The sequence below is a fragment of the Carlito syrichta genome, unplaced genomic scaffold, assembly GCF_000164805.1.
Source record: "Carlito syrichta isolate Samal-C Ts95f unplaced genomic scaffold, Tarsius_syrichta-2.0.1 Scaffold307873, whole genome shotgun sequence".
NCBI classification, from domain to species: domain Eukaryota; kingdom Metazoa; phylum Chordata; class Mammalia; order Primates; family Tarsiidae; genus Carlito; species Carlito syrichta.
The window spans coordinates 2,376-74,464 of NW_007251969.1; the positions used below are offsets into that span (position 1 = coordinate 2,376).

The following is a 72,089-nucleotide window of genomic DNA, read 5'->3' on the forward strand; positions in this document are numbered from 1 at the left end:
TAAAGCGGTGCCAGAGCTTGAGGGGATTGGCTCCAGTTTTGAATGAAGTTCTGCTGTGGGTAAAACACTATCAAGCAGTATTGCATGCTACAGAGAAATCTTTCATGAAAGGAAAAGTCAATCAAAGTGGCAAATTTTATTGCTGTCTTATTTTAAGAAATTGTCCCAACCCCCCAACCCTTCCCCCAGTCTTCAACAATCACCACTCTGATCAGTCAGTAGCCATCAACATCAAGGCAAGACTCTTCACCAGCAAAAGATTACAACTTGCTGAAGGCTCAGATGGTCATTAGCAATTTTTAGCAATTAAATATTTTAAACTAAAGTATATGCATTTTTTAGACATAATACTATTGTACACTTAATAGTCAACAACATAGTATAAGCATAACTTTTATATGTACTGGGAAAACAAAGTATTTGTGTGGCTTGCCTTATTACAATATTTGCTGTATTGTGGTGGTCTGGAACTGATCTTGCAGTATCTCCAAGGTATGCCTGTGCCGTCCAGGTGGTGAAGCGTGATGGAATCAAGATCTTAAATGCCAGGAATTCCATGGCAACCTGGCAGAACCTGGAAGTTTATCGCCTCTAGCTGTAGTGTCAGATTGTGGTAAGGATTTCCTGGTCCCCTGATCTATGTCTGAAAAGACACTAAAAATAACAGAAACAGGGCAGGAAGTGGCTATGATAGCAAAGCTGGGTTAGGTACTTTCTCTGGCTTTTGTAGCCAATATAAACGGACTCCTGTGGTATCAAGCTTTATAAAATAAATTCCTACAAAGCAGAGCTATTTTAATTATTTTCAGACTGACTTTTCAAAAAGTGTTGAGGCTACCTGTTCTCCGTTCAGATGTTTCCTGAATGCATCTGTGATTTCATTTTTTTAATAATCAGAGTTTTCACTTATTAATTAATATAAAAATAAGAAAAAGAGACATAAATGCCTATTTTATAACATTTTGTATACCAAATAATGTCCTTTATAAAAGAAAAATAATATCCATTTTCAGTACCATTTAACACTAGATCTCTTCTGGTTAGAGAAACAAGCTATTACTTTAAATGTCTTTATAATTAAAGTTTTCAATAACAATTCATGAATAGGTGAAAGTCTGCTATTTATTTAATCTTAGAAGAACACAAAGAAAAAGGCAAGGAATGTAGGCAGTGTGGAAGAACGGAGCTGGCCACATGTGGTTTTAGCAGCTGCAGGGGAAACTGGCTGAGGATAAGGTTACATATTTCTGTTCAGTAAGGGTATCCATGGTGATAACTCTCATGATGACGGTAATCATCCTGGTAGCCATCCTGGTATCCTTGGTGGTAACCATGGTAACCGTAGCCTGCATACTCATCTTCTGGGCAGCGCATCCCCAATGACTGCTGAATGGCCATTTCCTGTCTCCGAAGTTGCATCGAATCAATTAAGTCATACACGATCACCATGGACCACATTGGGGAAGGATACCAGGATTTGACATTTCCGTCTTTTCCAACTAGAAGCATGGAGAAGTACTCTGGGCTCACTTGAAAATAGTTACGTATGTCTTTCACCAGGTGGGCTGGTACATCTTCTCGCTCAACAACAGAGCTCCCTAGAATAATATTGAAATAAGTGTTAGTGGATTGAAGAGTCAGAGCTCATGAAAACATCAGAGTGAGAGGAAATCACTGTAAGAACAGAGGGGATAAGTTTGCTCTTCTTAGCTCAAAATCCAGTTAAAGAGGTTTGCTGGTGTTTTTGTTTGTTTGTTTTTCTGCTAGAAATTGAATGTCCCTTCTATTCTGCAACATGATTAGTATCAGACTTTGGAGCACATGATGTGTCTTTTATAGGAATGGTACAAAATATAAAACCAGTTCCTTAATTTAAAGACCAACTCCTTTATAATTTGAAACTAACAAAGATTATATTATTTATATTTCTGAGTTTATTTCCAATAAGCTTAGTTACTTTGTAATTACAGCTTTCCTTTTGACACTTGTCTTTATAACAAAAAGCTTGTTTCATTGCTAAAAGTGAAAAAAAACTCATTATGTTAAGATCTGGATGAATGTATGTAAACTGTTGTGATTTGTGAAATGAAGAAAAGGGAAGGAGAGAAGGAGATGATACCTTCTGGAGAGCTACTCTATCTAGCACTTGGCTGATAATTTATACATATTATCTCATTTAAAGACCTCAGTCTTGGAAGAAGGCCTGGATTTGCTTTCTGAAGCCTTCCGTCAATGATATTTCTTTCAGCTTCTCTGAGCCTTTTAGTATATGTCCTTATCTGTTGAAAGGGAAGCAGTGAGATATAACCTATGTGCCTCAAAAAACTATTGTGAGAATTAGATGAGATAACATAGAAGAAAATGCTTTGCAAACCATAAAGCCCTGGACAGACAAAAAAGCATTACTTTAGTTAAGAAACTGGACATTTTTTCTTTTACTTTAAATTCTTTTATATTAAAAATCATTTGTCCTTGCACTCCATCGTCCTTCCCCTACACAAAACCTGTGCGTGTGACACACACACACACACACACACACACACACACACACACACACACACGAGATGAAAGGAGGATTCAATAAACTGTGTTCACCTTAGAGATAGCATCCACTGCTTGCATATAGCTTTTTGTAATTTAACTGAACTTAACACTAGTTGATACTGTTTTAAGATAACAACACATTACCATTAATCGGGAACAGTTCTAACACTCCCCCGACGTCGTCTCCAACGCCTAAAAGCTTCAGAATGGTTATGTGGCGCAGACCTGACAGAAAGAAGAAAAACATGGAATTAGAGGAAATGATTCTAGTCATTTTATTTCAAAGTTCTGATAGCTAACAATTTTTTTTAAATCTCTTAAATTTAAAAAGAATGTAGAACATAACCTGAGGAAATAAATTTTTTAATTTTTCCATAATCAAGAAAATCGTTTTAAAGCTTTGAAAAAGATCAACTGTAGGCTGACACAGTGGTATATGCCTCTAACCCTATTACTTTGGGAGGCTGAGGTTGGAGGATCTCGAGGCCAGGAGTTTGAGGCCAGCCTGGGCAACATAGTGAGACCCCCATCTCTACAAAAAAATTTAAAAAATTAGCTGGGTATGGTGGTGTGCAACTGTAGTCCCAGCTACTCAGGAGGCTGAGGCAAGAGGATTGCTTGAGCCCAGGAGTTTGAGGCAACAGTGAGCTATGATCATGCCACTGCACTCCAGTTGGGCAACATAGCAAGACCCTGTCTAAGAGGAGGAGGAGGAGGAGGAGGAAGAGGAGGAGAAGGAGACGGTGACTACTTGTGACTCTTACCCTACTAAATGACAAAAAAAAAAGAAAGAAAAAAGCAGCAGCAGCAGCAGTTGCCACCATTGGAACTTTAAAATATCTGAACTGATCTAAGTTGATTAGTGTTCTGAAAACAGTCAAGCTTGAATTTATAACAGCTTTTATGGATAACTTAACTTTCCATCAGAGAAAAGACTGCAGACCCCATCCATTGTGACAGTTGAAGAAAGAGTTCTGCTTCCTCACACAAAAGTTTGTTGGTTTAAAGAGCATGTTCTTATCATTTATTTAGAGGATTCAAAGAGGAAACACTTAGGCAAGAACAGCTTGCCTTCATATCCTCAGCTAAAGTTTCAGGGCAGGAGGGAAGGTCATGCCTTTGTAGCTTGTTGGAATTTTTTTGAAGATGAAGCACACACGAAGGGATTCAGGAGAAAGAAAATAGGAAGACAATGGGGCTGTCCAGGCATCAATATCAAAATTTCATGATTTTAGATAAAATTCCAGCCTAGTCAGGGTAATAACTTGGAACTAATAATAACATTATTAATGCTGCTTATTGTCCAAGAGAGAAAACTGGATGCTGCCATGAGAGGGCTCTTTTAAGCAGAAGCTAAAATCGAGGCAAAATGCTATTCCAAAAGTTTTTTTCACCTTTACTCTTTTCCCAGACAAGTGAAGCATTCTGTTCCATATATTGGTAAGTCATGTTTTCAGAAGGAAAGATCATGAATTTAATTATTCCTGGAAAATATGGTTTGTTCACATTTCCTCCATATTACGAAAAGGTTTGCTTTCACTGAGGTGACACAGACTCTTATGTGCAGAGATTAAAACTAAAGTATTACCTAATAGCTCCTGCAAAGGCATCTTTAGAAAATTGACAAACTATGATTTTTATTCATATTTTTATTGTGAAAGGTACTTAACTGCTCTAAGAAATTCTGTCTTAATTAGCACCATTGGTGGCTGTAAATAATTTAAAATATGCTTAAGTATGCTGGCACAATCAAATCTTCTATTTAAATTATTAACCTTGATAATAGGAGTATAAATAAGAATTTCTAAATATTTTATTGTTCTTACCAATGTGAGCTTGTTCTTTTGTCTTCTTTTGGATTATTTCATATCTTAAAATTAAAAGGTACTTATAATTTATATACTGGGTTATAACGTGGACCCAAGCGCTGTTAGTGCTTTACAAAAGTTACACCCCTCCTTTTACCAAGCACAGTTTAATAACTGATTGTTCTTCCTGCTAGAAGTATCCAAATAAGGCAGATTCATCTATGTTCTAATTATGAATTTTTAAATTTGTAGCAGTTAGCCCTTTGTCCTATCCTAACCTAGTAGTGAATTTCTCAAATTCTTCCTCTACTGAGGCATATCTCATATAAGATTTTAGTTGTAACCTCCACTTTTTAAATTGTCATCGCCTTGATTACTATTAAACTTAAGTTCTGTGTGCTGTTCATTTTTGTCTGTATATCCATGTGCAAAATGATACTAGCTCTTTCACGCCACTAGAATAATAATAATTGGTAAATCAAGGATATGTTAGTTTTCAAAACACTGAGCAATTCATTAAAAAATACAGCACACTATGTTTCTCTTTGACGTGCTTATCTTAAAAATAAGGCTTTCTTTAACAGATTTTTCTATCTTCTTAGTGTTCAGTTATAGATTAAAATCCTTTTTAGGAGAAGGGTGATATCGTATAGTCTCCTTCAATTATTAATTCACAAAGCCATTTCTATTTTACAAAAGATATTTAATCTATGGAGAAGTACCATATGATGGTAGCTAAGTAGATACACAAGTATTATCTAAGTGAATGCTGTTATGCTTTTGAGATAAATTAGAAAAAAACAACAGAAGACAAATAATAAAGATCATTAAAAATAGACAATTGCTTTACTAAACTCTGGTGTGGCTATATGCTCTTTGTGCTATGGCCGCCATGATGTTTTCTAAGCCTCTCCTACCTTGGAGAGGTGAATCTCCTCTCTTTCTCTTTCTAATTTACTTTCTAAATAAACTATATTTTCTTTTTTTTTTTCTTTCTTTTTTTTTTTTTTTTGAGTTGGAGTCTCACTCAGTCGCCCAGACTGGAATGCAGCGGCCACTTCCAGCCACCACAGCCTCAACCTGCTGGGCTCCGGCGATCCTTCCGCCTCAGCCTTCCAATAGGTGGAACTACAGGCGCGCGCTACCATGCCCGGCTGATTTTTTGATTTATTGTAAAGATGAGGTCTCGCCTGTCCAGGCGGGTCTCGAACCCGCGGGCTAAGGCAATCCACTCACCTCAGCCTCCCAAAGGCGCAGGATTACAGGCTGAGCCACCGAGCCCAGCTCTAAACTATATTTTCTAATCTAAAATAAATAAATAAATAAATAAATAAACAAGGCAGCAGGTATTTTCAAACACTTGAATGAAGAACTGGAGAGGAGAGAATATTGGGTGTGTGTGGAAATAGCCACAGTTGACTAAAGCTCCAGTCTGAAAGCAACTTTATAGTCAGTATAATGGTATATGTGTCTGGGAACCTGCAGTCTGAACTGGGAAGTATTTGGATGATCTAAGCTTCTATGTTTCATTTTAGAATTGACCAGGAGGAGAGTGGTATGGGAAAGCAGTAATGAGATGGCTTCCCACTCACCAAAATTGCATGCCTGACCACTGAGGGCAGAGAGCTGCTGTGAATAGGCCCAGTCTTCATCATTAGGAGCAGAGATCACCAGCAACCGCCTCCTCCACCGGAACCTGGGAGAGAAGCAGAAGGCCACCATTACTGCTGCAAACAACAGAGGCCATTGTAAGAGAGCAGAGAAACTTGTGCTGTCAGTTATTTTTTCTGTACCCAGAATAAAAAACACTGACCCTCAGAACTGTCCCATAGCTCCTCAAAGCCATTAAACTGCACTACCACACTCTCATACTTCTTCTGTTGTAACTACAGAGTCTTTCCACTTTGGTATTTGTATGATGTGTCAGACATGAGTCTGTGGTCACCATGCCTGATGAGGCCACTTGGGGAGAGACAAAGTTCTCAGATGCAGTGAAGACTAGCCAAAATTGCCCATTAAACTGTACCAACAGAAATAAATTCTTGGAGGAGAACTGAAAAGAACTGGTTCTAACAGTTTCCTTTAAAGTTTGGAGGGGGTTTAGAAATGAATATATAGACAGGAAATACAGTATAAAAAAAAGAACTGAATTTTAAGTAGAAGACAGTGACAGTAAGAAGGAAAATGAAAGAATGGCTCAAAGGGTCAAGGAGGGTTTCTAGAAAAACAAAACCCTCAGTAACCAGAGGTAAATGCAAGTTCTAAAATTTACCATATTATCATTAATAAAAGCCAATACTTACAAAGTACTCTCATAAAGTAGAATGTAATTAAACCTAGAGGTATAGGATTTTAGAATACACAGTAAACTTGGTTTCTGCTCTTACAGTTACAATGCAGTAAGGTAGTAGTAAAAACTTTTGTCTTGTAGCTGGGAAACTTGAACTCACTGCTACATTTTGGGTATCCTTGAGCATGTCATTCAATTCACCAAACTCTTGGTGAATGTACTTATTTTCAGAATAAATAAATAACAGTATCTGCTTCAAAGGGGTGTTACAAGAATTAAACTCTAAAACCTATTAATGTGAGTTATCCGTGTGATGCCATTAATATGGAAGATCATGTTTTAATCTGCAGGCTTCTAGATGTAGAACTTTGTTCATGAACAGATTTTGACATTATCCATCACAATGCCATCTGATACCACTCTACCTTAAGTGTGTGTATCATTTTATAACTCACTTTCACCTATGCAATACTTTTCCTCATTAGAGCTCGGTGAGAGCACAGTTTATTTTCCGCATTTCACAGAAAACAAAATGAGGTGTAGGGAAGTAAATAAACTTGCCCAACTAGGACATCTAAGCGGTGATACCAAAATACAGACTTCTCTGACTCCTGCTCTGTGGTTACTCTAGACTATCATCTTCAGAGATACTGATACTTGGTTGGTCTTGTCAGGGTCCCAAGAAGGTATGAAGGAGAAAGCGTATGTATTCAAGGGGCAACAATCTGGAGTTATCTCAAATTCCATCTTCACCGGAGTTTTGTTTTCTGCCTTTGGTGCTGCATATACTCATGGAGCTGGCAGCCAATTGATTTTACTCATGGCTTCTCTTCCTGTGCCCCTTCTAGCCTCAAGAGTGAACATGAGAGTTTTCATGAAGAAAATGGCCTCTTGGAATAGTGATTTGAATGAATAAGAGAAAATGATAGTCTGATGAAATGCAACCTCTGAATGGATGCCTGTCGCAAGGCTCGCCAAGAACTGCTTGCTGTGACATTACATTTGCTTCCTCTGCTTGTTTTTCTTTAAAGGGAAAGAAAAACTAAAATCTCCACTGAGGATAGGGAGATGAATGTGTTTGGCACAGAGGAAGAGAAAGGAGCATCTGAGACTGTCCCAGGCTTCTTGGGAAAGAGAACAGTGACTGCTGTCGGATCACAAACATGGTCTCCTGCACTTCCCCCTGCTTCCTTAGGCGGCATGCCAGACCAGCACTGGCCCCTCAGCCAGAATCCAAACCAGGCTAGCCTTCCTGGCCTCACTCGGAGGGTGTCCTGAAAGGAGCTATTTTGGGTGAGGTCTATTTTGGCTTGTTTACCTGTATGTACCACTGAATGCAGTCCTGATTGGAGAGGGATGGGCCTGAGACTCCCTGTCACAGACACAACTGAGAGAAGGTCATTTCCCCTGAGGAATGATTCATCTTCCCACAGACCTTCATATTAAGATACAAGGCTCCAGCTCACGAAATAACTTCCAAGGAATGTAATGAGTTGTGAACTTGACCCAGATCCTTATTTTGGACAAATTGTTTTTCTGTCAATTTAGCTTCTCAGTAAATAAAAACTTTACAAGCTATGCATATGTTTGCTTCTCTTAACTGGCGTTCCCAAATTAGTATGCATTTGCCCACTCTTTGGGGCTTCGGTCTCAGGGAAAGGTAATTATACCCTGAACCAAATGAGCACCACTGAAGACTAAACTGGCTTCAGGATCTGGTCAGCTGAAACCAGGCTGTACAGACCCACCAACAACTCAGCAAACTTGAAGGAAAATTCCCATTTGGATACTGATTTAAACATAGAACTGTTACTTTATTTTATTTTTTATTTTTTTCATTTCTCTTTGCCTTTCTCTTACCTCTCCCTTGATGACCTGAATAAGTAATAGGACCTGAATAACTCACCCTAATACTCCTAATAGCTAGCATTTATTGATTACTTATTTTATATTATGTCCTGGGTCATGATTACTTTTAGTATTGAATTTACCCTTCACAATAGTCTTAAACATAAATACACTTTGCAAATGAGAAAACTGAAACCACCAAAGTGGTTTAGTAATTATTCCAGAGACACACAGTTAATAAGTGGAAAAACCTGCAATCAAGGTTGTCTTGCCCATGTCTTTAAGTAATATCCTATTCCACTTTAATTCTTAAAATACGTTATAATTATCAGCAGAATGATTTCATGAGTTGTGACCCTAAATCAGACAGCCCTGGGGCATCCAAGTTGTAATCATATACCACTCTGAGTATCTAAAGAGATGTATTTTCCTGAAATAGTAATGAACATAAGAGCCATAAAACTCTTACATTAAATGTATATTTAATGTCTCAGGACCCTATTAGTTCCAAAGACTTCAGATGCATACTATTTGTACATTTCTTAAGAATCAAATGAAAGCCAGACAAAGAATCATCTGCCCAGTGAAGTTCAGAGCCCTGTCTCGTAGAGGATGGTCTGAAGACTGAGATGAGTTTTTAAGTCCTTACGAAGGTGTACACCTTCCATTTCCATTTCCATTTCAGGCACTTGTACTGCATTGAGAATTTGGATGAAGAAAGATCCTCAGGTTCCCGTCAGCTCTGAAATCCTATGATTCTAGGACTACCTCTTGGCCCACAACTAAAAATAATTCGCATTGTATTTTCAAAAGGAGCATAAGATAAGAAGGTAAATTTGGGGAGTCGAATTGTCCTGGGTCCATTAACTCCTAGTGATGAAAGAAGGTTACTTAATTTCTATTTGTCTCAGTTGTCTCTCCTGTACCATATCAATGGTCACAGTATTTAGATCATGGGATTGTTATAATGGTTAAACTAGGGAATGAAGGTGAAGGGCTTGGCTCAGAGATAAGCACAAAAAAGTGAACATAGCAACTCTAGGATGGTGGTAGGGTTACTTACAATCATTATTTTTGTTTTATGGGTAAGAGGTTTCTGAGGCAATTAATTGAGACATATAGGGTCAATATAACTAGTAAGTTGCAGACCCAAAACTTGGATGAAAGATCAGTCCTATTCTGTGTGTGTGTGTGTGTGTGTGTGTGTGTGTGTGTGTGTGTGTGTGTGTGTGTTATGTTCTAAAGGACCCAAGTCTCTTGAATCTGTAGAAATTCAGATTATCCACTGAATTGCATTGTTCTTGAAGTTCTGACTCACATATGGAGAATGTGCTTTTATAGACATGAATGAAGATTCTGTAGAAATGGCACAAATTTAATGCTGGGCCGCCAAGCAAATGCTTGTTTCGTTTCTGAAGCCCCTCAGCACATAATACATTTGCGGTGGTGTTTATACCGAGGCCTCTGTGAGTTTGTTGTGTGAAGATTTCCACAACTTTGCACCTCTTAGAGTCCCAAAGTCCCTGTAGAATTTTCATCCAACATCAGGGGCAGAATGGAAAAGGGAGGAAAATGGATTGATTTTTTTTTTTTTAATACTGTGGGTGTGTTCCTCCCCCGACTGACACTGAGGTTGCTGTAAGATGGCTTTCAATAAACAACACTCCCCAGAGAATCAGGAAGTTGGGTCAAGAGGATTTCTCCTTTTGAGGTCTTACTGGAGCTTTTGTTGTTTTCTACAGAGTTGGATAGAAGCGGAAAATCAAGCATGGTGTGCCAAATCCTGTTTGAAACTAGAAGGGGCCTAATAAATAAACACATAAAATAAAAATGCTATGGACAGAGCTCTTCAAATTCACTGGCTGAATAAATTAACCCTCTTGGAAGGTCAGAATTCTATTTTCTGATCAAAAAAGGAGCAGAAAAGAGAAAAGAGACCCATCCAAAGGCACCAAATCAATATTCACAGAGTCACTTCAGCAGGACAAGACTGAGCCCCGTGGTGAGGTTGCTGTGAGAGGATAGACGCCTCTCCAGAGAGGGTCATTCTTTGTAAACATATGCACAGCTCTGTGTTTCTTTGGTGTTTTCATTAGCTCACTCAAAACAAATCTGTGCCTGACTCTTTAGGGACCGCAAAGGTGATAGTACCTGGATAGGAAGTTCTCCAGGGACTGCTTCTTGTCCTCCTTGCAAACAATGCCCTCCTTCTTCTGCTTCTCCATGTCTTTGATTCGGGACTGGAAGGTATCGATCAGATCGAACACAGACTTCATAGCTATTGGCACCTCATAGTATTGCTGTGTAAGAAAGCACATATGCATATAATGTGTAAGTGCATTTCTTTCCTCTGTTCAGAGGATAGAGATCCTGGGAGGATTCTGGGGAGCTCTGGCAAATCTTTGAAAGCAGAGCCTGGAGGGCTCATTGATTTGTAAGAGCTGTCTTGTAGTGGTACCCTCTGCTGATGATCAGAATCTGTGAAACAGCTGCCACTCTTATGAGGAATCTTTCCTAACTGCATTAGGGTCTGTGCTGTATTCACCCTACAAGTTCTAGGTTAACTTCCCTATCTTTATGACTAAGCTATTTCCTGTTCACTACATAACTGGAGAAATGAGAAACACAGTACTTAACACAGGAAGCCACATGGAATGACATGTTCAGGCATGTGAGCTGAGCAATAAGGGTAGTTTTCCATAAAGGCCTGTTCTGTTGTCCCAGGGATTATTTTATTGAGTGAGCATCCATTAAAATTAAGTCATGTTTACTTACATATTCTCAGGAATCAGTTGGGATCCAAGTTAAAGACAATGAAATTCAGTTTCCTGAATCATAGCTGTCTGGACTTCCAAAAAGCAACCTAAGATGGATTTTGGAGCTGGCTGAATATTTTGGCATAAACTGGAGAGCTGCCTGGACATGACCTGGAGCTGTGCCCCCAGTGAGAATCCAGTAAATCAAACAATGTGAAAGCTGGCAGGGACCTTAGAGATCATCTAGTCCAACCTCTCTCATTAGAGATGGGGCAACATGTGCAGAATAAATTAACGAAGCAATCTCTTTCCAGATTCAGAAAAATACTGCAAGTTGAGTCTGCTATTCTGACAGCCCAGACAACCTTCTTTTCCCCCTTTAGATTCTCATGTAAGCATGATACACTGTCAGTATACTAGACAGTGGGCTCTGGAACCAGCCTGTGTGGGAATGAAGTTCAACACTAACTGGGTGAACTTGGGCTAGTTACTCAACCATTCTAGGCCTCTATTTTTCCCTCTGGGGGGGAAAAAAACTAATTTATCTTAGAAGTATGAGATAAGGATTGCAAATGATTGAGGAGAGTATCTGGCATAAAGAAAACTCTCAGTAAGGTAACTATTTTTGTTATTACTGTTATTATTATGACTACATGGCAAAGTTTTTCATGGTTCAGAACTTTTGTCCTTAAGCATAGGAAAAAAGTAGGCATAAAACCGTACAGTCTGTCCATGTTGAATCAGAAGGTAAACTTCCAGATCCTTCCAAAATAAGCCCGTGTTAAATATGGGTTTCTTGAAGGTAGAGACCACGCTTCATCTTTTATCCCCCAAATCTGGCACAACCTAGCTATTTAACTAGTGTCTTATGAATGCATGGCATTGATGTGAGAGAAGAATTTAGGCTGAGTCAAGTAGTGGGGCATGGGAGTTCACTGCAACTCATTGTTTTCCAGAGACTAGATTTCTGGATGTAAATTCATAGAATAACATGGAATATTTGGACCTTTTCAAAACCTTCCCATTTATGAAATAATTTGTGCTTACTCATATGTCTAATGAACTCATTTAAAACAAAATCAGATAACCTAAAGAGTAGCACCACATTATCCAAAACAGAACCTGTACCTTGACTCTCAGATCCACATCTGTCAGCACCATGAAGAAGTCATTGTAGGTCATACCATACTCTTTCCTCAGCTCACTGATGAGATGCTGGTCTACCAAGTCTTCATCATCCACCACTCGCATGGGCTTCTCATTATCTTAAAACAAATAAAATGTGAATAAGTGTGGGTGTGGCAAGACAGAAATCATTGGGAAGTGAATGGGTGGAGGCTCTGGGCCTCCATTCTGATCTAATCACGCCAGGCTTCATTTGTTTCAACTCATACTGTATTTGAACCAAAGTTCCCAGAGTAAATTAATAAATATAGAAACAAATACATGAATAAATGAATTTTGAAAGCCTTTTTTCTTTTTTTTTCTTTTTTGAAAGCAGGATTTATTGAGAAGACAGAAAAGCTCCCACAGTGGGAGGGGACCCAAGGGGTTCGCCCAAAAGCTACTTTTCTAAAGGCCCCATCTCTGTCCACCCTATTCAAAGTGAATCAGAAGGAGCCAAGTGAGAGTGGAGGCTATGAGTCACTTCTGGGAGAAGACTTCCAACTCACCCAGGAGTGAGTCTTCACCCTAACTCACCAGAGAACTAAACCCAGATACTTTTGTTAAGTTTTATCTCCATAAAACATAATTCTGAGTCTGAAATGTGTGTCTGCTCCTCCTTTTTGATATAGAATTAATTAAGCATGGCATATCTATAAAGAAAAATAGAAAGTCTGTTCAAACCTAGTTGCAGGTTCATTCTGGCTCCAAAAGAAATCAAGCTATTCATAATACAAATTGTGTAAGTGAATACAATTCTAAGTATGACAATTTATGGAAGTTTTTAATCATGGCGCATATTTTTCTGTCATCAACCCCCCGAAATAAATTCTTATAATTCAGAATGGTTTCTGAAGATGTCACTGGACTAAAGGGAAGCATGAAAATCAAGATAACTAGAGCTTTACATGGCAACTTGTAAAACAAGTCTGGAAAATATTTTAACATTTCCAAGGACAGAACAGCTTTCTTTATTTCTTCCCTCCCTAACAGGTCACAGTATTTCTCTCAACACTACCTAAAATTTGTACCTGCAAAATAATTCCCCATATTAAAAGCAAATGTAAAAAAACAAAGTTAGCAAATACGAATATTGCTAATATGAATATTAGCAAAGAGTCTATCAGTTATTACCAACATCACTACTCATTGAGTAGTACTGTACTTCGTTACTATACTACTGTTGAAACAACCACAGTTTTGCAGATAAGAGGTATAATTTAAGTACCTTAGACCATTACTCTTATGATAAAAAGGGGACAATTACAATTTAATTATTACTTTGGTTTATTTGATTAGAATTGTTGCAAGTATATAAGCAAGAAGCTTGATTTCTCCAAAGCAAATCAAATGAGAGAGGGAAGAATCAGTTTTCCTTCCCAAAGTCTTAACACTGCTTCATAGAGGTGGTCCAAAGGCCTAGAGGCTAGAAGCCTAGATGAGGTCCAGACACTGTCCACAAAGTAAAAATAACAGACCTTGGATATACTATTAAATGTAGATTTTTGTTGTCATTAACAAAATATAAATTAATTTTAAAAGAATTGTTAGCTGCCTTTCCCCAATTACATTTGTATGGGGGACAGCTCACATTCAATGGTTGATGCATTGGGGGAAGGGAGATTTTTTTTTTTTTTTTTTTAGTTGGAGTCTCACTCTGTGTCCCAGACTGGAGTGCAGTGGCATGCTCACGGCCTCCACAGCCTCTACCTGTTGGGCTCCGGCAATCCTTCCACCTCAGCCTTCCAAGTAGCTGGAACTACAGATGCGCCTGGCTAACTTTTGATTTACTGTAGAGATGAGGTCTCACCAAGTTGCCTGGGTGGGTCTTGAACCCTCAGGCTCAGGCAATCTACTCGTCTCGGCCTCCCAAAGTGCTGGGATTACAGGCTGAGCCACCGAGCTAAGCCAAGAAGGGAGATTATTAAAAGCTATCCCCTTTGTCTTCAAGCAGACAACCCTGAAGGGCCAACTGCATTGCAGCACAAATTCTCTCTGTGTTCATTCTTGTATCCTTCACCTCTTGTAAGTATTGCTTCTGAGAATATATCACATTAACCTCCTGCATGCAGAACGCATAGAGTCTCAGGGTCTGTTTCTCAAAGAACCCAATCTGTCACAGACCCTGAGAAGAGTGACTTACTTAAGTTCACATTGCGAGTTAATGGGTGTTAGAACTCAAGTAACATGACCTCACACCCATTCAGTACTTTCCCTGCTATACCACGGTGCTGCACACTCAAGGGTATAGAGAACCCAGGACCAAACAAGATTTAAGGGAAATTTGATTCTGCTAGTATATGGCAAGAAACCACTTTGACAGCCTGGCTTCTCCTTTCAACCAAAATGTTTTCTGAAATATTTCAACCAAACATTAGAAATCAAACATTCTGCATTCCCAGACTACAGAAGTATGTACATGTTTGTGCTGAGTAGGAAAATCTGCCAAAGAAAAACAATGAAAGCCCTGATTGACACTGGATCTGACTTGGATGGAGCCAACTCTACCACTGGACAGAATCCACTCCAGGACAAATTCTAGGAAGGTATGTGTGAGTCCAGCTCTTGTCTCCAGTTCCTGCTCCTGGCATAGGTCTCTGTTGAGCTCTGCATTCTGTCTAAATCAGGGCTGGGTAAAAAGAGGTTCTCTTCTGTTTGGAAAACCGACATAGAACTGACAGCTTCGTGTTAAGTTTATCCAAATTCAGGCTAAACTTTCTAGTCCTTGTCAAGGGTTGAGGGCTTAGAAGCAAAATCTCTGTAGGAAACATTCTCTACATGTCTATATGCTCAAATACAGTGAAAATGCGTCACAGATCCAAGCCCATTTGGTGGGATTTGGACCTAAGATTATTGAGAGGGATGACCAGGGAGGGTGAACTCTGTTTCGTGCTGGTACAGACAAGCCCTAGAAGTGGGACATTTGCCTAGGTTCTCATCCTTTAAAAACCCCAACCCCAAACAAACATCAGTGATCAAATTCAGGTGGTAGTAAATTTTTTCATATATTTATCTTTCCATGGTTAACTAGAGATAGCAATGACACTGCAGAAAATTCAGCTTCAATAATAACGTATTACATCAACTGTGTGCCTGGCATTCTGTTTAAAGCTTCCATCTGTAAATGCACCTTCTCTGTAACATCATGGTTTCTCCTCCTCCAAACCTCTCTTCCCTACGTTCAGACCATTTTACCCATGTCTGGACCACTTCAGTCTCTCCCATTGTTTCAGACATTTCCAATCTCCTCCAGCAGTTTTTCACCTTCATCACAATTACCTGGATCATTTGTTAAAATTAAATGTTTTGAATCCAGACCAACTGAATCAGAATCACTGGAGGTGAGGCCCACAAATCTGTGTTTTAACAAATTTTCTGGGTGATTGTCTAAAGACGAGAGCTACTGCGACACAGGATAAAATCCAAATTCTTGTCATAGTATACAAGGCCATTCATGTCATGGACTCAGCTTATCTTAACTCGCTTATCTATTAATGCTTCCTCCATATATGATCCTCCAGTCCTCTGTTTTCAGTTTCTAGAAACATGCCCCCTCTTCTTGGAATGCTATCCAGATCCATACCCACATGAGTCCTCCTAGTTTACCTGTGTAATTCATCTTTATCTCACTTGTGTACTCATAGCATTTTGGCCTTCTGTAATGATACTTTCATCTTGTGTTGCAACCAATTGTTTACATGTTTATCTTTCTCTTAGAGATGAACAACTCAGTAGGGACTGAGTCTTTGTCATCTTTTATATCTTTTCAGCCTGGAGCACAAGAGGTACTCAGTGAAGACTTAGTAATCATTAAAAATCGCCTCTAAGAAGGATATCATATTAAAAAAGAGGCTAGTGAGGGAGAGAGTGAAGAAGGTGAGTGATTCTAGTACTGTGTAGAACACCCACCATCAAACATACACACTTTCCTTTGGTTTTGTGAGCCTGTGACACAGTCTAATATGATTTGAGAAAACACATGCATATAGATTTATTTTCAAAGTTAAGGCTTGCATGTATTATTTTAAATAAAATATATTTGTATGGCATTTAAAATATAATTATTCTTCTTAGGAAGTCAGTACAGACCAAAAATGTCTTGATTGTACTTTAGGTAAGTCTGGAGGCAGACACCAACAGAAGCTGAACTGCTTTTATCTCCAGACTATTCCCAGTACTGCTGAGCAGTCTTAGGAGATTATCTCAGGATAACCTTGGCCTCCAGCTTGGGACTTACTTCCTTTTGATTGGAAATAGATAAATTTAAATGACTTTTCAATTGATCTGCTCACTCCTCTTTTATTCTATGAGTGGCTTTTTTCCCTCCTATCATCCCATTGTGGGATGAGTGACTGGGTTGAATTAATAAGTGGGACTAACCTGGCCATTTCTGATGGGTCACAAAGCTGCTACTCTTACATGTTCTTTAAAAAGAGCAACTTGTCCTATCAATGAAGAATGTGTCCTACCCAGGTGATTTTTTTGTCTTACAAACTGACTTCACCAAACCTTAAAAGTTACTTAAAATTTATATTGGAAATATTTAGTAACTTCACATGGCTTACCAAGTAAAGTGTGAATTCTTTGTCCTGGTATTTGAAATCTTCTAAAATCAGGTGTCAGATTCCATTCCCGGCTCTTTTTTCCCACCAGTCCCACACCCAACCTTCTGTGGTAGAGCAAATCTGACTGCAAATCAGAATCACCTGTGCAACATTCTTAAGCTATAGATTCCTGGACCTGATTCCTAAATGAATGAGTCATTATCTTGAAGTAGAACGGGAGTCTGAATTTTTGTTCTAATGTACATATAATGCATATGCTTCGAGATGAAAAAGACTGACCAAATAGAAAAATGGGCAAAGAATACTAAAATGCTTCTTAAATATGAAAAGATGTTCAATGATACTCGAAAAAGGAAATACAAACCAACACTACCCTACACTGGTACCACTTTTCATATGTCACATTGGTTTAAAAAAATATCTCAAAGTTTGATCACATACTCTAATTGGAGAGGTTTGTGGAAATAGCCTTGAAAATTGCTAGTGAGGTTGTAAAGCGATCCAACATGTATAGGAGAGAAATCTGGCCATACCCACCAAAATTAGGTACATCTTCTGCTTGGTTCAACAATTCTTTTTCTTTGACTCTATTGTAAAGATGAACTCACAATTTCACAATTAATAACCTTGTACATATATCACTCTCTGTATGTGTGATATGTGTGTAATAACAAAATACTGAAAACAATCCAAGTGCCCATTGACAAAATGGTTAAATCAACATGGTAGAATTTTACAATTGCTTAATAAAAAATGGGAAAGATGTCTACATACTGATAAAGTTCGGTAGAAAATACTTTAAGTGAAAAGAGCAAGATGAAAAGCAGTATATATAATATTCTATATTTTTTATAAACAAGAGAATATAGGTGTTTATATTTATTTGTATTTGTATTAAGAAGCACTATGTGAATAAGTAAGGAATTATAAAAATGATTACCTATGGGGGCAGGGAGTAGCAGATTAAAGGGGCCAGAAGTGAGTATAAGACTTGTCTGGGTATGCCTTTTTTACATAGTCTTTTGAAAAATTAAATAAACAAAAAAACCTTAATAGAGTCATCACCTATCAAAAAAAACTACTCATTTTTCAAGGCCCCTCCATTAAATCAACCCACTTTTCAAAATTCTCTGATATTTACAATACCTTCTCTAATGACTGCAGTTGAAAGAGCTAATCCCTCCACTAAAGTCTTCAAACACTTGTTTTGTACATTTGACTTATAACTTTTCACCCGTGGATTGTCAGGGATAGATCTTGACACTTACACTTGATGTTGGAGGTAGCAAGGGCAGTGGACTAGGATGACTAAGCAAGGTAAGTAAAGACTGAATAAGCAGAGGGGTCACTCAACCAGTGTATGGAAGTCTGAGCACACCTTCAGCCTCTCCTCCCAGCTCAGGGCTACAGTGTCTAGAAGAGAAAGTTGGCAGGCATTGTCATGAATGCTGAAAAGAGGAGTTGGAGACAAAGGATCAGTTTTTCTGTAATGCCTCAGAGGGAAAGCTGCATTTTGATTTGTTATGGATTCTAATAGTGAGGCTTCTCCATAAAGAACAATTCTCTTCAACAGGATCAAAGGCAGAAGTACATAGCATTTTAGGCTGATAAGTACTCTATTATTCTCACATATAAAAGTTATTTTTTGAATAAATATGACGTTCTTACTCAGATAGGAAGGAATCAACACTTTCTCTTTGTTGCCATATTCTACCTCCATCAGCTTCTCCAATTCTCTTTTAATTGATTACCCTCAAATCACCTTCCTTCAAAAGAAACTATCAAAGAAATTCCTCTGCCCCATTAAATGTCCTGTATGTTTTAGCCCTTAAAAATCTGGTGATCAAATACCAGCGTCAAAATATCTTTCATGTCTATATTCTGCTTAAAAAAAAAAAAGACATGTGCTTGCTGTGGGTTTTCCCACTTTTCATGCTGCAATAAAATTCCTTTAACCAGAAACGTCTCCCTAACTGACCAGCTTTGTCTATAATCCATCCACTTAAAATACACACCCAATATTAGTATCCTAGATTGACATTTTAAATACCACTAGCAGGATAGAATGCCCTTATACATTAGGGCATTTAAAACCTCATGTATAATATACTCTGCTAGCAAAGCCAGATGGGCATTGGAATTTGCTCAAACATCAATAACTTTCTTTTAGACTAAAAGCTGAAATATTAAGGTAAGTTTCCTGGTGTTTGTAGGTTCATTGTTGATGTCAAAATACATTGAGCAAGATGGACCAGCTGGTGAGTACAGCCCACACTGTAGTTGGATATGGGCCTCTACTTTCAAGGCCCAATAAATGTCTGGAATAGTAGGGCGTACTTGATTTATTTTTTAAGAAAAGTAAGGCCATCTGATAGATTTCCAGTTGAAAATCAGTCAAGGCTGAGGTTTGGTTCATGGAAACCATGGCTCATGCCAATTCTTATTTTCCCATGGCTGACTCCCAGTCTTGGCTGAAAGTGCTACAGCCTTTCCCATAAGGGTAACCTGGGGCATGACACACAGAAAGAAAGGCCCTCCAGAAATTACATGAGAATCAAAAGATCCCCACTCCCCCAAATCAGGTCCAGACTGCCATTCAGTGAGGAAAGTACCCAAATCATAATACCTAATTTCCAGTAAGGCCAAAAAGAAAAACCTCAGCCTCTCTACAGTTCATATTCAACCCAGATGTCTAGAAAACAGCAGGATTATTCTAAAAATTTGCCAAAGTAGCACCAGATGCTTATAATAGGACCACATTATGGTTGAGGTGGAAGATATAATGATTTTTCCAAACTTCTCTAAAATAAGGAATGAGAATACTTTGTGGAAGAGTTGGTGGGTAACACATGTGACACCAAGAACACCTGGTCGAGGAGGGCTTTCATCACCAGCCAGTGCCAGTCTCTGTGCTGGACTGAATACCTACTTCCTTTCTGGACATCTGGAGTAAAATTAAGCTCACTGGCCTCATGCTGTTACTTGAAAATCCAGGAAACAAATGGTTGGATTCCAGTTAACCAATAAATATGTGACTTTATTGTATTAGTCTCTCGGGTTTCAGTTTTATCACCAGGAGTATTAATGCATTCTGACCCGGAAGAACTGTTTCGAGGGTTCATGTGTCAACATTCTACAATTAGCAGAAGGCAGTGACAAGTATTTTGCAATTCTAGGTACTCTAGTAACAACTATGACAGTTCATTGATCTCCAGATGACAGTTCATTACCACCGGATCAAATGGTGGTAATGACAGTGATCGCATAGTAGTGCCTATTACCTACAGGTCTTTCTTTCTTTCTTTCTCTCTCTCTCTCTCTCTCTCTCTCTCTCTCTCTCTCTCTCTCTCTCTCTCTTTCTTTCTTTCTTTCTTTCCTTCTTTTTAAGCTGGAGTCTCACTCTGTCACCCAGACCAGAGTGCAGTGGCATGCTCACGGCCACCCCAGCGTCGACCTGCTGGGCTCTGGCAATCCTTCCGCCTTAGCCTTCCAAGTAGCCAGAACTACAGGCACGCGCTACTACCCTGGCTAATTTTTTGATTTATTGTAGAGACGAAGTCTCTCTATGTTGCCCAAGCTGGTCTCAAACCCACAGGCTCAGGCAATCCTCTTGCCTCACCTTCCAAAGTGCTGGGATTACAGGCTTGAGCCACCGCACCCAGCCATCTACAGGTATTTCTATACATTATCTTATTTCTATACATTATCTTACTATAGCTTGTGAAACAGATACAATTATCTTCAAAGACAAGACTTAAGGGGTAGCTTATCCGAGGTCATACAACAAATAAATTGTGACCCTGGGTTTAAATCTATCTGCTTCCAGAATTTCTTTTGTGTCTTTTGTTTGTACGATTATTAATGTTGCTGTTTTGGTTAAGAAAATTCTTTTTTTGTTGTTCTTCCCCGAATATATACACAGCACAGGATAAATGTCCACAAATCAGTCATTGATCTGCAATGATGTATGATGGAACACTGGAAAGGATGCTATTTATTTTTCCTTTGTAGTCATTTCAGGGGAAGGCAAGCTAAGTAAGGAAGAGAATGTATAACTGAAACTTTACCCCTGAATAAGTTCTAAAGATCTGCTGTACAACATTATGTCTATAGTTAACAATACAGTATTGTGCACTTAAAACTGTATTCAGAGGAAAGATTTCATGTGTACTTTCCACAATTTAAAAAAGGTGATTTAAAGCTAGACCATATTAAAATCAAATTGACATTATCATGATAGAATTATGACTGATATGTATGCAATCACACCAAGATCATATGCCAGAAAAATCTGTGAGATAATGTACGATATACATTGAAGTTAAATGTTAACTAATGGGGAAATACGTTTCATATTCTTGCAGATACTTTCAGATGAAATGTATTATATGGAAACTATGCAGAATATGCAAATAATGGAATATGAAGAATTACTCTAAAGTATTTAATTTTTAAAAATGTTTTTGTAGAGGCTGGGTCTCACCAGGCTGATCTGGAACTTCTGGTTCCAAGTGATCCTCCCACCTAGGTCTCGAAGCACTGGGATTATAGATGTGAACCACCATAACTGACCCAGTATTTTCACCACAGTTAAAACGAAAATAACAACAGCAAGACAGTAGAAAATGCACATAAGAAAAAGGTTGTTGGTTTTTAAAAAATTAAAGTCCTAGAGATGCAATAACTATAAAAGAAAACTGGGTGGGTCAGATTTGGGGCTTCTGATTATGAGGTTTAACTAATCACAATAAGCCTTGCAATGTTCCCATGAGAACTGCAATGAGTTAGATCTCAGCTGCCCAGCACTGAGCTGTGCACCTCATGAGTCTCCCCATGCTTCGTTAATATGTAAAATTGTGAACGCTCTCAACTCAGTCAAATTTTTCTACTCTCCAAAAAGACTTGGGTGCAGTTCAACCCATATTTTCAATGACTTTCATTTAGCCTAACAGCTTCTCCCAGGTCTGGTTAATTCCCTCCTCCGGCTCACCAGAGTCAAATACTTCAAAGAGTCTGGCAAATCCCCAACCATGATGAGTCACCTGCAGCATAAGGTCTACAGGAAGATGCGATGGTGTTGCTCACAGGAGAGATGACTCAGGATCCAGAAGAAAGTGTCTGCATGCCTCTCTCATTTTCCCCCACACTGTATTACTTTTCCCATTTTCCTCCAGCTTACTGACTTTCAGATAATCAAGTGCTTGCATATTTTTCATTTTAAAATGCTGAAAACTGAAACCAGAACTATCCTGGAATGACTATGTCAATAACACAGGCACGCTGACCTATGTTACACTACCAGAGAGCCCTCTGGACATCTGCATTTTCATTTTGATCCCCCATTTATTTCTCCCATAAAGTGAGTCCCACCTTAGATAGAAGAAAAACAATAATATAATCAACATGCTTAAGAGAACCTAGCTGAAAGTGGTCGATTTTCATGGTGCTGTTGTTGACAGGGCCAAAGATCGTGATCACAGAGATTTTCCTGGTAGCCATCTTGCAGAAACTCTCCAGATACTCATCACGTTGTTGAACATACATATTGTTCTCAGCCTTGGGAGCGGTGATCAGCTAGAAGTGGGTGATGACAAACATATTAATTTACAGCAATAGTTTTATATTGAGGCAAAACCCAAAGAGATGATTTGGAATAGAGGGCTGGTGGTAACTAACTGACACCTATACTACAGTTATTTTGTTAACAGCATAATTAGTATCAGAAAAAGGCCCTAATTTGGAAAGGCCTCTTTTCTTCTAATAGCTCCAGATAATTTAGAGTTTTCTGTTCACTTCCATTATTTACCTTCATTACTATTCTCTGTGTGTCCCAGTTTTCTCATTTATAAACTCTGCACAGGAAATCCTTATTTTGCAAGGATGTTGTGAACAACACATGAATACTTCACATGCAGTAATTGTTCAGTAAATATTATCTTTCTTCCCTCATTTTGATCTTCATTGTCCTCATTGGCTGATCAGACATTGGCTAATTCAGTGGCTATTACTATTATTTACATTCCGTAGGGTTTAGAGAGTTTCACAGCCAGGCGTTGGACACTAGGAAACATTCTGTGATTTCGAATTTTTATTAGGCAGTCTTGCAGAGTTTGTAGGCTTTCTGACATACATTTTGTGACACAGAAAATATTCATTGTCACATTGAGCCTGTGCTGAGCTCATAGTGGATGTCTTTTGATATTGTAATTCTCCAACAGGAAGGTTTTCACTTTCAGTTTAGCCTTCTCTCCAATTCAGACCTGTATTTTTCAACTAATGCCCTGTCTTTCATTCTAATTTTGTGACTCCTAACTTCTGGGGAAAAAAAAGAAAGACACAGCAATTAAAAGAAATACTTTAGTCACAAGTCATTTGAGAAAGCACATTTAATTATTTTGGATAAAATGAGGATACTCCTATTTTTTGGAGGTATCCTTGAACCTTCTCTCTAAGAATGTCTCATATTGATATCTAACATAATATAAAAACTTCTCCATTCCGTGATTATTTTAGTTGTCCCTTTCTGAGCCTTCTTTAATTTCATCAGATTTTTCAGAGCTGAAACCAGAACTGTGAACCACACTCCATGAATGGGTGGGCCTAGTGCTGCTCACCCTGGTGGTAGGAGGGTGTGAAATTTTATTCTAATGATGACCAGATCTTTGTTGAGATATTTTATCCCAAATCGCCCACCAGGCTGACATCTGCAATGAACAGTGTTTGTTCGCCCTTTGTTGACTCATCATCAAGCTCATAGGCAAGCCAGTATAAATTATTTTCCATAAACAATTTCTTATACTTGACCACATTCAAATTTATCAGCTACTTTTCTTTGTATTCACCAAAACTTATAAACTATTTCTGAAGTTTGTGGTTTTTTGTTTGGCATTTTTCAGAGGAGAAGTCACCATGTTGTTGACCTCTTCCAAATATTTTGTCAAAATAGCTAACAAATCTGGTCTCAGCTTATCTTGCTGTTTAATTTTTTTCTATCAGAGATGTGTTTATTGCTACTTACAGACGTTCCCTTCTAAGAATTTGCTGTACATGACAAAATACTCTTTCTCAAGGAAATGGTGTTCAATAGTCTTTGAGTGGAAGATTAACAAAGGTTTTCTGGAATAAAGTTTTTGTTTTTCTTTTTCAGATCATTATTAATTTTAAATAGACATGCTCTACTTTATTTTATATTTTGTGTTTAAATGCCTGTTCAGATGGACATGGTGGATTAGGAAATGTACATTTTAGAAATATAATTTCCCAGGGAGAAAAATAATAAAATTTCCCCAAATTTATTCATTGATTCACAATTAGCCTTTAAAAAAGATTGAAGGTGGCTATAAAAAGATACAGTGGTGGTACTTCGGGTCAGTATGCCTGTTTTTAATTAGCTTTACGGCATCTGTACAAATATTTCTTCAGGTTTTGATGGTAGCCCAAATCTTGGAGTTTTAAGTTGATATGTTTGAAGTATTTCTTTCTGACTGTGCTTTGCTCATAAATACACTATTTTTAAATAAATGAATGAATGTTTAAGTGAAAACACAGAACAGTAAAAAGCAAAGGTGAGAGAAAGAGATTTACTGTTAATGACTTTGGACTCCCTATTCTAAATTAAGGATAAGCTCATATCTAGAATATATTTAGAGGAGTTTCTACAGCACAGCTACCCAGATGTTAGATGACTGATAATTATCAGCTCCTGTAACTTCAAATCTGCACATGGACTCCATTTCATTCATCTCATTCTTTGCCATGGACCTTTATAATCGATAGACGGACCCCAATATGACAGTCCTCAAAGTCCTCTAGTCTTCTCCCCCTTGCGTACCATTAAGACTTCCAGACAATATGTAATCACACAGAGCTTCATCCTCCCCTGTGTGGTAGGATCTCCCACAGAACTCTGCACATAGTAGCATTAGACCACAGATACCCAGTGGGACTCTCACTTAAATAAATAAAAATCTCTAATGCTTATTTTCACCTCAGAGCCTTTGCCCAAGGATGCCTTTACCCACCAGTGAGGTGACATTCATTTTGCATGACTCATTTCCTAGCTTCCTGCCCTCCATGGTCTGGCCCCAGGCTCTCTCTCTTGCTAAAGTCCTCCTATGCCTCACATGACCTCATCACCCCGCATAGCCAGACCAGTCCAAATTAGGAAATGAAAGAAATCTTGGGCAAACTGGCACAGAGAAAAGATGACTGCAGTCAAAGTTGGGGGAGGCTGGCATTTTAGTCCTAGTTCAATCCCTGATAAATTTGTAGTCTGAACAAGCCCATTTAATCTTATGAACCTCTTCTTTGTCATTGTTACAATGAAACAAGTTCCCTTAACCTCATAAAGTTGCTAGGACTAAGCAAAAATAAATATATCTGTGCAGTCTGTGTCCCTGAGCACATGCAGGTATGTTGCCACTGAAGAGTTTGCCCACGTTCCTTCCTTTGTTTTGGCCTGGGTCACCCCTCCCATCTCAGACACCTGCCTCCACCTCCCTCCTCCCCAACCCCTTGCCATAAATCTGAACATTTCTTTCAATGTTATCATCTTCCTTAAAGTCTTTTGTTGCCCCCAACCGTCACTTTCTTTTTGAAATTACTGTTGTATTATCTGTGCTGCCCACTTGGAATTTAAGTTTTTCCTTCAGTTACTATTTTAAATGTCACCTCTCCCCAAGCAGAGTGTTAAGTTCCTCAAGGCACTGAAACCCCGGACCCTATTACTGCCCTGCAGATTGTAGGAGTACAGATGCTGGGTCACATTCCTCAGGTTACATAGAGAAGAGGTGAGGGACTCAGGGACAAAGGGACAAAGGTTGTGTATGTCTAGATGCAACCCACAAACCGTCTATAAAGATACTCTCCCAGCCGGGCTCGGTGGCTTAGCCTGTAATCCCGCGCCTTTGGGAGGCTGAGGTGAGTGGATTGCCTGAGCCCGCGGGTTCGAGACCCACCTGGGCGGGCGAGACCTCATCTCTACAATAAATCAAAAAATTAGCCGGGCATGGTAGTGCGCGCCTGTAATTCTGGCTACTCGGAAAGCTGAGGAAGAAGGATCGCCGGAGCCCAGCAGGTCGAGGCTGCGGTGACCGGGAGCGGCTACTGCACTCCAGTCTGGGCAACAGAGTGAGACTCCAACTCAACAACAACAACAACAAAAAGATACTCTCCCTTACATTTAATCTGCCCAAATTTGCATCAGAGAAAAAAGAGGAGGTTGACCATCCAAACACATTTCAGGAACTCTGTCCCTGTGTTTTGACATCTCCATCTAATTCACTTTCTAGTTTGGCAGTATTTCAAACAGTGTTTAAAATGAAAACCATTTCCAGTATTCTCCTCCAAAAAGAGCATCCTAGAACTCCTCAGTAAACATTATTGTCTGTCACTTGACCTCTTTCCCGTTTGGTGGCAATAAATCAGGGCATGTATCATGAGTTTACAATTGTGTTGTGGTTCTTTTTCACACTTCTGTTCCAACTGGCATGTTGGCTCAGTAAGCCTCAGAGAATAAGGAAGACTGTCTGAATAAGTAAAGAGAGCAAACGAGAAAGGAAAGACGGTGGGGGGAAGATATTGTAAGTCTTGGATTACTGTAAGTAATGCATAAGGCTCGAAACACTAGTTTTTTACAGAATTCTGAAAAATAACTTCCAAGCTAGTAGCCTGCATCAGTAAAGCAGAAATTTAAATCCTTTTCTAAAACTAAACCTAATAAGTAGATTGTTGTCCCAATATCCAGATTTCTGAAGCAAGGTTGAAAATGTTAACCCATTTGAATTATAGGAGATTATCACCAAAGGATGCTTAAACTTTCATTTGAATCTATGCAGCTCAACACTTGAGGCCCCTGATTAACTGACAAGTGAGTGGATCTCAGAGCACAAAATCATCAGCTACATTCTCCATAGTCCAATGTTGTAGTGATAAACAGCTTACATATACTCTCACTGTAGTCAATCCCAAACTGACGCCTAGCAGTTTGAAGGATTAGGTTAACTGGGATTCAATCTATTGTTCTTGACTGACTGCTTGGAAACCAGAGAACTGAGGTGCAGAGAACTAGCTGGGCAGAAACTCCACATTTGTGCTTAGCTATCCCTAACCATTTATGTGGGTGACTCAAGGTTAGAAATAAATTTTTAAATGTTCATATTTATTAACTAACAAGATAATTTCTCATTTTCCCTTTCACCTTATGGCATATCCCTTGGAAAGCTCATACGCTTAGGAAGACAGAATGGGGGAGTGGCCCAAGTTTGAGTTTTCAAATCAAACAGACCCGAGTTCTAATTCTGACTTCACCACATATTAGCTATACATCTTCAGTATCTTAAGCTTCTATTTTCTCCTCTGTAAAGAGGAGCCAATCAACCATTCATTGAGAGATTGTTGTGAGAATTAAGCTTCACAATTGCAGCAAAGTACCTTACAGGATGTGCCCCTCCCTGTTGGCAAGGTAAGAGGCAAGAGGTTTGAAATATTGACCTCTGGCCTAAGAATAGGACACCTGACTGCACCTGCAGCTTCTGAGAAAGCCTCTAGGATGGGGTCCCCAGCCCCTGGGCCATAGATCAGAACCAGTTTGTGGCCAGTTAGGAACTGGGCTTCATAGCAGGAGGTGAGGGGTGAGCAAGGGAAGTCTTATCTGTGTTTACAGCTGCTCCCCAAGGCTCACATTGCCGTCTGAGCTCCGCCTCCTATCAGATCAACACTGAAAATCCTGTTTCCATTTCTAACATCCTATTTTTGTGAAGCAGGATTTTCTTCAATGACAGCAACCTAAACGAGATTGCAGAATAGACTGGACATAAGTAATATACTTTGGGTATCACTGTCTCCCATCACCTCCAGATGGGACCATCTAGTTGCAGAAAAACAAGCTCAGGGTTCCCACTGATTCTGCATTATGGTGAGTTGTATAATTATTTCATTATATATTACAATGTAATAATAACAGAAATAAAGTACACAATAAATGTAATGTGCTTGAATCATCCCAAAACCATTCCATCCACCTCCAATCTGTGGAAAAACTGTCTTCCACGAAATATGTTCTTGATGCCAAAAAGGTTGGGGACCACTGCTCTAGGATGCTATTCACCTAATCATGGCCTATACCATTACTGTCAGTGTTTCCCTAAGTAACTGATTAAGTGGCAGTTATATGATGTGTCCACATCTAAAGAAAGGTATAAATAAGTGCAAAGCACTAGGGGTTTACAATAAATTGTTGGCAGATATCAAGTTACTGGAAAACTAGAAAGAAGAGCTAAAAGGCCTGTGCAATTTCTTGGAATGCAAACCTGCTTAAGTTTGAGCACACTGGGTTAAGTTGAGGCCAGTTGGAAGTAAATGTCCTTAGCCATACTTGAACAGCTCAAGTGTTGAGCCTTAATGAATAGTAATTGAATCACTGATCTTCCAGAATAACATCAGCCCAGTTTGATGGGAGATGTGAGGAGAAAAGGATAAATGGCACCAGCAATGTTTTTCAGCCACTGGTCTCTCTGTCGAGCGAAAACCTCTTTTCTCTCCATCTTTTGTTTTTGTGCCATGTTTATTTTCATCTGGTCTTTTCTAATCAATTCTTACTTTAGACATCATTAGCTCTTCAGAAAACACATTTCTGATATGATCATCATTGGGCACATGCAGGATCAAAAGACTGAAATGCCTCCTGCTGGCATTTTCTTTCTAATAACAAACCTGGTTCTCTCACTAGCCCAAAGAGCCAATGCCGCCAGGAGCAATTCCAGCTGGTTTCTGTTTTGCCTCACATGACATCAGCAGAAGCTGTCGTTTGGGTTTCATTCGCTAGAAATTTATGACCAGGGATGCTGTTAAAAGCAGAAAGGGCCCAGCTGGGCTTTCAGATCTCTGGCTAAGGCAGTGGAGAGAAGGAGGGAGAAATGAAAAGCATGCCTAACATCAGCGATACAATATGAAAACCTCTTTCTTTTGACTCACAAACTAGGGGCAATGGAAGTATTTGCCAGATGGGTGCACAATTACAATTCTGACATTTTACCCATGCTTATTTTTTGCCTGGCTAAAACCTGACCATGAGGAACACTTTGCCTGCCCCACTGTCTAAATGGACAGAGTTGGATGATGTGCTTCAGTGGGCTGGACAAAGTCCCGGTACTCCAGAGGGGAGCATGGAGCAAACCACTAATGCTTTCCCATGCCCCATAGAGAGCAGTCTGCCCCCATAGGTCCCTTAAGAGACATTCAAGTATCAGATAGAATTCTATACTGACTGAAATTCGATTTTTTGTTCTAACTGAGCATTTCCATTTAAGTTTATATACTCTGGGAATATCCAAGCAGCTGTTAAACGACTCTAACAGCCTATCACCTGATAACCTAAGTTGATATAGTCACTTTAAGGCTCTGGTTAGATATTACAACAACATATAAAACATATCTAACAAAACATACACACACACACACACACACATACACACAGCCTTAGAATCAACCAGAGCTAGGTTTTATTCTGATACATAAAACCATTATTGATAGAAATAGCTAAGAGAATTTGGGGCATACTCCACCTATGATAAACACCATCAAGAACTTTGCTCTGAGTAACATGTCAAATGCACATTTAAACTCTTTGAAACCACTTAAGATGAACAGGTCCCAGAATTCCTCTTCCTAGACCATTAATTCAAATTTAGGCAAGATTGGAAAAACTAAAAGTTCCTCTGAGAAATGCCTTAAGAGTGTCTGTCCTTTTTGGTGTGGGAACACAGGGCAGGGAGCCACCTTGTGCCTTCAGTAGTATGTATGCTGCCCTCCATGGCATGAGTTGGCTCTCTCACCCAGGTATAGGAAAATCATTCCTGGCTCACATTATCCAATACAAGTCTACTAATCTTTTACTCTGAATTAATTGTAATATATATACCCTTTTCCTCCTTGACAACCTGGAGTAAAATGATAGCCTTTAGAAGCCAGGGGTAGAAATCTTGGAGGGACACTAAAAGAGAGGGGTAGGAAACACCAAGAGGAGAAGGAGCCATTTTCACATCATTGATAAACTCTGCCCTTATATTTGGGTTTGGGCTTATTCCTTCCCAGAGCCCTCATTTGGTCTATCTAGATTCTAGATTTATCACTTGTTGAGTGGTGGTGAGTAATAGTTAAAAGAGAAGGTCACTGAGATGAACCTGTGACTTGCTAACACTAGTGGTACTCAGAACCATGGGCAAAGGGTAAGTAGGGACTGCTTGTCTCCTTTTTCACACATGGGTGCACACGCACCTGCATACTAATTTTATAGCACTTGAGGAGAAACTGACATATAGACTCCAAAATCAGTTATATCTCTAGGGTACTGGAAATTGGACCAATTAACCCAGTTCCCCACACTCCATCCCTTTGGCTCTTACTGGTAGTTGGGCAGTAATCAGGAGAGGTGGTCGTTATGGGGAGCAGGTTTCTGCCTGCTGGTTTTAAAAGGATTCATGAGGGTCACACCAGCAAGGACCCTTCTGCACACCTAATCATACCCACCCTCCAACCATGTTGTCTTACTTTGACCCTTTGAGGCCTCCAATATTGATGTGGACCTAATTAGGGAGAGCAGGGAACTCTGCCATTTTCTCATATACCTGCTTCTCATTCCTAATTCACACAGAGAGAAACCTTTTTCCTAAGCTGTGACTGGAATCAATGCATTTCATTTTAGGAATGCCTTCATTCTTCTTTTATCCTTTGGACTTGGTAAAAAAGGAGCTGTGTCCAGAAATACCCCTTGTAAGAGAGTGGTAAAGATGGGGAATGGGTCCTGACCAAAGGTGCCCCTTGGCCTCCCAGGGCCTCCCAGTCATTGACTCTGTACCATAGAGTCATGAGTTGAGTGGGTAGAGCTTCATAGAGCATCTAAACTGGAAGGAGCTACTGGCCTGTTGCCCTCTCTTGCTAGACTTCCTGATCTTCTTGACACTGCACAGGTCCAGCCACAGTCTGGCATCTAGCAATGTGATTTTATAAAAATAATAAGACAGACATGAACATGCCCTGCCTCAGCCCACAGAAAAATGCCAAGGTCAAGGGTACTTACAAGGAGCCGTCGTTTGCCTTCAAAGGACCCCAACAGGTCGTTCACTGACTTCTTGGGACTCTGAGTGAAATGCTTGCTGGTAGGTTTCTGGTAGCCGTCCTGCTCTGTTTTACCTGCTTTTTTCTTCTTGCTCTTCTCTTTCTCCTGCTTGTTCTTTTTCTCGGCCTTCTTCATTTGCTTTTCGCTCTTGAGTAACTTGTCTGGTTTCTCATTCTTCACCTTTTTTTTCTTCTCCTTCTCGGGTTTCTCAAGTTTTTCATGCTTTTTAGACTCCTTTGCTTTTTTAGGGGGAACATTCCCTGCCTGCAATTCCTCCTCCAGCTGAGAGGCAGTCGGCCGGCTGAGGTCATACTTATCCTCATACTCATTGCTGAGAATTTTGTCCTGGGCCTTCTTTTTGAGAGCCTTCTCCTTTGCTGGCTTATGAAGACCTGGCACCACATTTGGGTCCCGGTGGCCATGTTCCCGCCTGTCCGTGCGATTGTCTCGGAAACGACCCGGGCTGGCAGCCCTGGTGCTGGGCTCTGAGACGGTGGTGGGAGGGGCCACCGTGAAGCTCTCAAAGCTGGTGGCCTTGCTGGGCCTCCTGGTGGTCTGTGGCCTCTCCCTGGGCTGCTCCTTCCGGGGTGGACTGTAGAAATTCTCTGAGACTGAGAACACCCTGGCAGTGGTCACCTCCGTTGTTGCGGGGGGCTTGTGGGAGGCTGAGGGAGTCCAAGGCCTCTGAGTGGTGGGAAAGGCGGTGGTGGTCGTAGGTCTTGCAGCAACCGTTACCACCCGGGCTGTGGCTCTAGTCACGGTTGTAACGGGAGCAGGAGGAAAGGTGGTAGCCCTCGGGGTTGGGGGAGATGGGGACAGAGCTGCTGTAGTGGTGACCGGTTTTCTCATCACCTTCCCTCGACTGTCTCTGGTTGGTGGGACTTGCGGTCTCCTTGAATCCTCTTTCCTCTTCTCACTGCCTAGGCTTGGCCTTCCTGCTCCTCCACCACTGTCATTCCCTTCCTTCACCACCTGGCCCTCCAACCCAGAGGCCTTACACTTTTGGATAAAACCCTTCTGCCTGATCTTCTCAATCCTGCGGATGGGGCCCTGGTCGATGACCTCGTACATGGCCTCCAGCCTGACCGGGTAAGGGTAGCGCTCCTCTACCTGCAGTGTCTTCTTCAGCAGCACCATGCCAAATTTGCCCTTCTCCAACTTCAGGAAGCTCATCAGCTTTGGGATGAGGCTAGGGTCCAGAGGCTGCTCCAGGATCTGGCCCTCGCTAGTGATCTTTCTCACCTTGCCCCCTTCCTCGCCTACCTGGTGGAACAGTACAATCTGCTGGATATGCCTTTCTGCCAGCTCACAGTACACGTCGTCCTTCAGGAGGCTCATCATGAGGCGATAGTAGCCTTCCGAGGCGTGAGGTGCTGAGATGACCCATACCCTGTTCTTCCCTGCGAAGCTGGCAAGGATGTTGGGAGAGCTGGACCCAGAGGGGAAACGCAACATTCTTGACCGAGCAGAAGATCCCTCATCTCGGACCATCTCGCGGGGAGAGCTCCTGGCTGTTGGTCTCTGCTCAGGCCTCACAGGGGCCCTATGGACGCCCGAGGGGGCTGGCAGCTCCGTTGGGCGAGCTAGTCTCAACACTGGCACACTCCGTCTTCTTTGGAGAGGCTGAAGGTTTGAATCTTCCAGAGTGGACCTCTCAATTCCACGAGACCTCCCCGTGTGCCTCAGAAACCGAGCGGGCCTACTGCCGGCTGGGGAAACCAAGGGCACTTTCCGCCCTCCTTGGCTCCCTCTGATCGTGTCATGGAGGTGGGGTTCTGATCCACACACCAGCCACATGGCCAACAGCATGGTGAAACAGGGTCCCATTCTCCACGTCATTGTGTAATCCACTTTGGGATGCAGCGGGGTCAGAAGACAGAAAGGGGAGGGGGGAGAAAAGAAAAAAATCATTTAATTGGAAACAGAGGTGGTCATTTTCTTTTTTCCTATCTTGGCCAAGGAGAGCGGGAAGGAGTGGTTAGAGAAGGAGGGAAGTCAAGGAATGGAAAATAGGTTGAGATCCTGTTGCTTTTAAGCCCCTGTAATTTGTCAGTGTTTAGCAGAGACAGTTACATTAAGCAGGAAATTCAACTCAACTCAGTGCCCCGGTTAGAGTGCACTGTTTCAACTAACGCTCTGGATGCTCCAGAGAAAATGCAAGCTGAGCAAAATTATGACAACATTCACATTTCATTTCTTCAAATAAGCAACAAAGAAACAAACACAAAGGACAGAAAGGATTACACACTTACATGGTGGCTCATGGAGATGGAATGTAGAGGGCTGCAAAAGAAATCTGGAGTTTGGTCCCCAGGACAGTTTCCTAGATGAAATGCTTTTCCTCCCAGCCCTCTCTCTCCTTTCCGAGGGTGAGCAATACAAAAGGGGTGTGCTGCAGCTCAGCTTGCAAAGTAGCACCACGGATCCACAGCCTGTCCTGATCTCAGAGCTGAGCTGATGCCTGTTCTTTCTGTCTGTGTCTTTTTACCTTCTGGACAAGTAGGATGAGGTGAAAGGAGCTGTCCTTCTACGTCTTTGTATCTCCATTTGTCTGTAGTTCCTCCCTGGTCTCGTGTGTTTGTGTGCGCCGGTCCCTTGTGTACAGGACGTCCCTTGAAGTCTAGTCCTGGCGATTTCTGAATCTCGCTCTTTCCCTCTTTAGAGTTCCAGGATCCTTCTTATCTCCCTTTCCCCCACAGTCTGGCTTAGTCCCTTTGTTTCCGGGCGTAAAAGCACTGGGATTAATATGTTTTCCAGGCTGAGGGAAAACACAGGAATGTGATGTTGAAAAGGGACTTTTCTTTTCCTGAGCTTCTCTCCTCCCTTTATTTCTCCTCACCTTTTTCCCCTCTTCTTTCTCCTCTCCTTCCTTTTCTTCTTCCACTTGCTTGGATTCAGTCCCAGAAATGTCAGGACTATCTCAGTTTTGCTCCAAACCAAACTCAAACAACAGCAGCCACTGGAAATCAAGGGAACTTCACTAAGAATTTAACAGATCAGCAAAACACCGCCTCCTTCCCACTTCAGCACGTTGAGAGTGGACTCAGTGAGGAGGGAGAGGGCTGTCCTTTGGGGTGGGGGAAAGTTTTGAAACTCTACACATCATCATAAATCACTTTAGAATAGGATGACTGAGGACTTAACTCCTTCTGTACCAAGCAATCAGGGTGCTTTCTCTCTCTGTTCTCACACTGCACTTTGGAAGGAGAAAATTATCAGATTTTTGCATCTGGCAGTTTGGTTTTCTTAGAGACATACTCATTTGGGTCAGGGAGCTTGGCTAGGCAGACACAGACAGTATATATATATTTATAGTTCCATGCATATATGCATATATTTTTATCTCTTTTTCCCTGCTTAATGCTTTTAGTTTGACGTTGGAAAAGCCCATGGAAAACATGACTAGGTTGTTTTTATTTTATGCTAATTGGGGATCATATTACTGTGTTCTTGGTCCTAGTTTCTCCTTGGCATGGAAGAAAGCTGGTTAAAGGTTAGAAATGCAAGCAATGGCTCTCTTCCCCTGAGACTGCAGTCGACAATTACATCAGGGAGTGGGCATTATGGTTTCTAGCTTCAGAGCTCTGGCTACAGATGGTAGACTAAGGGCTTCCTTGGAGATCATAAGTCTCTGTGTGTGTGTGTGTGTGTGTGTGTGTGTGTGAGTATAGTACACTATTTTTGCTCTTGAGTCTTTAGGTGTCTGTAGGGCTTTAGGCAATTGTTCAAGAAGTAGATTATCAGGTTCCAAAGGAGAAACTGAGGGAGCTTTGAGCTTCCACCTCCTGTGTGTGCCATGAGGATTCAGCTTTTAGTGGAGACAGAAAGTGCCTTAGTTTATATGACTATTTCTTGCATAGGTTATAAGGACATTTCTTGCAGCCTTTCCAAGGGCATCCTGACTCCCCAAGTCAGTATTAACTGCTACTGACAGTGGCAAGCCAGGGTTCTCAGAAGCCTCCTTGCCACTGAGGCCATGCTAATGGCTTTCCTCTCTGGATCAAGCCTCAGTCCTGCGTGCTACCCCTTGATCACCTCCATCTTGTCCTGCTCACATTTGCCTTTTCTCTACATAAGTTTAGGAGCAGGGAACCAAGGATGTTCTGTAGGGATGAGTGTAGAGCTCTCAGCCTACAGCTTAAAGTCCAAGGTATATCAGCAAGGAAGGCCCCACTGTGAAATCCTCTCATACACTTGTAAGCATAGTAACAAAGGTGGGCTTCAGACAGACCTTCTGTCCACTGGAGGCCGAGATTTCAGCTTTCTGGACTTCACCTACTAAGTTGACCAAATGCTTTGTGCTAAGTTGGAGAGTCCTAAATGTGATTTCCTTTCTCATGACTTTCCTAAAATGTTCCCTGCTCTCTCCTTACTGGACTTTCTCCCTCCTGCCTTTTCTGTTTCTCTTCTCCCTACTAATAATTTCCACGAGCCGGGCTCGGTGGCTCAGCCTGTAATCCCGCGCCTTGGGAAGCTGAGATGAGTGAATTGCCTGAGCCCGTGGGTTCGAGACCCGCCTGGGCAACTTGGTGAGACCTATCTCTACAATCAATCAAAAAATCAGCTGGGCGTGGTAGCGCGCGCCTATAATTCCAGCTACTCGGAAGGCTGAGGTGGAAGGATCACCGGAGCCCAGCAGGTCAAGGCTGCAGTGGCCAGGAGCGGCCACTGCACTCCAGTCTAGGTGACAGAGTGAGACTCCAACTCAAATAATAATAATAATAATAATTTCCACTTACTGAGCATTTTCATGTGAAGCTTGGGCTTATCTCTCTCAGATATTCTCACAGCATCTTTAGGAGGCAGGCAGGATGATCCTCATTTTATAGATGAACAAACTGAGGCTTAGTATATTTAAGTAAATTATCTAATTGCCCTGCAAATGGTAAGTCATAGCTCTGAAATTGAACCCAGGTTTAGAACTGTCTACGAAGTGTGATGCTATCCTGCCACTGCTTTCATTTTCTATCCATATCTTCTCAGTTTTCTCTTCCTTCAATTCCTTTTTGTGTTTCCCATGTTCATACAAGAGCTTCATTTATTTATTAAGCCACGGCACTTATACCTTTAGAGTCTTACTTGTGGAATAATTGTGTAACTGTAATTTTTGTCTTTCTCAATAGGTCCTTTTTTCATAAAACATTTTTAATTTTTTTGTAGAGACAAGGTCTTCCTATGTTGCCCAGGCTGGTTTCAAACTCCTGGGCTCAACCCAACTCCCACCTTGGCCTCCCAAAGTGCTGGGATTACAGATGTTAGCCACCACACCCGGTCAGTCCTTAAAACCTTTTGTTCTTTTTTCTTAAATTTCCCATGGCTTCCACCAACCTCTCCATGATGTGTACAACATTCATCACCTGTGCAATGTGACACAAGAAGGAGCCACCCCAGCCCTCAGCTGTGTCTATCTTCCCAGGACCTTGGGCTGTGGTCCCTCTGTGACCATCAGTCACTAGATGGCGCACGAAACACATACACTAGAGAGGAGAGAACATACTCCTCTATGACCACCTCCCACACAAAACTTCCCCCTGGGTCTCCCCTCACATACACAAACACACACACTGGAAAAGTGGGGCTTCTCGTGCTTGCTTAGGATGTTTCCATCTCAATGCCTAAACCCTCTACCTGGGACCTCAGAAAAGCCCCCTGAAAAAGTCTGGGGAGCACTTGCCTAATGAGATCAACTGTAAGTTCACATACATCGGCTTTCTGGAGAAGCCTATGATGACTTATAGCTGGTAATGACTCCCCATTCCTCATCCCTTATTTAAGAGCTCTGCATTTAAACGTTTCCCGTTTAGATCGTTCTGTTTTTCTGCAACCTAAGAAAGAAATAATTAAATAATTAGTTCCGTGGGATTGGGGATGGGAGATTTGACTATCTGAGAGGAAGAGATTGACAGTGAGTCAGAGAAAGGTAAAAGGAATGAAATTGAAAAGCAGAGTTTAGAAATGCTAACTTGGAAATTCACTGACAGGAAACTACCCAACACTGGTTGCACAGTTATTTGGGGGAGGGAAAGGAAACAATGTACAAGTGAGAATGTCTTTAGAGAAAATAGGGTCAGGGGTAGTTATCTGATGAAAGCTGGAGTGAATGTAAGGAGGCATCCGGAAAGGGGTCTGGTCAGACCTGGACTGACCCAAGGCTTCAGCAATTTGAGAGCAAGGCTCACGGGAACACACTGTTCAATACAGACTAGAGAAACCAGGAGCCAGAGTTCCTGTCACATGTTGTTGCTTCTGTCACACAAAGTAACTCTCAGTAGATGCTACTGAACTGAGTTCAAAACATTATTCTATTGCTTGAAAAAGTCATGTGCTTAACAGAAAGAGAGAGAGAGAGAGAGAGAGAGAAAGGAGGAGAAAAATAACAGGCTCTTCAGTGTGGTCTTGGAGGGAGATCACCCCTCCTTCTCTGTGATCATCAGTACCTCCAGCAGAAAAATTAACAGAGTCATTTCATCACACCTTTGTGGCAGAGACACAAGCAATATACATTGAGAATGTTGCTATATGCCTTTCCTTTTCATTTGCAGACCTTAATCAGACATTCAGTCTTAAGCTGTATTTGTATTCTTCAGAATGAAAAAGAGCTCTTTTCTTTCTCAGTATTCACAATGTAGAACAAACTAAAGAAATAAACTGCAAGGTCAAGGGGAAAGTCTGGGATGACTATTAACTCAGGACATTTCTGGAATCCAGGGAGATTCTCAGAAAGGGTAAGCCCACCTCCCAAAAAACGCACTCACTATTGTCAAACACACACTCTGAAATGTCAACAAGGTCGCATATTTAATCCAAAGTTGAAGGAAATATGTACTTTAAAATAAAAATAGAAGTTACCTAATGGGATAATGACCAAAACTCTTGGGAGGACAGTTGTTAATGTTCTTTTTTTATTCATTTATTTTTAATTACTTTAGAGTTTGTTGGGGAAATGCTGAAGGTATTCTTTTTCATGTGGAAAGTTGTTTAATTAAGAAATATGCATCTCAAAATTAGAAAAGATTAAAGGATCTTGCCCTAGCAGAAATAAAGGAGCTGAGAGGGTGACCTAGAGATTAATTTTAAATTTCTAAAGTGTGTGATTTAAAGTTCAAACATTTATTACTTGCTATTCTATATGAAATATGTAAACTTGTGGGCATATGAATTTGCAGTTTGGGGAATTGGTGCTGAAGTTTGGAAGGGGTAGACTCAAAGTCTTAATCATTGGCCACTTAATGCATACAAAAGATTTACATCAATTAGGTTTGAAGGGGAGTATTTCCATTGTGCCTATCTCCATGCCCTTAGGTGTAGCCAAGAAGATGGAAATAATCCCATTGCTCTCAAATGTTTGCTAAAAGTACAGACTTTGAACCAGGAATGCTACAGAACCAAGCAGCCTCTTCCCCACAGACGCTCACAGACCATTGGAGAAGATAAACAAATACAAGTACTCTTATTGGCAGTACTGCCAACTTTCTCTACATATAAAAGTTCAGTGCAAGCCGGGCTCGGTGGCTCAGCCTGTAATCCCGCGCCTTTGGGAGGCTGAGGTGAGTGGATTGCCTGAGCCCGCGGGTTCGAGACCCGCCTGGTCAGCGAGACCTCATCTCTACAATAAATCAAAAAAAAAAAAAAATCAGCCGGGTGTGGTAGCGCATGCTTGTAATTCTGGCTACTTGGAAGGCCGAGGTGGAAGGATCGCCGGAGCCTAGCAGGTCGAGGCTGCGGTGGCCGGGAGCAGCCACTGCACTCCAGTCTGGGCGACAGAGTGAGACTCCAACTCAAAAAAAAAAAAAAGTTCACTGCTGACTATGACTGAAGCCAATACGCAAAGTCCATTCCTGTTGGAGACTTTGCCTCTTTGATTCCTGGCTTTATGTGGTAAGAGAATCCCCATGGAAACAACTGTGTGTCATCTGGAAGACCTTGCTCGGTGTGCCCTGTTGGCTTTAGAACCCACTAGAGTCCACAAGAGTCTGGCAGAATGTATTGGGTTGCCAGATTGTCTTTTCATCTCATTTTCCCATTCCCAGTCTTGGCTTTGTCTTCTGTACCTGTCCTGTTAGTAGTGCTGTCTTTTACTGGTTGTTTTCTGTATTAACCCTGCAATACCAGGTTTTGATCACATCACTCAGAACATCACCTTACATCAGGAAGTGTGAACCAAAAGGACGGCAATTCATTGATTTAAAAATATTACTCAATTAGCCAGACATAGTGGCGAGTTCCTACAGTCTGCTACTCGGGAGGCTGGATGAGAGAATGGCTTGTGCCCAGGAGTTTGATTCTGCTCTGCAGCCTGGGCAGCAGAATGAGACCGTCATCTGCACGACTAGTTGAGGCTAGATTTCACACAGGCAGTGAAAGAAGTCACCAAGACAGTTGTGAATTCAGAAAGGCAGATTTATAAAAGGAAGAGTATGTTGCAAAGGGAGCAATGGACAATACAGCAGGAAAAGGAGACTGTCTGTTGTCTGATGTCTGCAAAGAGGCAGAGGCTAGAAAGGAAATTTTTATAGGACCGTGCCAGGAATGCTATGTGCTATGTGAAGAGGGCCATGGTGTTGTGTGGAAAGAGTAATGGTACCATGTGGGGACGGTAATGGTACTATGAACATATGGTGCCAAGGGGTCTAAAGAGGGAAGTTAGTTACAAGGGGTAAAGAGGTCTGCAAGACCGCTGACTGATTATAGTGTTCTGTTCCTTAAGATAGGGTTTATTTACAGCAATGGTGTGCTGTGTTTCTATTTACAATGGTTAGCTGAAGGTTAGTTTATAACAATGATTTACAGTAGTTAACAAGCCTTCACAACTCTTACTGTGGTTAGTAAGTTCCTTGTAAATTTCACCCTGAGGCCTCTTTCCTCAGTATAATTTACCCAATTGTTGCAGGCCTATTTGGGTTTTATATTTCTCCATAGAGACTCTGTGCAAAAAAAGAAAGAAGAAATAAAAGAAAGAAAGAAAAATTGCCAGACGGGGGGACTCAGCCTGTAATCCCAGCACTTCGGAAAGCCAAGGCGAATGGATTGCCTGAGCCCACGGGTTTGAGACCAGCCCAGGCAACTTGGCAAGACCTCGTCTCTACAATAAATTTTTTAAAAAATTAGCCTGGCATGGTAGCGCATGCCAGGAGTTCTGGCTACTTGGAAGGCTAAGGCGGAAGGATCACTGGACCCCAGCAGGTCAATGCTGGGGTGGCCATGAGTGTACAACTGCACTCCAGTGTGGGCGATGGAGTGAGACTCTGATTCAAAAAAAAGGGAAGGAAGGAAGGAAGGAAGGAAGGAAGAAAAATTAACTCAATGACAAGCACTGTTACTAGGGAAACAGAAATAAACATTCTCTGACCTCAGGGAGTTTGCATTACAGTGGGAAACAAACAATAAAAATAAATAAAAATAAAAACATATAGATACGTGCTTGAAAGAGATTTTTTTTTAAATGAGGGAATCAAGCTGGGCTCGGTGGCTCAGCCTGTAATCCCGTGCCTTGGGAGGCTGAGGTGAGTGGACTGCCTGAGCCCGCAGGTTCAAGACCCACCTGGGCAACTTGGCAAGACCTCATCTCTACAATAAATCAAAAATTAGCCGGGCGTGGTAGAGCGCGCCTGTACTTCCAGCTACTTGGAAGGCTAAGGTGGAAGGATCGCCGGAGCCCAGCAGGTCGAGGCTACGGTGGCCAGGAGTATACCACTGCACTCCAGTCTGGGAGACAGAGTGAGACTCCAACTCAAAAAATAAAAAAAATGAGGGAATCAAAAGGTGATGAAGGGAAAGGGGCCATTTTAGATAGGGGGCAAGGATAACAGTCCTAAGTGAAGGCAGGGAGCAAGTCATGCAAGTATTGGGGGAGAGAAACAACATTCACAGAAGATGAAAAGGCAAGTACAGAGGCCCTGAGGCAGGCGCTGTTTCACAAGTGTGTTCCAAAAGAGCAGTGTGGGTGGACTTTCAAGAAGGATGTGGCAAACTTGATATGCGATTTAAAAGGATTGCTGTTAATGCTAAATGGAGAATAGCATGGGGGAAATGGCAACTGGAAGACCAGTGAGGATGATCTGGTACTGGAGCAAGTGAAAGGGGTAGTGGCTGGAACTAGGGTGCTAGCAGCAGGGTAGGCGCAGAAAAGCCACCTTGAATGCACTCTGAATAGTACATATTTTGAATATAGGGCTGACAGAAGCAGTTTGGAGCAGAGAGAATCAGACATTTTGTTTGAAATTCCTGTCGGACACTCTGGTGAAGACGTCAAACTGGTAGTTGGAGGCATGAATCTGGACTTCAAGGAGGACTGGAACAAGGGTTCTAAATTTGGGATTATTAAATAATTATGTAAATTAATTGAGATTATTTTAATGAATTGGGATTAGTTATTAATTTTTATTGATTATTTAAAACCTAAGGCTAGAAGAAATCGCTCAGGGAGTGGTAGAGGTGGAGATGAAAAGGTGAGAAGAAGAGGAGCAGAGGGCATGGAGGAGCTGCCAGTGTGGTGGGAACCAGGCAGAAGCACGTGGCTCAGTCTGTAATCCCAGAACTTTGGGAGGCCAAGGTGAGTGGATTGCCTGAGCCTGAGGGTTCGAGACCCACCTGGGCAACTTGACGAGACTTCATCTCTACAATAAATCAAAAACTAGTCGGGCGTAGTAGCATGCGCCTGTAGTTCCGGCTACTTGGAAGGCTGAAGTGGAAGGATTGCCGGAGCCCAGCCAGTCGAGGCTGCGGCGGCCGGGAGCAGCCACTGCACTCCAGTCTGGGCGACAGAGTGAGACTCCAACTCAAATTAAAAAAAAAGAAGCATTTGGTGTTTGTCAGGAGTCCACAGCTGGGACCTTGTTACCTCTTCATCCCTTTCTCTGCAGATCCTTGCTACATGTCTCCACGTTCTGCTTATTTTTCAGTTTCTAGGCCTTGGATCATCTCTTCCACAGGGTTTTCCCAGAAGCTCCAACCCAGGTGCCTCTCCCTTCTCTGCAAGGGGATTCTGCAGAGTATCACTCATCTGAGTTTTTGTACTTCATAGATGGGCTCTAGTTTTTCTAAACAGATCTTTAGCTTTTGAGAACATGGAGTAGCCTTATATTATTTCACTTTGGTATATGGTTAAGGTGCAAAAAATTATAAGTCTATGTCAATCAAATACAGTTAAAAATAGAGATAGCAAAACTCTAGAAGGCAACCTAACTATGAATTATCACTTTATTTATTTATTTGTCTATCATGCAGGCTGGAGTACAGTGGTGTGATCAGAGCACAGCCTCAAACTCCTGGGCTCATGCAGTCCTCCTGCCTCAGCCTTCCAAGTAGTTGGGATTACAGGCATGTGCCACCACACCCTGTAATTAAAAAAAAAAAAATGTGGAGGATTCTGGATTAAGATGGCTGATGTGAGGCAGCTAGAGTGAGTTTCTCCAACAGTGTAAACCAAGATAGAGTTTTCTCAGCACCCAGAGAGGAATGAATCCACCAATATGCTCCATGACTCTCCAAAGGAGAGATAATAACCACTTAGAGCAAGCAAGAAAAAAACTCACTGACCTGAGCTGGAGGAAATTGGCTGGACTCTTGCCTAAATCACCATAGTTCACTACAGCCTCTGGACACAGTGGGGAAGGTGAGTGATGGGAATTCAGGAGTTCTGTGCTCCTGCTGTGAACTGGCAGGGCTCCCTGAGCTTTGTGAGACCCCAGTCCCTTACGGGAAACTGCCTTCCCCACAGCCCTGCTCTGCCATGGAGTCGTGCAGGAAGAAAGCCTTGAGCAACGCTAGTCTCCATTTCTGAGGAACTCAACCCTTGCAGGGTGGAGTGGCTGCTTTCCAGTTAGCTTGGGAGGAAACAGGCCCCATGGGCAAACTCCCCAACTGGCTAGGCAGGTTGCCTGAGAACACCTGGGTTTCTGAGGCCGGCTACACGTTGACATTCAGATCGCAGATTGTCTGAGGCCAAGGCAGGAGTTGGGCGGGATGTGTTTCCACAGCAACCTCTCACTGCCCTGGAGAACTCTTCTTGTGCCAGCTCTGCACAACTGCATTACCCCAGTGGCCTGGGACTCGCTCTTAATCCCCACTGGGGCAGTTAAGAGTGCACACTTGTGGGGTGTCTCTGCTCGTTTCCCCTGCACTACCCCAGAAGGCTCAAAACAGACAGAAAACTTAGGAAATCCCCAGAGTCTCACCCTTGATCTAGGCCAGCTATGTATTTTCTTGAAACAGCACTCACCGAGGAGAAACCCTACAGCTGCCATCATAGCCAACTTTTCTCCCACAAGTGCCACTTCCTGGCTAGAAGCCAACAGTACAACCAACCACACTGGTTACAACAGAGCCACACAGCAGATGAGCGTCAGGTGAGCAGAGTTCTGTCTGCTGTCAGATAAGTGGTGGCATTAGATTCTCATAGGAGCTCAAATCCTATTGTGGACTGTGCATGTGAGACATCTAGGTTGCATGCTCCTTATGAAAATCTAATACCTGATGATCCTCTTCCCCCACCTGTCTGTGGAAAAATTGTCTTCCAAGGAACTGGTCCCTGATACCCAAAAGGTTGGGAACTGCAGAGATATAATACCTCAGCTTTGGGGAGGGCCTGGTCCCAAGTACCAGCTAACAACACTTTCCAAGTCACTCCAGTCACTCAGGACACCACAAGCCAGTGCAGGTACACAGCACAGGGCTGCCTCATCAAGCAAATTAAAAACTCACTACTCTAAGGCTATGTATAACCAAGGGACCCTTACAGTGCCTATGTTAGCCCCTTGCCAACCTCAAATAGGAATAAATCATCTACCTAAATGAGAAGGAGCCAGAAAAATAGTTCTGACAATACGAAAAAACAGAGTTCTCTAACACCTCACAAAAGATCACACCAACTCTTCAGCAACAAATCCTAACCAAAATGAAATTTCAAAATTCCAGACATAGAATTCAAAAGGTTGATAATAAAATTGGTCAATGAACTCCAGGAGAAAATTGAAAGCCAACATACAAAATTTTTAAAAAAATGGTTTAGGACATGGATGAAATATTCTCCAAAGAATAGATACATTTAAAAAATCTGAAATTCTGGAAATGAAGGAAGCATTTGGCTAGGCGTGGTGGCTCAAGCATTTATTCCAGCATTTTGTGAGGCTGAGACGAGAGGATTGCCTGATACCAGGGGTTTGAGACCAGCCTGGGCAACTCGGCAAAACCTTGTCTCTACAACTGGAAAAAAGAAAAAAATTAGGCAGGTGTGGTGGCTCACACCTGTAGTTCCGGCTAAGTAGAAGGATTGCCTGAGCACAGCAGGTCAAGGCTGTGTTGGCCATGAGCATGCCACTGCACTCTAGCCTGGGTGATAGAGTAAGACTCCAACTCAAAAAAAAAAAAGAAAAAGAAAAAAGCAAGATGCATTTAGGGAAGCACAAAATGCAGTGGAAAGATTTAAAAGTAGACTAGAACAAGCAGAAGAAAGGATCTCAGAATTTGAAGATAAGGCTTTTTAATTAAGCTAAGCAGACAACAATAAAGAAAAAAAAGAATCAATTGGGCTCCTGGCTCAGCCTGTAATCCCGCGCCTTGGGAGGCTGAGGTGAGTGGATTGCCGGAGCCCGTGGGTTCGAGACCCACCTGGGCAACTTGGTGAGAGCTCATCTCTACAATAAAACAAAAAATTTGCCGGGTGTGGTAGCATGTGCTTGTAGTTCCAGCTACTTGGAAGGCTAAGGTGGAAGGATCACCGGAGCCCAGCAGATCAAGGCTGCGGTGACCAGGAGTGTGCTACTGCATCCAGTCTGGATGACAGAGTAAGACTCCAACTCAAAAAAAAAAAAGAAAAAAAAAGAAAAAAGAATCAACAAATGGAACAAAGTCTCCAAGAAATGTGGGTTCATGGAAAATGTCCAAACCTAAGAATCATAGGTGTTCCTGAGGAAGAAGAGTAAGCAACAGATTAGGAAACCTATTTGAGGGAATAATGGGTGTAAACTTCCCTGGCCTTGCCAGAGATCTAAACATCCAGTTACAAGAATCCCAAAGAACCCTCAGAAGATTCATTGCAAAAAGGTCATTACCAAGATATGTAATCATTTGGCTATACAAAGTTAAGATGAAGGAAAGAATTTTAAGAGAAGTGAGACAAAGGCATCAAATAACTTGCAAAGGTAAGCCTATCAAACTAACAGCAGACTTCTCAGAAGAAACCCTACAGATCAGAAGGGATTGGGGCCCCATCTTCAATCTCCTCAAACAAAATAACTGTCAGCCAACGATTTTGTATCCCATAAAACTAAGTTTCATAAATGAGGGAGAAATGAAGTCCTTCACAGACAAACAAATGTTGAAGGACTTTGTCGCCACTAGATTGACCCTACAAGGAATATTCAAAAGAGTTCTAAACACTGAAATAAAAAGTCAAAATACAGCAGTAGAAAAATGCTAAAAATTATAAAGTTCACAGGCTTTATGGAACACCAACACAATAGAGAAAATAAATTTTAAAAAAAAGAAAATAATTAAAGCAATGAGATAATAACCAGTATGATGAATAGAATGGTACTTTACATATCATTATTAACTCTGAACATAAATGGTCTCAATGCCCCACTAAAAATAAATAGACTGGTGGAATGGATTTAAAAAAATCAAATATCTACTGCCTTCAAGAGACCCACTTAACACACAATGACTCCTATAGACTTAGGTAGGGGGATAGAAAAAAAACATTCCACTCAAATGGAAACCAAAAATGAACAGGAATAGCATTCTCATATCAGATAAAAGCAGACTTTAAATTAACAATAGCAAAAAAGACAAAGATAGCTATTATATAATGACAAAGGAATCACTCCAATGAAAAGATCTAAAAATTTTAAATGTGCATGCATCTAACACCAGAGTCCCCAGCTTTATAAAACACATTCTACTAGATCTTAAAAAAAAAAAGAAAGAAAGAAAGAAAAAAGAAAAATGATAGACAGCAATACAATAATAGTGGGAGACTTTAATACTCCACTGACAGCAATAGACAGATCATCAAAGCAGAAGATCAACAAAGAAAGATTGGAGTTAAATGGAACTCTAGAGGAAATGGAACTAACAGACATCTACAGAATATTCTATCCTAAAACTACAGAATATACATTTTTCTTATCAGCAAATGGAGCATTCTCCAAGATAGACCATATGATAGGCCACAAATCTAGTCTCAATAAGTCAAAAAATCAAAATCATATCAAGCACCATCTCTGGCCATGCTGGAATAAAACTACAAATTAACTCCAAGAAAAACTCATGAAATGAAACAAAGACATGGAAGTTAAACAATTTGTTCCTGAATGATCCTTGGGTCAACAATGAAACAAGATGAAAATGTAAAAATTCCTTGAAACAAATGACAACAATGAAGTAAGTTATCAAAACCACTGGGACAGAGTTAAAGTTGTGCTCAGGAGAAAATTTATATTGCTTAAGGTCTACATTAATTAGACTAAAAAATTACATATCAACAACCTGACATCACACCTCAAGGAACTAGAAAACATGAACAAATCAAATGAAACCCAAAGCGAGAAGAAGAAAAGAAATAGTGAAGATCAGAGCAGAACTAAATGAAAGAATCTAACAAAAAGATGGTTCTTTGAAAAGATAAACAATATTGATAGACCACTAGCTAGATTAATGGATAAATGAAGAAGATCAAATTAGCTCAATCAGAAATGAAAAGACATTACAACTGATATGACAGAAATGTAAAAGATCATTTGAGACTATTATGAACACCTGTTTGCAAACAAACTAAACAATCTAGAGGAAATGGATAAATTTTTGGAAACATATATAACCCTCTATTCATGAATCAGGAAGAAATAGAAACCCTGAACAGATCAATAATGAGTAGTGAGATTGAAAGAATAATTAGAAATCTCCCAACAAAAAAAGTAGAATTCAACTGAATTCTACCAAATTTTCAAAGAAGATCTGAAGCTATTCCACTAGGTTGAAAAAGAGGGAATCCTCCCTAACTCATTCTATGAGGCCAGTATCACTCTGATACCAAAGCCAGGAAAAGACTCACCAAAAAAATAAAACCACAGACCAATATCCCTTATGAACATAGGCACACAAATTCTCAACAAAATTTTAGCAAACTGATTCAACAGCCCTTAAAAAAAAAACAAAACACCATGACCACATGGTTTTATCCCAGGGATACAAGGGTAATTCAACTTATGCAAGTCAATACATGTGATCCACTCCATAAACAGAATTAAAAACAAAAATCATATGATCATTTCAATAAATGCAGAAAAAAAGCATTGATAAAATACAGCATCCCTTCATGATAAAACCCTTAGCAAAACAAGCATAGGGGAAACATTCCTCAAAATAATAAAAGCTATATATAGCAAACCCATAGCCAATGTCATCCTGAACAGAGAAAAGTTGAACATATTCCTTCTCAGAATTGGAACAAGGCAAAGAAGCCCACTTTTAGTAGTACTATTCCACACAGTACTGGAAGTCCTAGCCAGAGCAATCAGGCAAGAAAAAGAAATAAAGGGAATCCAAACTGGAAAAGAAGAAATCAAGCTATCTCTGTATGCCAACAATGTGATTTCATACCTAGAGAACCCTAAAGACTCCTCCAAAAGACTACTGAACTTGATAAATGAATTTGGTAAAGTTTTCAGATACAAAATCAATACACATAAATCAGTAGCACTGCTATGCACCAATAGGACCAGGCTGAGAACCAAATCAGGAACTCAATTCTATTTACAATAGCAACCAAAAAGCTAAAATGTCTAGAAATATATTTAACCAAGGAGGTGAAAAATCTCTACAAGGAGAACTATAAAACTCTGAAGAAAAAAAGTGCTACAATAATCAAAACAGCCTGATATTGGTAAAAGCACAGGCATATGAACCAATGGATGAGGATAGAGATTCCAGAAGCAAAACCTCTATTTCTCAACCAACTCATCTTCGACAAGGCCTCCACCAACAACCACTGGGGAGAGGACAACCTATTCTGTAAATGATGCTGAGAAAACTGACTGATCACATGTAGAAGATTGAAACAGGACCCCTATCATCATACACAAAAATCAACTCTAAATGAATCAAAGACCTAAACATAAAGCCTCAATCTATAAAAACCTTAGAAAATACAGGAGACCCCCTTATGGAAATTAGAACTGGAAACCGATTCCTGATCAAAACCTCAAATGTCCATGCCATAAGAAATAAGATTGACAAGTGGGGCCTCATCAAACTGAAAAGCTTCTGCAAAGCAAAAGAAACCATCAAGAGAGTGGAGAGACAACACACAGAATGGGAAAAAATATTTGCCAACTGTATATCTAAGAAAGGCCTAACATCCAGGATCTACAAGGAACTCAAACATGCCGAAAGGAAAAAAACAAACAATCCCTTTTTAAAAATGGGCAAAAGACATGAAGAGACACTTCTCAAAAGAAGATATATGGGCAGTCAACAGACACATGAAAAGTGCTCAGCCTCAGTAATCATCAGAGAAATGCAAATCAAAACCACACTGAGATACCACCTAACTCCGGTAACAATGGTCAGCATTAATAAAATAAACAACAGATGCTGGCAAGGATGCAGAGAAAAGGGAACGCTTTACACTGCTGGTGGAAACACAAACTAGTCCAACCTCTATGGAAAACAGTATGGCATTTTCTGAAAGAACTAGAAATGACCCAGCAATCTCCCTACTGAGAATATACCCAGAGGAACTCAAATCATTCTATAAGAAAGATACCTGCACACGCCTGTTTATTGCAGCACTATTCACAACAGCAAAAACATGGAACCAACCATGCCACCCATCGAAACTGGACTGGATTTTAAAAATGTGGTACATATACATGATGGAATATTACACAGTCATAAAGAAGGACAAACGTATGGACTTCTCAGCAACTTGGATGGATTTAGAGTCTATCACACTCAGTGATCTATCACAGAAACAAAGAAGAGAGTACCATATGTTCTCACTCATAAGCGGACCCTGAACATTTACCATAATACTGTAAGGAAAGGATTGACAGTAGCAGGATACTGCCAGGGGGAAGGGGGGGGACACACACAACATTAATAAAGGTAACTGGTCTCAAACCAGGCAAAGTGGAGACCAAAAGGTGGCCCAAATTTTACCTCTAAGATATCCACTTGTATACCTAACCTGAATTGTACCCCACATCTTTAAAATAAATTTTTTTAAAAATTTAAATAAAAAAAGAAAGAAATTGCAGAGGACATAAACAAATGGAGAAACAGCCCATGCTCATGGACTGGAAGAATCAACATAATTAAAACGACCATATTGTCCAAAGTTATCTACAGATTCAATTCAATCTCGATCAAACTACCAATGTCATTTTTCACAGAATTAGAAGAAAAAAATCCTAAAATGTAAATGGACCCAAAAAAGAGCCTGAATAGCCAAAGAGATTTTAAGCAAAAAGAACAAAGCTGGAGCATCACATTACATGACTTCAAATTATACTACAGGACTGTAGTAACCAAAATAGCATGGTACTGATACAAGGGCAGATACATGGACAAATGAAACAATAGACAATCCAGAAATAAAGCCAAATACCTACAACCATCTGATCTTTGACAAAGCAGACAAAAATATATACTTTTTCAACAAATGGTGCTGGGAAAATTGGATAGCTACATGCAGAAAAATGAAACTTGATCTTATCTCTCCCCATATGCAAAAATAACTCAAGATGGATTAAAGACTTAAATGTCAGAACTGAAACCATAAAAATCCTAGAAGAAAATCTAGTAAAAATTCTTATGGACATCGACCTAGGCAAATAATTTATGGCTAAAACCCTAGAAGCAAATGCAACTAAAACAAAAATAAATAAGCGAAACCTAATTAAATTAAAACACTTCTGCACAGCAAAAGAAATAAGCAACAGAGCAAATATGCAACCTACAGAATGGGAGAAGATATTTTCAAACTATGGATCTGACAAAGGACTAAAGTTCAGAATCTACAAAGAACTCAAACAAATCAGCAAGAAAAAAGCAAACAACCCCATCAAAAATTGGGCGTCCGCGTGAACAGACATCTTCCAAAAGAAAATATACAAATGGTTAACAAACATATGATAAAAAGCTCAACATAACATCATCAGAGAAATGCAAATTAATACCATGCAAGTCAGAATGGCCCTTATTAAAAAAAAAAAAAATAGATGCTTGCACAAATGTGGAGGAAAGGGAACACTTATATACTGTTGTTGGCAGTGTAAATTAGTACAACCTCTGTGCAAAGCAGTATGGAGATTACTTTAAAAACTAAAAGTAGATTTACCATTTGATACAGCAATCTCACTACTAGGTATCTACCCTAAGGAACAGAGGTCATTATTTAACAAAGACACTTACACCTACATGTTCATCGCAGCACAATTCACAATTGCAAAGATGAGGAATCAACCTAAATGTTCATCAGCTGATCAGTGGATAACAAAAATGTGGTATATATACACCATGGAACACTACATAGCCATAAAAAAGAATAAAATCATGTCCTTTGCAGTAACTTCGATGGAGCTGGAGATCATCATCCTGAGTAAATTGACTCAGAAACAGAAAACCAAACACCACATATTGTTGCTCATATGTGGGAGTTAAATGGTCACAAAGATGGGAATGATAGATACTGGGGACACAAATAAGGGGGGAGGGGAAAGGTGGCTAGCATTCAGAAACTACCCACCAGGCACAATGTTTACTATCTGGGGAATGGGCCACCTGAGACCCGATCCCCACCACTACACAATGTGTTCGTGTAACATATACACGTGCCCCCTGAATCTAAAAAAAAAAATTTGTGGAAATGCAGTCTCGCTATATTGTGCAAGCTGGTCTAGAACTCCTGACCTCAATCTATCCTTCTACCTTGGCCTCTCAAATTGCTGAATTTTCACTTTAAAGAAAAAAAACAACAGAAAATAATCTACACTGTTGAACCGGAGGGTCTCTTTAGGCCTGTGTGTTCAAAGCTGATAGTGGAAACAGAGGATGTGAAACTATAATTCATCAAAATTAAACCTTATGCTTATGTTGAATTATGGAATTGTGAAATTGACACAAATCATTTTATGCAAATTAATATAAATCTTTATTTTATTTATTCATTCAAAACCATGTATGGAACACCTTCTATATGTTAGGCATTATTCCAGTTTGGGGAATACAGCAACAGACAAAAGGGAGAAAGTCTATGATCTGATGGAGCCCACATTCTACTTGTGAGAGGAACAAATAGATTTCAGGTAGTGATAAGCACTCCAGAGAGAAACAATGCAGGGAAAGGTAACAGTGAATGAAGAAAGAATGTGAGGTGAGGTGAGCAGACATTATCAAGAGCTAGCCTTGTCAAAGTAGTTAAATCCTATAAATAAAGGAATCTGACAAATCTTCCATTTTGTAAATTCTTCCACCTTTGAAGTTGTTTGAAGAATCAAAGTCTGAAACTTCTAGAATCCAATTCTATTAAATGAGGTAGATGATCAAATTCTTTAATTCTGCTTGGGGTCAAAGTAATCGATGACTACAAAGTAATACATTCCTTGCATAGCTCATTAACCAGCTTTGGAGAAAATATGTAAAAGGAATTTCAAAAATGCTTTGAGTGTCTGGCATAGGATAGGTTCTTACTATGTGTTTCAATGAGTAATCTGAACAGCTCTATCTACAGTCTCCCAAGATGACTACTTTGAAGTCAATGATATTAAACTCTGCTGCTTTTTTAAAAAATCACATTAGTTTGTAGTCAGCTCATAAATCTCTGTTGAAAAGCTATATTAAGTTATAACTTAGATAATTTTAACCAAAGTCTGTTGCAAAAATTTCAGAATAAAGATCAAATACAAGATGGTCTTCAAAATGAGTTAAAAAGTTGAACGTTGAAAACATTCCAAAGATAACAGGTAACATTCTAAAGTTTTAAATGTTATTTTAATGTAAAAGTTAAATATAGAAAATAAAAGCATGTGGTCTCTTTACAAATAACTTGTAATGGTGGATTTTGGCAGAAACCATGTCATTAACTATAGGGAAAATTCAAAGTCATTATAAATAAATGCTTGTAAGTGAATGCAATGAAGAAAAGAGAAACAGCTTAGATTGAAAAAAAGCAATCAGAGAACAGTCCCCATATTTAGAGGTTCCATTTATTCATTGAATAAGATTTATTTTGCCATTGAGAAAGCAGCACAAAACTTTCAGCCAAATAGACCCTAAGTTGGAATCCCAGGTTTGCTACTCACTAATTGTGTGTCTTGGGCAAGCTGTCAGCTTCCCTGAGCTTCAGTGTCTTCAATCTATAAAAATGTGAGTGTTTTTTAAAATTAACAATAGGGTTAATTTTTTTTCTAAAGATGATGTGTTAGGGTACTCCATGGTTCAAATAACAGAAAAATTCACATCTAACTGGTATAAACAATAGAGATTTTGTTGGCTCACACAATTCAAATGTCCAAAGTAGGGCAAGCTTCTGGGTTGATTTGCTCTAGAAATTCTCAATCCTTTTAAAAAATTATTGTGGTAAATATATATAGCATAAAAATTACCACTTTAACCTATTTTAAGTGTACTGTTCTGTGGCATCACGTGCATTTGCATTGCTGTGCAACCATTACCACCATCCATCTAGAACTTTTTAATCAACCCAAACTGAAATTCTATATCCATTAAACAACAACTCCCTGTTCTCCCCTTTCCTTAGCCCCTGGTAACCACTATTCTACTTTCTATCTTTTTGAATTTGATCGTGAATAGTTATGTTTAATGTATGAATTGTGCTTACCACAATGCTAATATTCACCTAATGGTGGGAGAAATAATAACTGCACAAAAGCAGTAATAAAAACTTCCAGCCTAAGGCAAAGGCTATCAAAGCAACACAGGAAGGAACTCAAGAGTCAGACAGAGGTGCTAAACACCTAGCACAAAGAGAAATGATTTAAGAATAGAAGGAGATTTACCTAGTAAGCATCGCCATGCCAGCTTGTCATGAAATCAGAAAGCAGAGCAGTATATACACTTTGTATCTCCTGCTGGCTCTCATTCTGTGACTGCAATACTCTTCCAATTGGTCTTCTGGCCACCAGATCATCCCCTTCAATCCATCCAAATGGCCATCATTATATTTATATTTTTATAAAATATCAATGTTTCATTCCTGCTGCAAATTCCTCAACACTCATTACTCTCAAGCTATATTTCAACATCTTAATGAGACTCATGGGGCCTCCCATGGTCTGTCTATTCACCTTGTATCATGTTGGTTTCCTACCCCCTTGCGTGCCTATTGTGCTAACTAGATCTCTCACCATTCCTAGGACACCTTTTCCTGTCTTACATCTTTGAATTTGTGGTTATAATATTCCTTCCATATGAAAAGGCCCTCCCCCTTCACCCTGTATCTGCTGCCTGATTCTTCGTCACCCTTCAAGACTCTGCTCAAAGGTCATCTTATAACACTCAGAAGAATTTTCTGGCCCCTCTCCAACCAGACTGAAGTTGGTGCCCTGTATACACCTCTATAAAAACCTGTGCACATTTTTAAGTACACCATTTTCAATCTGTTCTCATACTCTAAACATGAAGTAATATGAAGGCAAGGACTGTATTCTCAGGATCTAGCACAGTTTGATTAGTGGATACCAAATTATAAATATATATTCTTAATTATAATGTGTTAAATGAATGAATGCTATAAAAAATACATGCAAACCTATAGGCTTTTTAGTCATTTTTCAGAATGAACAGAGAGTTGTTTTCTACTTTAGTTAGAAAAGGAAAATCAGTAGCTAAGCAATCATTGATAATTGTTGAGCATAAATGTTAGAATCTCTGATTATACCTAGGTATTTGTGTTTCTTTAAATTCATTGAAAGTTTAGCATTATTTAAATATATTTATATCTGCACATATCTGTCAACATATACATTCAAGTATATATATGCATATAAGTTGTTGTGCCTATAAGATTTATAATTCCTGTTAATATTATCTTATACTTGCAAGGAATGTTTTTTTTTTTCTTTTCTCTTTTTTATTATTATTATTATTTTTTTTTATGATTTTTGTGGGGTACAGTTAAGGATTAGGTATAAAAATACATTTCATTCAGGCACCCTGTTGATATGAGGTGTTTCCTCGTTCCCAGACAGGTATTTGCTACTGTTAATCCCATCTCCCTCCCCGCCCCCATAGTTTCCCAGTACCATCAGTCATTTTCTTATAGTATTGCATTGGATGTTCAAGGTCCATTATATGAGTGAGAACATGTGATACTCGGATCTTTGTTTCTGTGAGAGGTCACTCAGTATTATAGACTCTAGTTCCATCCAGGTTGCTGCAAAATTCATGATTTTGTTCTCTTTTATGGCTGCATAGTATTCCATCATGTATATGTACCACATTTTTTAATCCAGTCCTCTTTTGATGGGCAGCATGGTTGTTTCCAGGTTCTTGCTAGTGTGAACAACGCTGCAATAAACATACGTGTGCAGGTATCTTTTTTATAAAGTGATTTGAGTTCTTCAGGATATATTCCCAGTAGGGAGATTGTGGGGTCATATGGGAGGTTGGTATTTAGAGCTTTTAGGAATCACCACACTGCTTTCCACAGAGGTTGCACTAGTTTACACTCCCACCAACAGGGTAGAAGTGTTCCCTTTTCGCCACACTCTCTCCAGCAGTTGTTATTTTTTGAGTTGTTGATAATTGCCATTCTGACTGGAGTTAGGTGGTATCTCAGTGTGGTTTTGATTTGCATCTCCCTGATGATTAGTGAGGTTGAACATTTCTTCATGTGTCTGTTGGCTGCTCGGATGCCTTCTTTTGTGAAGTGTCTGTTCATATCTTTTGCCCATTTTATAATGGGGTTGTTTGTTTTTTTCTTTTCAGCACATTTGAGTTCCTTATAGATCCAGGATGTTAAGCCTTTGTCAGACCTGGTGTTGGCAAATACTTTTTCCCAGTCTGTAGGCTGTCTTCCTGCTCTCTTGATGGTTTCTTTGGCTTTGCAGAAGCTTGTCAGTTTAATAAGGTCCCCCTTGTCTATCTTCTCTCTTATGACCTGTGGGTTTCAGGTTTTGTTCAGGAATTAGATGCCGGTTCCGATTTCCATGAGAGTATTTTCTTCACTTTCTAAGGTTCTTATGGTTTGAGGTTTTACATTTAGGTCTCTGACCCATTTGGAGTTAACCTTTGTGCATGGGGATAGATAGGGGTCCTGTTTCAATCTTCTGCATGTGGTCAGCCAGTTTTCCCAGCACCATTTACTGAATAGGTTCTCCTCTCCTCAGTGGTAGGTGGTGGAGAGTTTGTCGATGAGTTGGTTGAGAAGTTGAGGTTTTGCTTCTGGAATCTCAATTCTATTCCATTGATCTATATGCCTGTTCCTATACCAATACCAAGCTATTTTGAGATTGTAGCTTTATAGTAAAGTTTGAAGTCTGGTAATGTGATATCACCTGCTTTGTTTATTTTGCTGAGGATTATTCTGGCTATTATTGAACATTTGTGTTTCCATATGAATTCCTGTGTTGTTTTTTCTAGGTCTGAGAAGAATGTTGCTGGTAATTTGATGGGTATTGCATTGAATTTGTAGATTGCCTTAGGTAAGATGGACATCTTCACAATGTTGATTCTTCCGATCCATGAGCACGGGATATTTTTCCATTTGTTTGTGTCATCTTTGATTTCTTTGAGCAGTGTTTTGTAATTTTCATTGTAAAGGTCTTTCACATCTCTGGTTAGGAAGATACCAAGGCACTTTATTTTTTTTGTGTGGCTATTGGGAATTTAATTGTGTGTTTTATTTGGGTTTCTGTTTGTTTATTATTGGTGTAGAGAAATGCGGATTGTCTTTTGTACATTTATTTTGTATCCTGAGACTTTGCCAAAGGCCTTTATCAGTGTAAGGAGGTTTTTGACAGATTCTCTTGGGTTTCCAAGGTACACAATCATATCATCTGCAAAGAAAGATAACTTGACTTCCTCTTTTCCTATTTGGATACCCCTGATTGCCTCCTATTCTCTGATTGCTCTAGCCAGGACTTCCAATACTGTGTTGAACAGGAGGGGTGAGAGTGGGCATCCTTGTCTTATTCTCCTCAGATTTTTTTTTCAATAGATACAATGAGATTTTTTTTTTTTTGCTGTTACCCCTTCCACAACCCTTTCAAACGTGTACCATGTAACGAACTAGATATTGTGAAATGACATTGTTTGGTTTCCAAATCTAGGTCATGAAAGCCATTGCAACTTCTGTCTCCCCCTTCTTGACTAACTTCCTCTGAGAGAAACCAACTGCTGCTTTGTATACTCAAGTATCCCTATGGAGAGCACTAAGAAAACGAGACTTCCTATAAGCAGCCAATGCTGACTTGTCTTCCTCATGAGTGGGCCATCTCGGAAGCATATTCTTCAGCTCCATGCCAGGCTTCAGGTGACTACAGCCCTGATCAACATCTTGACTACAACCTCACAAAAGACCCCAAGCTAGAACCACTCAGCTATGTTACCCCCAAATTTCCTGACCTACACAAATTGTTTGAGATCATAAATGTCTATTGCTGTTTTAAGTTTTAGGGTAATTTGTTATGTAGCAACAGATAAATCATAGAGGGTCCTTGATGTATATTTGGGAGGGTATACATTTTTTTAAAACATGAAGAAATGATTTTTAAAAATTGAAAGCAATCAAAAAATTTAATAGAATTAACTCCATTACTGAGTTGCACACAAGACAACAACGAGGGTTACCTTTTCATTATTATCCAAACCAGGATTTTGAGAGTAAAAGGGGAACAGTTTTAATAATTATAAGAGAACGCCAGGAATAAACTGTGATGGTTCCAGGAAATCTAGGCTGTTTAGTCACCCTATATGTCACCTGACCAGAAAGAACTATGTGTGGTTGGAGGTAACCAGTGGAGAGTTTGTTCAGTCTGTGATAAGCAGCTCAGAACACCAAAGAAGACGCCTGGAAAATTTTTGGATTAAAATGCAGCATGAATTCATGAATAAAATTTAAAGAATCAGGGTAAAAAGATATTGCTTTCTCAAGTGAGTACAGAACTTTAGAGAGAGAGAACTCAAGGCCATCCTGGCCTACAAGTGAGCTAGGAAATAAGCAGTGATCCTAGCAGAAATGACACAGAAGCCTACTATTGTCTGTCCATATTGCCACAACCCTTAAAGAAGGCATAAGGAATATTTGAGCTGGCCTGCACATACCTACATTCCTGAGAATTAGCACAAGAAAGCATATTCCCTTATCTCCCATACATTCCCTGTTAAGTCACTTCAAAGAATCTTTAACCCTGTTCCCTCATCCTGCATTCACTCAGCTGAGAGAAATGAATCCCTATTCACTCCCTTTTATTAGTGGTCATAGATTTGAAAATATAGCACTCATGTAACAATAAGCTTTGTAATTTATATAACTTTTTGCATGTTATACTTACTAATCAACAATATGTTATAGTGAATAATGTTTTACTTTGTAATAGGCTCTGTTAACTCCCTTACTCTATGGCAAACTTATTTAACTCTTCAGTTTGGTGTTACTGATAACACTGTAAGCCACCTTTTGGTAGCCAGTGCCAGGAAATGTGGGTCATAAATGTTACTATTAACAAAAGGTGGTTGTAACTTGAGTTCTATACAATGTTCTGTCAGTCACATAGTCAATGTATAGGTATCAGCAACCCTAAATTTATAAAAACAGACTGTGAAACCTAAGGGGTGAGCAGATGGGTTCTAGAAATGCCAGGAGCCAGGTTCTGTCTCCCTGAATTTTGAATTCAGAAATCAATTTTTTTTTCTGCCAGTTCATTGCCTCTAGATTTATTGAGATAGCAGCCGAACACTCACTCAGACTGTAACAGTAACAATGGAAACCTGATGAGGTCGAGGTTGCAGTGGCCGGGAGTGGCCACTGCACTCCAGTCTGGGCGACAGAGTGAGACTCCAATTCAAAAAAAAAATAAAGTTGGATCTTGCTGAAAGGAGTAGTAAGACACCTGCAATGTAATATCTGAATGGTTCTTATTCTGACCTGTAAAGAAGTTTTTGAACTCCAACCACCAGAGGAGTGGGAAGTAGAAGATGCCCTAGAGGAGTCCAGGAGAAATGCATGGCCTCAGAGCTGTCATCTTCAAGAGAAAACCACTGGATGATTTGAATGCGGGCTGTACAAGATTTCCTGGAATTATGAAGCATGCTAGACACACCTCACAGGGAACATTGAATAGTGAATATTCTCTTACTGAAGGGTAAGCACAGCCACAGAGCCTCTGCTCCCAATTAAACAGCAGTTCAGTAGCATGATATGGAAACTGAGGAGCAGTGATTTCATTAATGAAGGGTTTTAACAACTTGGTTATTAAAAGTTTGCCTGAGTCCAAACTTGGAATAGGATGGAAAGAATTTGTTTTTACCATATTGGGCCTAAATTAACCTAGCTATATGTAAAGTTTTTTTTTTCTTTTTTTGGCAGAAAGATTGTGGCTTTAACTTTATTTTTAATTTAATGGTGTCTCAAAATAGATGGCCATTAAAACATGATACATGTACACCTATTCATGGTGAGCTACTATGTCTGAATTATCAAGATTTCCGTATGCGTAAGTGATTATAGATAAAAATACAGTGTAAAACAATAAATCCAGAGGTTTTTAAGAGTTTTTTTTTTAATTTCACTATGTGCAAGTAAATAATATCTACTTGGTTTATCGACATGACACAAGTACTGGGGAAGATATTTGAAAGTTATTTGTTCTATAGATATCCAGAGCATGACAATCTGATGGTTTAAAAAACCCATTTCTCACCCATGTTTTCAATTGCAATAGAGGAAGTTCAAAATGTTCACTCAACTATTGAAATTTACACACACACAATTAACAAGTTGATTTTTTTGTCTCCTTTTTTTCTATTGTGTTTTCCAGCATCCTGTAAGTTGACTTTCTTTTTTTTTTTTTGAGTTGGCGTCTCACTCTGTCACCCAGACTGGAGTGCAGTGGCCGCTCCTGGTCACTGCAGCCTCGACCTGCTGGGCCCCAGCGATCCTTCCGCCCCAGTCTTCCAAGTAGCTGGAACTACAGGCGCGCGATACCACACCCGGCTAATTTTTTGATTTATTGTAGAGATGAGGTCTCGCCAAGTTGCCCAGGCGGGTCTCAAACCCGCGGGCTCAGGCAATCCATTCACCTCAGCCTGCCAAAGCGCTGGGATTACAGGTTGAGCCACCGAGCCTGGCTTAAGTTATACTTTCATGTATCCAAATGCTAAAGAACATTTCAGTTTACTGTAGGGAAAATGTTAGAAATATAGAACTGTTCAAAGATGGCGAGAGATGTCTGGGAAGGCAGTAAGCACCCTGCTAGAGAAGGTGTTCAATTAGTGGATCCTTAGAAAATAATGTAAGTGCTAGATGAGTGGGTAAACTGGGTGAATGTTTAACCTTGAAGATTCTGGGAGTCTATGATGACTCTCATTACTATGTATGAATTAATGCAGTAATTTCCCTGGCTTCCTTTTGAGAAGAAAATATATTTATATGAAATATTTCTTATCGAATCTGTCATCTAAAGGCACAAAGTAAGAAAAGTGAGTATCATCTGACACAAAAATATTTACCAATGAACTGTCCACTTACAAAATTAGTTCCCAAACATCCTCCATGTAGCAACTTTTGTCCACCAATCAGCACCTTTATCAAACAAGAAATGATCAAACTGCTAAAATCACATTCAAAGATATTAACAAATGGACCAAGCAGAAGAGAAAATCGACAAGAATAAAGAAGATGATAGATACTTCAAGTGACAATTATTTGGATATTAATAGATTAAAATAAGTCTTTCAGAGTTCATGAAGCCATTGAAAAGCCATTGAACATGCCTAAAAATGTGATCCTCATTGGGGTTGTGTTGTAAAAAGTCCAACTATGAAGAAATGACTACTAGGTCATGTTATCATGCAATTTTGTTGGGAAAATTTTACTGTCCTCCAAATCAACAGCCAAGTGACTCTTTCATTATCCTAAGAATTTTGTGCACATCTGCAATTACAACTCATTTTTTTTTTTTTTTGAGTTGGAGTCTCACTCTATCGCCCAGGCTGGGGTGCAGTGGCACACTCACGGCCACCCCAGCATCGATCTGCTGGGCTCCAGCAATCCTTCCGCCTCAGCTTTCCAAGTAGCCGGAACTACAGGCACATGCTACCACGCCTGACTAATTTTTTTATTTACTGTAGAGACAAGATCTTGCCAAGTTGCCCGGGCAGGTTTCGAACCCACGGGCTCAGGCAATCCACTAACCTTGGCCTCCCAAAGTGCTGGGATTACAGGCTGAACCACCAAGCCCGGCCTCATTTTGTTAAATACAAAAGAAATTTATCATATTTTTCTCTTAGATTTCAAGATAAGGTTTTCAAAATCTTTTAACTATAAACTATTTTCTATGACATTTACTATCTGTTGATACCTTTGGATTTTTTAAGAACTTAGCTGGTTGGATTGATTTTAGTGGACTTCTTTCAGGATTAAGTTTTTGTTGAATAACAAAATATGTTGTACTTTCAAAAGGAGGTCCATAAAATAATTTGAAAACAAACCTATAAAAGGAGGTACATCAGATTAATGACTTTCAAGAAATTATTTAACCTTTCCCATCCTACACAAATTCACAGCCCAAATAGGTTTATGTCATTCAAAAGAGAAAAGTCTAAGCCTCTTGCATCAAAAACTTTCTTTAGAAATCTAGAATAATCCCATTAATTAATTAGACCAAAAATACATAAGTAAGGAAGCATCCCATGGGATTTTGGTCATTGAATGCAGTTGTGGGTAGCAATGGGACATATTTTCAGGGGATTTAACATACCTAAACTCAGCTATTTCCTCCTGAGCTAGGTCTGCTCCGGTTCTGCCTGTGATTTATGCCCCATGAACTCTGACCTGATCTCTTGACCAACTTTCAGCATTTTGAGTGCCAACACAATCTTAGGGCCTATTTGCAGCATATTCCACTTCCACAATCTTCAGAGGTATTATCTATGGTTCTTAAAGTAAATCTTACTCTATCCCAATGTTCCATCTTAACAGTGAATTACCAGAAAAAGTATCCTGGACACTCTCAACCCCCAGTTGACTAGAAGTCAGTTTTTTTTAATTTTTAAATTTTTTTATTTGAGTTGAAGTCTCATTCTGTTGTCCAAGCTGGAGTGTAGTGGCACACTCACAGCCACCTCAGTGTCAACAGGCTGGGCTCCAGTGATCCTTCCGCCTCAGCCTTCTAAGTAGCCAGAATTACAGACACACGCTACCACACCTGGCTAATTTTAAAAAATTTATTGTAGAGACGAGGTCTTGCCAAGTTGCCCAGGCTGTCTCGAACCTGTGGGCTCAGGCAATCTACTCACCTCAGCCTCCCAAAGTGCTGGGATTACAGGCTGAGCCACCAAGTCCAGCCCAGTTTGGTTATTTTCCAATCACAATTATTTCCCAGGAGAGGTCTTGGATGGTCAGAAAATCCTACTATTCAAATGGAGCTTAATTTCTTCTCATGATTGAGCTAGAAGGACTTTGGAGGCAGTTTCAGGTATGACAGAGCCACAAATGTAGACTAGAACCCAAAGATCAGACTGAGATGCCAAACAGCATTTCAAGACCTTTCTCTCACCTCCCATGTCTTTTATAGAATTTGTGATCTCAGATCTTGCCTATAAATACACTAACCTTTGGGACAAAGCAAGAAGAGGAGGCTTTTGAAGAACAGGTCCTAAGGTACCACTCTCCTCTACGAGAGTTCTTCACTTACTTGCTCATACTTGGGAGAAAGGGCCTCATCTCTGGCTGCCTTCCTTTATTATATTATCCTTTTATCCCTGAGGGCCCAACCCTAGGAGCTAGTTACTTATTTGGATGAAGAGAATTTTTTAAACCCTGGGCTTTGAATTTTTTAAGAGCTTAGCTGGTTGGCTTAGTGTTATTTTCCTCTGTGTTGGTAAATCCATGCCAAATGTGTTTATTTAATGCAATGACTTCTACGTGAGGTAATAGGACAAAGTCTTTAGCTACTCATCTTGTTCCTACTTAATTAGTTCTCCTCGCCTTGGGATTAGGTAGCCCACTCTCATGTTTGCCCTGGCTCTAAACAAACCCAGTGCAAGCCCTGAGAGCTGCTCTGTGGAACATACCAAGACAGTGTCTCATACACTCTGGAGTTCATAGACATGTGATGAAGATTAGAAATATGTAGGCCTTTCTCTTTGGGTCTGTCTTCCAGACGCGCTGTGAGGGCTAGCAAAAGCTGTTCTTATGCTCCAAATATTCACTGGCATGTATTTGTGTAGTAAAATTATGTTTTTGGTTTGGAGTTTTTTGGCTTTTTTTTTTTTAAATGAACATCTGTTATTCCTTTTCAGTGGAAAGGTTCTGAACACAACTGGGCCGGGCAACTTGGCTTCCTCCACCACCTTGGTAGATTCGCAAATGGTCGTCTGTCAGCTGTTTGTTGATTGGCTGACCAGCTGCCACTCGTTACTGCTGGTTTGTCTCTGAGAAGTTTATGGGAAGGGAAAGGGTCAGGGTCAGTTTGTTCTCTGCATACAACCCATGGAAGCTCCAGAAACAGGAGTATTTCATGAAGATGCTCTGATCAGTCATTATTGAGTGCTAAAGTCACAAACCTAAGTGGGTGTGAAAGAGGCAGAGGGTTTGGTATGTGCCTTTTAGGATGGTGAGTCACAGCAAGTTAGTTTTTAGAGCAATTGTGTTTACCTCTTGGCATCTCTCTTCTCTATTTCTTTTCTTTCTTTTTTTCTTTTAGAAATGGGGGAGGTCTCACTATGTTGCCCAGTCTGGTCTCAAACTCCTGGCCTGGAACCATCCTCCGGCCTTAACCTCCCAAAGTTCTGCAATTACAGGTGTGGGCCATCACACCTGGCCCTGCTCCCTATTCCTATGATAGGAAATTATAGAGAATGTGCCCTGTGCTAAGGCAAATGTACTTGTGGAGAATGCTTTATTTTCTCCAAAGAAATGTGCTCTTTGGGTCTGGTTCATGATTTCCATATTATTCAGAGAAGGAAGTATATTCTCTACATGTCTCAGTACTGCCGAATACAAAAAAAAATATTGATTTCCAAGACCATTCCAACTGTGACAGCTCTGGACCCTGCCTACATTTCGAGAAGGTCAAAACGCAAGGTTAAAAGTACTCTTTCTAAACTCTGCAAAATTGTTTCAATAGTCATAATGACACACCCCCTACACCACCACACACAGTTGTAGATTACTCTTCCTGACTCACAGCTCAATCTTGTTGATTCACAAGTCTGGTTATGTTAGGGTCCTGTTCAATTTCCTTCAGTGACTCACAGCTGTCAGAAATTTAGGTCCCCCTCTAGCTCAGCATTCAAGGTCCTCTATGTTCTGATCCCAAATTATTGGTTCAAACTAATTGCCAGCTACTGCCATTCATACCTCTTTCAATCTAACCAAATACATTGCATACTATTTTGTCATTATTGTTGTTGACCCTTGTTCTCCCACTTTTGTACTTTTACTCTGATCCCTGATCTCCTTAAGTCACATGCCCCCTAATGTACTAGACCCAGTTTAAATGCATCTGCGCCAGAGTCTTCCCGGAACCCTCCCAACCAAGCCAATCTTTGTCTCCTCCAAATATACCCAATGTCTTTCCCTATCCTTTTCTCAGAGCACATATTGGTACTTTCTGCCTGGAGTCATAGCTCACAGTGCCCAGTTGACCTACCTTCCTCTAGCAGGAGCAGGCAGAACCTGTGTCTAGTCAATTTTTCTACTCTCCCTAGGGTCTTACAAATAGCATGTGCTTGATATATTTGTAGAGATAAATATTACTATACTTTAATATATCAAATATTTATAATATAAATATTTGTAGAATGCTTCAGAATTTACAAAGTAGATTCACATTCATTATCTTACTTAAATTTCATAAGTGGAAGTAGAAAGAACAGATTTTTAAATTAGAAATAAGGAAAAGAGAAAAGGAACTAATTTCCAGTCAGAATTGACTTTTACTTGCTTATTCAATAGGGATTTGCATCATTATTAATATCTCCCTCTTCTGCCATATTGGTAAACTCCATGAAAGCAGAAATCATGTCTGTTTTTTTCACTGTTATATTTCCAGTGCCTAGCACATTGCAAGATATAGTATAAAAACTCATTAGATTTGTTTAATGAGTAAATGAGTGAATACTATGAGCCAAGCAGTGGGCTGAGTATGCTATTTTCACTGTTTCAGTCTCACAGCTGATATCATCTTCATTTCACAGTTAGGAAGAAAATAGTCTCCAGGGCACAGACTGCTTATCTGTGTAGCTGGAATTGAAACCCAGATTATATTATTATACACAGCATGTGTTTTTCCATCACACCATCATCCTTCCATGAGGTGCTTTTATCTTTTTGTTGTCCCTAATTGCTTTATAATTATCTATTTTTAAATTTTTTTTTTCAGAATTAACTTAAATATTTGTCTTTGTTAATTACAGGCACCAGAGTGTTATAAAATAATAGATAGGGTGTTAGTCACTATTGCCAAGTCCAATAGTATCACTGTGTGTGGGTACTGGGGGTGTACCCTAGGAAGGGAGGGGATAATTTTTTAAAGATTTTTCTACCTGTATTGTAGTTCCCTGCCTTCCTCTAAATAAATGAACTGTTTTGGTCTAAGGGTAAATAATAATTAATTCCTATCTCAATTTATTTTGTACTGCGTGTTTCAGAAGAATATTCATCGTTGCATTTTGATGATTCTCTTTGAAGAGACTAAATGAAGGTGTATTGAGCAACCATGTCATGCCAGGACCTTATTTAGGTGAATAACCCGATGGGGTAGATGTTATTATTGCTTCTATTTTAAAAGACGGCAGTCCTGCTTTTCTTAAGAATATTTTATTTTAAACTCTATTAAAATTTAAATGAAAAATTTAATTTATCATTAAATGTTCAAATCTGCTTTCTCTTTAAATGAAATTTGGATAAAGATATTCCTCTTCTGAATGACAATAATCTTCATACCTGTAGTCAAAAGGAGAACTTTATTTTGTATATTGCTGAGTCTTCTTTCATAGTGTTTTCACACTGTGGTTGGTGATCAAACTATTGTGCTTGAAATTTTGTGTTTGGTTAACGTAGCATGCAAAAGTGAGAGTTTAATATTTAGTGTCTGATTATTATTTATTAAATTTGTTTTCTTTTTGTCTGCTAGCAATGCATTTCTTTGACTTCTTCATCTCAGCATGCATTTGGGGAGCCATATCCAAAACTATTTCCTTTGAAAGGAAGCATGTTTCAACATGATGGGAATCCAGTTTATTCATAAGTACAGGTTTACCTTAATCTACCTTTATTACCCCCTATCTAATTTTCATCTTTGCCATTTCCTGTGACTGTAGATACAATGGGGCTTTCTGGTTTTGTGCAGACTTCAATTACTAAACTACTGGTAAGCAGGAGATATTAGTCATTTACAAAATGTGTTAGATCAAAACATCTCAAGGACAAAACTTTGTGCTCCAATACCATTCCCATGACCCATGCTTGGTATCAATAGTTTGTTCCTATCATTGTGATACAGATTTAAAGAAAAGTTTTAAAAACATGTCAGATTAGCAACATCTAATCATCCTTGGATAGAAACGCTACTCTCAAAATGTGATCCAAAAATAACATCACTCAGAATCGTCTGTGGAAATGTCTGATCCTGTGGCCACTCTTGGAATGACAAATATTTATGTGAGCACAAATTAAAAAAAAAAAAAAAACTGTCAAAAATATATTATCTCATGTCTCCTTTTTACTATCATTACAGTTTTACTTAAAATTTGTTGCCAGGCACTTTCACTGCAGAAAACCCTTGAAAGAGACATCTTCACCTTCTAAATAGAGTGTTCCAAATAATTGCATCAATTTAAATAAAAACAAAAATTTCTTCTCTGAAGATAGAGAAGTAGTCTTTTCTTTGATGGACCCCTATATCCACAACATATTCCTGGCTCTAGATATTGGTTATGGAGAGTTCCTAAATCCAGATTGAACAGCATTCTTCAAGAAGCACAAGGCAAGGAAAGAGATTTTTTTTTTTCTTTTTTGAGTTGGAGTCTTACTCCGTTGCCCAGGCCGGAGTGCAGTGGCACACTCATGGCCACCCAAGTGTCGACCTGCTGGGCTCCAGTGACCCTTCAGCCTGATCCTTCCTCCTGATCCTTCCCCCTCAGCCTTCCAAGTAACAGGGACTACAGGCAAGTGCTACCGCGCCTGGCTAATTTTTGATTTATTGTAGAGACAATGTCTCGCCAAGTTGCCTAGACTGGTCTTGAACCCGCGGGCTCAGGCAATCCACTCGCCTCGGCCTCGCAAAGCACTGGGATTATGGCTGAGTCACCGGGCCTGACCGGGAAGAGATTCTTGCAAATATCTTCAAACCTCTGCCCATTGGCCCTGTCGCCTCTACCTGCATGCGATGAGAAGCTTTTTTTTTCTTTACTATAGTCCTTAGTCCTGACTTCAAGATTTACAACTGTAGTGCACCTTGGTATTGGTTGTCATTTCTTGGGCATCGGATTTTCCTATTCAGCTGTCTGGTTCTGGTCTGAAAGAGCTCTGACCCACCTCCAGCATTACTGCTCACCTGCAAACTCCTCTCCCCCTTCTCCCAATGGAATTCTCCACCATAATAGCTCTTTACTGCCTCTACCTGATCTAAGCATATATAATAACTCCAGCTGGTTGACCCAGGGAAAGTTTACCCTTCAGGTGTGAACAAGATGTACCCATTGAGCATACTATAATAAATGGAGATAATTTTAAAGAAATAGCTACCTAAGGTAGTGACATCCTACATACCCTATAACCTCTGTCATTCTCTGTCATTCTCTATGAGCTGCTGTGCTGCCATTTCCTTTTTTTTCTCTTCTCTTCTTATTCTGACATGAAGTATATGAGTCAGAATAAGTGAAGGAGAATAAATAAAACAAAACCACAAGGACAACACCAAGAGAACAATACTAACACCTTCAATTGCTGAGTAATAAAACAGAAAATCCAGGAAAGTCTTTTGAAAGGTATAAAGAAATTGTATTAAAAATGTAAATTAATATTAACTCCTTTAACTATTTCAATATCTAAAAGTGAGTTTTGGGAAACACCTTGCAATGACTGACCATGCACAGAGCACCACATGTTTTCTTTGATCAGTTGGCCACATCAGAATTGTTGAGTGCAAACTACTAATGAAGAAAACACATGAGCACAGGCTAAGGATACTTAGAAATTTCTGTGATCTCTTCATCTCTTCCTGGTGTAAAGATGCTTACACAGGACTAAAGCAGGAAATATACATTTACACATTTATGCATTTGGTTATATATGTGGGCCCCGTTTCCAGAAATTCTTTTAGAAGTTTTGAGAATTATTATCTTAAGGCTTTTAAGATAATACTAAAAATGCTAGAGAATATACATTAGGAAATTAGCAATACTAAAGAAGTGAGTTTAATTAGTATGAATGAGCTATGGTGGATATTATACATGGTTCACAAAATCCTTACAAAAGAATCTGAAATACCAAGATTATTTTTTCAAAAATTGGAATTTGACCAGGAAAAAAAGTATCTTTAAAATGAAGCCAAAACATCCATATAAATAGTCACATGGTTGATTATCAAGTAGCTGGAATCCCACAATATCTTAAATATCTAGAAACTTAGAAACATGAAGATATTTGGTGGTATAGCCCTATACTTTCATTCCTTTTTGTAAAAAAAAAAAGATAATTTGCATTGTTTCCCACTCAGTGCCCTTGTTTTTATTAAAAATGAAATCTCAATCAATAATTTAAAACAGTTCCTAAATTCTATGCAAAACTGATTCAGGCTCAAATGACCTGGGGATCTTTTGTACCCATGGGAGTCCCACCAAGAGATGACATCACACTATCACTTCATCATAGACCAGGCCTGAGGTAAACCTCTGTAGTTAGTTCCTCTCTCAGGGTCCATCCCTCAATTCTAGTTCTTTATCCCCAATTTCCTGGTACTCATGCTGCCCTCCTCTGCTTGGGCATTCCTAGCTCCTGCTATGGTGTTCTACCCTGCCTTCAAAATCTCTATTCTTGTTAACCAATAAGATTCCTCCACATTTGTGATGGTGCTCATGAAACCTCATGTCTTCAGGGACCTTCCTTCCAAATACCTAGGTGTTGAGGACTTCTGAAAAGAGTGCCCCTGTTTTTGCTTGTCTAAGGCAAAGGTAGGACTATGGGACAAGGAAAGAAATTCTTGTGTTAAGAAATGCCAGGAAGAAAGCAATTTCCGATCAGTCATTCCACAGTCCCCTCCCCTTCTCTCCTGTCTCCCCAGATGCATGTGGCCACCACCCTGGCCCCCAGTGCCTTCAAACCCTCCTAGGTATCTTGTTTTTTGATCAGTTTTAATCACTCCTTTCAGTCAGTGGAGAGGAGTTGGAATTTTCCAAAAGGAGTTCTTAGAGGAATTTCCTAGAGAAAACAGAAGGAATTCTATAGGGAAGAAACAGGCTACAAAGAAAAGATGCCCTCTTTCAGGGAGACTCAGATATGAATGCAAATGGTGTGTGGGCTGGATTGTCTTACTGTTATGACCTCCTGGTCTTTTCCCACATAACTATCTCTGGGGACTAATATTCCTAAACCCCTTACCAGCTCTCTGTTGAACGTCCTTCTATTTTTCCATCTCTACTACCTTTTGAAGAATAGGAGTTTTGTTTGCTTTTCCAGATGGGCAATGGGAAATCAGTAAATCATGAGCCATCTTCAGGTAAAGAAAAACTACCTTAAATTTCTAAGGAAAGAGGCAAATGCATCGAAGTGTATTCCACGTTACTGGTAAAGGGTAAAGGGGTGCTTTCCTGTGCGCTCGTAATAAAAATTTGGCATTCCTGGCAAAGACTAATGGGACATTTACTTCTAGACAGAGCTCTCGAAATCAGGTCCTTGCCCACACTATGTGTGAATACATGATACCCCATGCCTCTTGACCTTGTTGAGGACAGAAGAAAAGAACATAGGGGCCAAGGGGTTCATGATGTGGGCCTTTCTCCAGCCTCTTTCGAAGATACGTTGGAATCCACCATTGGTAGAAATATTTCTGAGCACTAAAAATGTCCCCCAATGCAAACCGCAGAAGGGAGGAAAAATGATTTAGTGGTACTGGATACTCCAACCCAGATCACAAATTGTAATTTTAGTGTCAGGACTGAGAGTCACTGAGAAACTGGGTTGACGCAGGAATTGAGACGCCTTGGGTCAAGGACTAGTTTTATATTTTCTAGCTTTACTTCTCTGTGTTTCAGTATTCTGAAGTCCAAAATCAAAAGGACTGAACTAGATGATTTTAAGTACTTCGAGTCAGTGCTTCTCAAATTGTACATGGTGAAGTTTTAGTTTTAATTTTTTTATGTACATTTGGTTGTAGACTCATATTTTAGTAAAACACAATACAGATACATTTCCAAAAAAGCAAACACATGCTTGAATGCTATAGCAACACCAAATTTCTACAAACGCTTCTAAACACTCACTCTCAATATCTGTTCTTATTTTATCACAGACTGAGGTACCAGTTCCTGGGTCATACTTTGAATAGCATTGCTTAGAATTTCAGTTTCCTGAGTACAAGTTGTGAATTCGAATATACTTGAAATTATCTAGTTTCTATGGCTATTAATAACAAAATAGGATAACAGAATCATTAATAAAGAAAATGATTGGAGAAATAATTGGCCTTTGGATTACAGCAAATATATGAGTTGCATTGAGAAGCCACTCTCATGACAGTCTAGGCTTCTGGAGATAGAACTCAACATTATTTGGGAAACAGACCAAAGGGAATTAGATTCCATAGTACAAAAGGCTTTTCTTTACATAGGTCTTTACATAGCTTTTCAGTTTTATATAATACCAAATAATTAAAGGAAGGAATGAGAGATGACAAACTGATATTATAGCTGACTCTCAATATACATTTTCTCCATCTTCTTTAGTAAAAAAGAATTTCATATTTTAGTTTGAGATGTAACAAAAAATATATACATTCAATCTCCTTTTCAGTCAGGGGTAATCATGTGATTAAGTCTGAACCAATAAGATATAAGTGGAAGCATTATATGACATTTCAGGAGTTTTCCTTAAAGACTGATGAAGTCTGCCTTTGTTCTTCCCCCATTCTGATGTGATGGCTGGAGCTCCAGCAGTCATTTTGAACATAAGAACAAGGATCATCGTAAGCATGTTGCTACAGAACCTCAGAGAAAGCCCGTTTCTCTGATGGGATTGCCATCATTCCTATACTTGATATATCTGAAATTATTTTACATGAGGAAGAATGACTTTTATTTTATTTTACTTTGTTTTTATTTTATTTTATTTTACTTTATTTTATTTTGAGATAGGGTCTCATTCTGTTGCCCAGGCTGGAGTGCAGTGGCATACTCACAGCTCACTGCAGCCTTTACCACCGGGTTCAGACGATCCTTCCACCTCAGTCTCCTGAGTAGCTGGGACTATAGGCACATGCCACCATTTCTGTCTAATTTTGTGGTGTTTTGTAGAGACGAGGCCTCACTATGTTGGCCAGGCTGGTCTTGGACTCCTGGGCTCAAGCAATCTTCTTGCCTCCGTCTTCCTAAGTGCTGGCATTACAGGCATGAACTACCACACCCAACCTATTTCTATCTTTTGAAAGGGTCTTTGTGTATGTGTGTAGAAGAGGGTGGGGGAGAAAAAGAGTGGTCATGTTATTCGCAGATGAACTTAATTTTAACTGATATATTTTATTCTACCTTCCCCCGTACCCTGCTGGGATTCAGTGTTAGGTTTGAGGAGAATGTTGGAGGTAAGTGAAGCAATATTCAGAACAGCCTTTATGTGGGAAGGTTTGGCATTCATTATTGTTGTAATCTGTGGGCATGATTCTCCAGAGAAAAGTTGAACAAGGAACATTGTTATCTGGAAATAGTAGCAGTTTCTGGATTACTTGTTGGGTTGGCCCCTGTTACCCTATAAATAAAATACATAGTAAAATATATAAATGTATCTTTTCCTTTCTTAATCCAGAGAGAGAGTGAGAGAGAGAAATTTTGAGTATGTTACAATTCTGATTTTCTTATTAAGATTAAATGACATTTTAGTCTTAATATTTCTAATTTAAGAAATATTTTAGGCAATCCTAAAATCTGAGTCACTGGGTCTGTGTTTTGACAGAATGCTGATCAGTTTTATTTCTTAAGCAAATTTCTCATCAACCTGAAGCCCCCAAAGAAAAGTATTCACATGATTGAGGTCAATGCTTCCTATAGGAAAACAAACGGTTTGGGCAGTCGTGGTCTTTCTTCCTACATGGCTTACATCTGTCTGATGTCAGAGAACAGCAAAGAAGAATGCATGGTTTGGAGAAAAGGAAAAAAAATTATCAGATATAGAGGCAAAATTATCATCCATTAGAGAGATGGATTCTTTTTTACCTTGTTGAAAGGTATCAATGATGAAAGGACAATGGGGTGGAAGGACACTTCTGTTCACTCTTATTTCAGGGAAACAATCAATTGTCACACATTAGTTGTGCAAAGGTTTTTAATGAAATTAAGCAGCAAATTAACATCTGTACTGATGTCAGTTTTTCTTGCAAGTAAATTGCAAGATGGACTTTTATATATTTTTAAAAAATGGATCAAAATCACACTGAACATTTATGGAAGATTTTAAAAATAGTTCAGGAAATTATATTTTCAAGTTTTTTAGGCATATAGAGAAAGAGTAATACCCAATAACATTATTTTCAGCAACAAAATCACTTATTAATGGGAGCATAATTTTTATAAAACCTTTTTCAGAGTATATGTTTCTTT

General features: G+C 39.8%; 1 protein-coding gene across 5 annotated transcripts; it reads right to left on the reverse strand.

Annotated features, from left to right (window-relative positions):
* Nucleotides 1-1,104: 1,104 nt before the first annotated feature.
* On the reverse strand, nucleotides 1,105-34,308 carry CCDC80 (coiled-coil domain containing 80). Of its 5 annotated transcripts, XM_021715846.1 has the most exons (9): nucleotides 33,931-34,155; nucleotides 33,344-33,849; nucleotides 31,053-32,941; nucleotides 22,393-22,549; nucleotides 12,375-12,511; nucleotides 10,642-10,790; nucleotides 5,945-6,048; nucleotides 2,689-2,769; nucleotides 1,105-1,598 (listed from the first exon to the last, which is right to left on the reverse strand). In XM_021715846.1, exons 3-9 carry the CDS (start codon nucleotides 32,928-32,930, stop codon nucleotides 1,252-1,254), a joined length of 2,853 nt encoding a protein of 950 aa, XP_021571521.1. In that variant the 5' UTR covers nucleotides 32,931-32,941; nucleotides 33,344-33,849; nucleotides 33,931-34,155; the 3' UTR covers nucleotides 1,105-1,251. The 5 variants fall into 5 exon arrangements, with proteins under 5 accessions (XP_021571521.1, XP_008062862.1, XP_021571520.1 ...); XM_008064671.2 differs by lacking the exon at nucleotides 33,344-33,849 and having other exon boundaries at nucleotides 33,931-34,308; XM_021715845.1 differs by lacking the exons at nucleotides 33,344-33,849; nucleotides 33,931-34,155 and having other exon boundaries at nucleotides 31,053-33,077.
* Nucleotides 34,309-72,089: the final 37,781 nt, after the last annotated feature.

What these genes read in the sequence shown, in the direction of transcription:
- CCDC80 (XM_021715845.1), bottom strand. Translation starts at nt 33,002, where the DNA reads ATGATTTTTTTCTTTTCTCCCCCCTCCCCTTTCTGTCTTCTGACCCCG. An exon ending in AAGGCAAACGACGGCTCCTT is followed by an intron (nt 22,550 to 31,052) that starts GTAAGTACCCTT and finishes ACCCACTTCTAG; the next exon opens with CTGATCACCGCTCCCAAGGC. An exon ending in ATGTGGATCTGAGAGTCAAG is followed by an intron (nt 10,791 to 12,374) that starts GTACAGGTTCTG and finishes TTTCTTACACAG; the next exon opens with CAATACTATGAGGTGCCAAT.